Source organism: Prunus avium, chromosome 3 (genome assembly GCF_965620075.1).
Source record: "Prunus avium chromosome 3, drPruAviu1.hap1.1, whole genome shotgun sequence".
Lineage (NCBI taxonomy): Eukaryota > Viridiplantae > Streptophyta > Magnoliopsida > Rosales > Rosaceae > Prunus > Prunus avium.
In genome coordinates, this window is record NC_142286.1 from 25,917,303 (window position 1) to 25,989,391 (window position 72,089).

General features: G+C 37.0%; 2 protein-coding genes, 1 long non-coding RNA gene and 1 pseudogene across 5 annotated transcripts; 1 reads left to right on the plus strand and 3 right to left on the minus strand.

Annotated features, from left to right (window-relative positions):
- Window positions 1-6,246: 6,246 nt before the first annotated feature.
- On the minus strand, window positions 6,247-6,972 carry LOC148295815 (uncharacterized). Its single transcript, XM_088250597.1, has one exon. It carries the CDS (start codon window positions 6,970-6,972, stop codon window positions 6,247-6,249), a length of 726 nt encoding a protein of 241 aa, XP_088106723.1.
- A 2,808-nt stretch (window positions 6,973-9,780) lies between these two features.
- On the minus strand, window positions 9,781-14,765 carry LOC148295816 (uncharacterized). The gene is made up of 8 exons (XM_088250783.1): window positions 14,235-14,765; window positions 12,566-13,354; window positions 12,330-12,482; window positions 11,116-12,236; window positions 10,947-11,031; window positions 10,780-10,875; window positions 10,275-10,681; window positions 9,781-10,179 (listed from the first exon to the last, which is right to left on the minus strand). Exons 2-8 carry the CDS (start codon window positions 13,349-13,351, stop codon window positions 10,035-10,037), a joined length of 2,793 nt encoding a protein of 930 aa, XP_088106909.1. The 5' UTR covers window positions 13,352-13,354; window positions 14,235-14,765; the 3' UTR covers window positions 9,781-10,034.
- A 9-nt stretch (window positions 14,766-14,774) lies between these two features.
- Window positions 14,775-17,698, plus strand: LOC110746542 (uncharacterized). Of its 2 annotated transcripts, XR_015834591.1 has the most exons (5): window positions 14,775-14,915; window positions 15,249-15,339; window positions 15,580-15,657; window positions 17,339-17,381; window positions 17,499-17,698. It is a non-coding gene; the product is annotated as an uncharacterized LOC110746542 (long non-coding RNA). The 2 variants fall into 2 exon arrangements; XR_002524999.2 differs by having other exon boundaries at window positions 14,775-15,339.
- Window positions 17,699-20,895: 3,197 nt separating this feature from the next.
- On the minus strand, window positions 20,896-25,218 carry LOC148295817 (wax ester synthase/diacylglycerol acyltransferase 8-like; annotated as a pseudogene). Its single transcript, XR_015834590.1, has 5 exons — window positions 24,032-25,218; window positions 22,988-23,548; window positions 22,139-22,485; window positions 21,694-21,831; window positions 20,896-21,262 (listed from the first exon to the last, which is right to left on the minus strand). The product of XR_015834590.1 is annotated as a wax ester synthase/diacylglycerol acyltransferase 8-like (transcript).
- Window positions 25,219-72,089: the final 46,871 nt, after the last annotated feature.

A 72,089-nucleotide genomic window follows, 5' to 3' on the forward strand; every position in this document is an offset into this window, starting at 1 on the left:
TAATTTCGCACACACAAGAAAATTACATTGCAAAGCATTTTATGTGCTCCCTCTTAGCAATATCACGATCACCCCAACCAACTGAACAATGGTAGCCATATTCACTCGGTCGTATGGGTCAGCTTTTTCCGAGCAGCTTGCACGTGCTTATGGTCACTCGTGTCCCCACTCATATAGACGAAATAAATATTCAGCAATATTTGTAATATTTTGTTATATAAATAACCCATAAATCATTCACCAAAGAATGTATAGCACATTGGCATGTAAAGTGAATAAGGAGAGTGTTACTTATGACTGACGTGTCAATTTTTTCAAAAAAGTACGCCATCTGTTTAATGTGAAGGGACATGATAATGCGACTTTACTGATTCCCAACGCGTGGTGATATTGACAACTTATTGAATAATATTTCAGTTTTTGCAAAATACAATTTTAGACACAAGGAATTGCAATACATAGTCCCAATAATTATATATGAAGCAAATAAAAGTAATACTTGTGTTATTATAAATTAGATAATGAACATTAAGGAAATATACTTCTAATTTGTCCCAGTTATATGTTGTTGTTTGTACTGTTTCATGTGACACTTTTTCTATCTTTCTTTATATTATATGTTTAGGGAATCCCTCAAAGCAACATATACTGTGAAAAATAAAATATTGTGTGAAGTTCTAATCACTCATATAGACTAGGACAAATATTCAGTACTATTTCAAAATTGCTTGACTGGTGTCAGGCCATCGAACGATGTGATTTGACATGATAGAGATATTTACTACGAACCCAAGACGGAGCCATATTGACAACTTATTGAATAGCGTTGACGTGTTCAAAGATCTAGATGCACGCACCCATGATGGCTTCAGAGCATTGTCCAATTATTATATATGTGGATTATTATAACAAAACAGATACGTTTACAGCCTTTTATATGAAAGGAAACTAATTATTGTATTATTAAAACTTAGATAATTAATATTAGGGAAATATACTTGTGATGTTGGTTGTTGCAAAATATATAGCTAGGGTTAAGAGGAAAGTGAGTTATCTAAAGGCATTCAAATTTTTTCTTTATGAAATTGATGATTTCTAGCTTCCCCTAGTTGTATAACGTCACAAGGAGGCCGGAGTAATTTTCGGGGCATTTTTCCAATTTTCCTACAATTTATTTAACTTTTTTAAAGATTTTTGCACTAAAAAAAAGCCAAAATAATCGCAAGATGACACCTGGTGCGATCTGAGCGCATCACCTTTCACCACTTCCATAAGTGTACGTCAATACACATGGCCACATCCTTGGTTTTTACCCTAAATTCTTATTTTATTGTTTTTTCTTATGAAATTCATAACTAAATACACAAAAATGATAAAAATGTTCCAAAAATTGATACGAACTCATTGACACTTCATCTTCCTTACTGAATTCCCCGTTTCATGGTTATTCATTTTAAAAGACAATTTCGAGCATTCACGGGAGATGCTTGTTGATGTAGGTTATCTAGGTTAAAGTTAACAACATATATAGCTAGGGTTAAGAGGAAAGTGAGTTATCTAAAGGCATTCAAATTTTTTCTTTATGAAATTGATGATTTCTAGCTTCCCCCAGTTGTATAACGTCACAAGGAGGCCGGAGTAATTTTCGGGGCATTTTTCCAATTTTCCTACAATTTATTTAACTTTTTTCAAGATTTTTGCACTAAAAAAAGCCAAAATAATCGGAAGTTGACACCTGGCGCGATCTGAGCGCATCACCTTTCACCACTTGCACAAGTGTACGTCAATACACATGGCCACATCCTTGGTTTTTACCCTAAATTCTTATTTTATTGTTTTTTCTTATGAAATTCATAACTAAATACACAAAAATGATAAAAATATTCCGAAAATTGATACGAACTCATTGACACTTCATCTTCCTTACTGAATTCCCCGTTTCATGGTTATTCATTTTAAAAGACAATTTCGAGCATTCACGGGAGATGCTTGTTGATGTAGGTTATCTAGGTTAAAGTTAACAACATATATAGCTAGGGTTAAGAGGAAAGTGAGTTATCTAAAGGCATTCAAATTTTTTCTTTATGAAATTGATGATTTCTAGCTTCCCCCAGTTGTATAACGTCACAAGGAGGCCGGAGTAATTTTCGGGGCATTTTTCCAATTTTCCTACAATTTATTTAACTTTTTTCAAGATTTTTGCACTAAAAAAAGCCAAAATAATCGGAAGTTGACACCTGGCGCGATCTGAGCGCATCACCTTTCACCACTTGCACAAGTGTACGTCAATACACATGGCCACATCCTTGGTTTTTACCCTAAATTCTTATTTTATTGTTTTTTCTTATGAAATTCATAACTAAATACACAAAAATGATAAAAATGTTCCGAAAATTGATACGAACTCATTGACACTTCATCTTCCTTACTGAATTCCCTGTTTCATGGTTACGCTATATTAGTATTTTATTATTATTTACCCTACATTATTATTATATTACTTTTTAGCCTCTACATTTGTTAATTATATTTACTCGAAATTATTATTTTTATTGTTATTTTGAGTGAGAATAGACCATTTCTGGTGTTAATCAGTTTCTCTCTTCTTCAATTTGTTAATTTTTTTTTCCTTTATTAGGGTGAAGGGATGTTTTGAAAAATAAAAAGAACAAATTACATTCCAAGTATTGTATAACATCAGAAAAAAGTCCATGAATAACCCATTATTTGTATAGCTTAATTTACTGCATCCAAACATTTCATTCATTCATACAAAATTGACGAATTACTGACGACTGACATAATGGTCCCATAAGATAGTTTTACATTGCAAAGCATATTATTTGGTCCCTGTTAGCAATACCACGATGACCCCAACCAACTGAACAGCCGTAGCCGCAATTAGTCAGTCGTATTGGTCGGCTTCTTCCGAGCAGCTTTGACGTGCTTATGCTCACTCATGTCACCACCATCGTCTAGTATCTCTCTCACAGCATCAGGGGATACATAGTCCCAATTATAACTTGTATGAGTAGTTGCCGCAAATGCTCGGAAATTTTTGAATCCTTCGTTGAATGCCATCTCCAGTTCACTATGGTGCTCTTCGCATCGCATATGGTTCATCAAACAACCTTTAATTTCATCATTCATTACTGTATCCAACTCCTCTGCTTTCAACTTCCTTGTATGACTCAACTTCAAGTACTTGTTCTTTTGGGAGAACGCTTTGTTAACTCTAATGTTAAGATCAGCCAGAATGGCCTCGTCTTCAACACATTTCTCGTGCCACGAATTGATCAGTCTGGAATTATAATCTAGCTTGCTACTGACTGCATGTATTGCCTCTAATGGATCATCGGAGTCCCCCTCACTCCCAAATGATGTTGAAAATGGAAGGGGTCGGCGAGTACAACGTGGAAATGGAGCCTGCAACTCCAATTTTTCATATTCGACTGTGTTGTTGGCGCCTGAAGAGGATGACATGCTTGAATAATCCTATTTGTTTTTAGAGGATGAGGATTGCATATGCAATTTCGTTTGAGGAAGGGGACATAGCTTTATAGACCAACATACTAAAGCTTGCGTGTAGTCAACATATGTACTTTACTTCAATTTTTAAAAAGAGGTGTCAGGTTTTGCTTTTCAAGCATGTCAACCTCATTACACCACTGTCAGTGGTTGAAAGAAACTCAATGGAAGTGACATCTAGTTAGTGAACCCAACCACAGTGGTTAGGATTAAACTTAGATTGTATCAGACAAAAAATTAATTTATACATTGTCAACCAAATATTTTTTGGCGGGAACCTTTTTATTGGTATTACTATCACATCCTTCATAGAAACTCTCCCTCCACGAAAAACTGACTCCTCCACCGAATCTCTCTCCATCGACTGAAACTCTCTCCCTCCATAGAATGGATTTACTAACCAAGTTTGATGTCAGCATAATAAACACCCCTCCAAACAAAGACCGCCTTCGACACGCAAGTGAGTCACCAGACAAGCAGTGTCACATTCCTAGACAGAATGACCATTTTGTTGGAAGTTTTGAGTCTGAAAGGGTTCTTGGATTCTGGAAGGAGAGGCATCTTCAATTTGGTGATGAAATCCAAAGGGCAAGGGCACGTTTGGAATTTGTTGAAGGCCAAATTGAAGATGACAAAAGGCAGGCCAATCTGGATAGGGCGAAGTTGCAGCGCATGAAGCGTAGACACAAACGACTTCGGAGTGTAGCTGTTCAAAAATACAAGAACTCATCTAATGCAGTGGAGTCAAAAAAGCGTGTGATGCAAGCTGGATTCGACTACTTCCGGTCCTATGCAAAACTCGTCGTACCCGGGTTTGATTGGTCATCTATTACCTTTTCCGACGTTAACAAATATACTCACCAAGGGAAGTAACCATTTTGGTTATCGTGTTTGAGCAGAGGCAAATCAGTGGAATTGGAATTTTCGTTCAACTCTACTTCAAACCTATTTTGATGCTTACTATTATGGAAGATTTCAACCTTTATATTTTGATGTCTTTAATGATGAGAACACGTGATGCAACGTGGCCATCTACTTCAGTCATATGTTGCTGCCATGTCCATTTTTGTGTGATCACGTATCAGATTTGGACATGGTTGCATCATATGCAATGTTGCCTTTATTTATTATATGTTAGGGCAAGGTTTATGGAAAAGCATTTGTGAGTGCGTTTGTGACAAGGTTATGTTATTGTTTTTTTGTACTGGTTCATCTCCTACTATTGTTTTCTTCCTTTATATTATATGTTTGTGGAATCCCTCAAAGTTAACATATACTGTGAAAAAAATGCAGAGTGAATATATAATCACTTATATAGACTAGGACAAATATTCACTAATATTTTAAAATTGCTTGAGTGGTGTGAGGTTTTTCAAAAAAGTATGGCATTATTTTATGTGATTGGACATGATGGATATTTTGTACTGATTCCCGATGGACTACTTATTGAATACCTGTGACGGTTCATAACTCTAGACGCAGTTGCATATGGACTACTTATTGAATACCTCTGACGTGTTCAAAGCTCTAGGCGCAGTTGCAATGATGGCTTCAAAGCAGTGTGCAATTATTATATATGTACATTATTATAACAAAACAAAAATAGATTATGTTACATCCTTATATTTGAAAGGAAACTATTTCTTGTCTTATTACAAATTATATAACGAATATTAAGGAAATATACTTGTTAAAGTGAACAAACATATATACTTAGGGTTAAGAGGAAAGTCAGTTCTCTGAAACAATTTGGATTTTTTCATTGCGAAATGGATGCTTTATAGGTTCCTCTAGTTTTATAACGTCACAAGGAGGCCGGAGTAATTTTCGGGGCATTTTTACGATTTTCCGACTATTTATTACAATTTGTTCAAGTTGTTTGCACTAAAAAACCCCAAATAATCGCAAGTTGACACATGGCGCGATCTCAGTGCATACCTTTCACCACTTGCACAAGTGTACGTCAGTTGCAACCAAACATTCTTGCTTTTTACCCTAAATTCTTATTTTATTGTTTTGCCTTACAAAATTCATAACTAAAAACACAAAAATGATAATAAAAAACTTCCGAAAATTGCTACGAATTCATTGAGGCTTAATCTTTTTTACTGAATTCCCCGTTTCGTGGTGACGCTAAATTATTATGATATTGTTCTTGACCCTAAATTATTATTATATGACTTTTTACCTTCTATATTTATTAATTTTATTGACCCTAATTTTTTTTTTTTTGTAATTTTGTTATGCGAAAAGACCATTTCAGGTGCCAATTAGTTTCTCTCTTCTTCAATTTCTTAACTTCTAATTTTTATTAGGGTTAAGGGATGTTTTGAAAAAGTAAATGAAAAAAATACATGTCAACCATTGTATGGCATCAGAAAAAAATTAGTTTAGGATATGATAAGTGGGAAAATGTCTTTTCCAAGCACTGGTGAACAGACAGCTCACTCCATGCACGCCTTTTCGTTTACCAAATATTAAGATTGTAGTTGGGCAAAATATCTATGTCAGTAAGATGTCATATTACCCATCTCTGATGTCAGTAAGCATTCAAGTATACAAATATATATACGTAGATTTATATATGAAACGGTTTATGACTGCACAAACACCAGACAAAATACATTAAAACCCAACATTTGGCCAACGTAGCCAGCCAACGTAGAACTGAAGAGAAGCAAGTCAAGAAAGCATAAAAACCTTAAAAACATACTACAACTAATTATAAGGGTATGGATTCCCTGGCACAACATACACACGCATTACCTTGAACCAAAAAACACTCTCACGGTGCCATTTGCATCGATTGCAACAAGTCCAGAACGAAGGATTTATCTTTGCTTCAGTAGGCCAGCCTTCAATAACAAAACACCATTCGTTGTTGTTACAAGCGCTGCAATGATTGAACTTAATCTTCCCATAGTAAAACATATCTACGATATGTCTTGCAACATTCCAAACTCGGCTTAATCTTCGTCTCAAAGCATCCCTGGTTCCTTTCATATCAATGTTGTTACGTTGATTCAAAGAACACAAAAATTCTAATGCATCCTCTTTTGACTGACCAATTCCAGACATACCAAGAAGTCCAACTATATATGCCGCTTCCATATTGCCTGCCGTGGCTGCGATGCGCATCCCATACAACGCTTCCACGTTACCATGCATGAAAAAAACTTCGAACGCCTCTCTAAATATCGACTCAGGGTTCTCGCAAGCTCTGCATTGTTGCAAGAAAAGCTGGACCGCAGGATTAGCATGGTACCAGCTATGATGGTCTGGGTACTTAGCCATTGAAATGGTGTTCCACACTTGTGGAGTGTTTGCCAACGTCCGGAATAATGGGCACACAGATGCCATACGGAAGAGATCTTCCGAAGATTGGGTTGCCACGTATAACATCACTTTAAACCAAGCCAACTCCGGGATGAAGGCTTGGGGCATCTCCAAATGGATATGCTTCCTTCTCTTTCCTCCGACTGTAGTGAAATATTTGGAATTCATGTGTTTCTATTTTTTTGGAATGGAACGATTTGAGGAGTGGAAGAGGGGAGAAATGAGAATAGATGGGGTTTTGGTTCTGTTATAGGGTGTGTTTGTTGTACCGTTTGGAAAATGTGTTTCCACTTGAGGTTTTTCTCACTTGACCCTTTTTAAAGAAACTGAACCAACACCCTAAAACTAGAGAAAAACAGAAGAGAAGGAAAATGTCATCGAAATGCAAAGTCAGACAGTCAAAAAGTAAATTAAGAACCTATATGCATAGGCAATTTTAGGATTTTCCCGCCCTTTTTATGTCAATGAAACAAATGTGACGGATTACTGACTAGTCACAGAATGTCCCATCACATAACTTTTCATTTTCCCACACCGAAATATAGTAGTAATGTTATTAAAATGTGATGGATGTTTATCCAACTAGTTGGTTTAATGAAATATAATGAAAATAATATAGGGTTTAGGGCAGTTTTCCCTCAATTTTCATATTGGGTTTTGGTAGTTAAATATTATATTGGTTTATGGGGTAAACAGTGCCCCATATCTGACGGTACATGTGTCGAAAGCATGCCCAACCCACCCACAGACAGAAAAGAGGATATAATCGCATTTGGGCAGAGATGAGAGAGCTCTGAGTCCGAAGAGGTTTGAGTGAGAAGATCTGAGTGAGAAGGTATGATTCCGAAGAGGTTTCAGTGAGAAGATCTGAGTGAGAAAAGGTACAAGTGAGAAGATTCAACATGTCTTCGTCTTCATCTCCCGCTCAAACAAAGAGGTGTCCGTACTGTGGAGCTGCAATGGTGCTTCGGGTTTCAAAATCAGACAAAAATCGAGGGAAGCCATTTTGGAAGTGCCTAACCTCCTATGTAAGTTTTCATTTCCAGAATATGTATGTGGGTGAAAAAAACCTTGGTCTAACTCTGACACAATTATTTTGCATATATGATGCCTGCAATTAGGGAGCCACCAGTTGCAATGGATTTGAATGGGTTGATGTAACTTCCGCTCAAGCAGAACAGCCAGATGACACGTATGATGCTACGGTGCTGAATATGCTGAAGTCCATTAAGGACTTGGTATTAGTTTTATTACTTTTATCAATTTTAATATTATTTGTTCTTTTAATGACCAATTAAGTGCACAGTTTCAAGGATTGTAAAAGTTCTCCCCAAAAAGACATGTTGCACGCACCACCAATGAGTTTTCAAACCCATTTTGTAATATTTGTTCTTGAAATAGGTGGATTGGCATTGAGTTTAAATTATTGTTCTTGAAATAGGTAGATTGTTTATTGGCGTATACTAAAGGTTTATTGATTGTTTACTGCATGTATATCGCATGTTATAGCGCGGATATTGGATGTTTATTAAAGGTTTATTGATTGTTTATTGCATGTGTATCGCATGTTATTTATCGGATATTGGATGTTTATTGAAGGTTTATTGATTGTGTACTGCATGTGTATCGCATGTTATTTATCGGATATTGGATGTTTATTGAAGGTTTATTGATTGTTTACTGCATCTGTATCGCATGTTATTTATCGGATATTGGATGTTTATTGAAGGTTTATTGATTGTGTACTGCATCTGTATCGCATGTTATTTATCGGATATTGGATGTTTATTGAAGGTTTATTGATTGTTTACTGCATGTATTTCGCATGTTATTGTCCGATATTGAATGTTTATTGAAGGTTTATTGATTGTTTATTAGTAGGAAGAACAACTATTCAGTAGAATTTCCTAATCGATACGACTCCCTTATGGATGGTGAAATTAGGGACTGATGTATATTGCATGTCTATTGCGTATAGATTGCATGTGTATTGCATGTATATTGCTTGTCTGTTGCCTTGTATTGTTGTTTATTTCCTTCGTAAGCAATAAACAATCAATACACACGCAATAAATGTACGTTATGCACGCAATAGACAAGCAATATAGATGCACCAATATACATTACTTTTATGCTACTGAGTTGCCCAAGACCAATAAAATAAAGAAAATCAACGAATTTATTAACCGATTATAAAGGAAAGAGGGATTCAAACCCGATGGGCGGTACGGAACCAATAGGAAGTTTTTATAGCATTGCAGATGGGAAATGTTTATTGAAGTTTTATTGAGGTTTATTGACGGTTTACTGAATGTTTACTGAAGGGTTACTGCATGTATATCGCATGTGTTTCTATAAAGAGGGCATGGTTGAATAAAACATTGGAGGCGAGGGCATAGCCGCCTATTTCCCTTACAGAATTACAATCAATACACACGCAACCCATTGCGATTAAGTTAAGGCATGGTGAACGGCTTAAAGATTGGGATGTGATATTTGGAATGGTGGCTTGGATAAATCATGACATATTACTTTGCAATAATGTAATACACTTTAAAAAGCCATCAGTCATTGTTCACATATGCAGTCTTCCAATCCCAATTCAATGCAGTTTGGTTAAGGTTATGTAAATGTCGTGAAGGAGTTAGGGCAATATTACAGAGATGTTTGTTTCATTAAATCCAAAAAAACTTTACACTCCAGATGTACTTCTATGTATGGGAATGGCATGTGCCTAACTTCAAAAACGCATATGCCTATCCATTTACATTTGCCCACGTGCACTAGATTTACAGATCCATTTACTTTTCTCCTCACTAAGCCTCTGCATCTCCATTTCAGATTCTTCATTTTTCTGTCCATGCTCTGCATCCAGCTACTATATACATTTAGCCTAATATGAGAATAAACGTAGCGTAGTATCACACTAATCAAAATGAAAGCATGCATCCGCTATAATAATATTTTGGTTCTAATTGTTGTCCAATAACTTAAACTTAAAATTATGTACAAAAATACACTAAGATTGAGAAAGACGAAGAAGAATTGAGGAGCAGAGGTAGAATTCGAAAAGGAGCCGTGGATCTGTATTGTGTATTTACATGACTTTCAAATTGGAGATTTCCAAAACCAATTTAATCATCACGTACCTGAACCCATTTCAACCACTATCATGGCATGTAAGCATCTCCCCGTAATATCTCTGCAGCCAACTTCAACCGGAAAAAGGGCATGTTCTGTGCGGTGCAAGTAGCTAACGGAATCTCAGCGCTCAAAAGCTCAATGTACTTCAACACAAACATGCCACAATCGCCTCTGAAGCAAATCAAGAACTCGATCAATTCAAGTAATGACATTGTAACGTAATTGACAATTTCAAGTAATAAAATTAAAGAAAAAGTTGTGCTCACTGATTAGATTGTTGTGGAACATCCACACGTTCTATTGGCCATGGACACCACCAATCTCTGCTGCAGTCGTTTGCGTAAACACCTTCTTCATAAAAGTCGATGGAGTTGAGAAGATTTGGAATCGTAATTGAAAGCGGGGCGAGTTCTTCCTTTAACATCTCATCTGGAATAACTGAAACCATTGAATCGTACACTTTGATTTCACACTTAACCAGATCAATCATTAGAGCCACCCAATGCTTATGCTTCGTCAACATACAAGGGGCATACACCTTATACACGTTCTGCCAATCCACCCCACACGCCGGAACCTTGCCATTTACAACGTTCACTAAACTGTTTCTAATTTTCCACCCAGCCTGCTCTTTTTTTCTTTTATTATCCACAAAGCAAGTATGGATGTGATTCTGTGAAATAGAAAACAATCAATGGTTAAACACCTCCACAAAGCAAGTATGGATAATTTGTAATTATTAACTGCACTTGGTCAAGCCCTATGACATACCATGAAAAATACATCGGTCGTTGTCCAGTTCGATATTTCTACAACCTCCAAATCTTGTTGTCGCTTCCGGATGAGATACAACCCCAAATCAATGTGCTGCACATGTTTTTCTGGTCAATCTCATAATCTATGTACATTAAAACAAATGCATAATCAATTAAACTTACATCTCCTGTCAGCCAACCGTCAGCTTTTACGAGGGAAGCGAAGAATTCAATCTCAGCTTCCACGTGGCCAAATTGCATCACTAAACTGTGAATATAACAAAGTTTTAGATCACAACAATTTAAAAATATATACACTAATGCCTTCTATCTCAAAAAACAAGGGACTTACTTTGGGTTAAGGCGCCATTCCCAACAAAGTTTCAGCAATTTCACCATATCATCATGCGGAATCGCCTTCATTGGGTCTAACATCCGAAGTCGGGTTGTCTCTGGCATAGTTTTTTTCACCAATTCACTAGCTTCAATGATCTTCCACATAGGAATAATCCTCTTTCTCTTTCGTAATTGGACCCCTTGTTCCACAGCTTTACCTTTATCATTCAACCAAACGTTCAACTCAGATAGCACAGCTGTAGGTTGATCCAAATCAATATCCCCGAGATTAAACTCAACAGTTGTCCCCGCCGTGCTCTCACCAATGTCATCACAAACCAAAACAACTTCATCATCCGCTTCCTCACATTCCTTTATTTGCACTTCCTTTTCCTCACTTTTTTTACTTTTCACTTCCTTGCCCTCCCTTCTTTTTCTTTGCGGATCCTCTCCATCACTGCTTTTTCTTTGCAGTTCCCCTCCGTCACTGCTTTTTCTTTGCAGTTCCTCTCCCTCACTGTTTTTTCTTTTCACTTCCTCTCCCTCACTGCTCTTTCTTTGCAGTTCCTCTCCCTCATTGCTTTTTCTTTTCACTTCCTCTCCCTCACTGCTCTTTCTTTGCGCTTCCTCTCCCTTGCTGCTTTTTATTTTCACTTGCTCTCCCTCTTTTCTTTTCCTTTGCGCTTCCTCTACCTCACTTGGTTTTCTTTGCACTTCACCCCCTTCAATCCCCTCCTCGCCCTTTTCCTCTCCCTCATATCTGTTACTTGGCCCTTCATCCCATTCACTATCATCCATTTCGTCAGATCCCGTAAATAGATGTGAGATGGCACAACGATTCGTCCTCTCTTTCAGTAAAGCTAGGTCCCTCCTTACTTCCTGCTCAAACTGAGGACCTAAACAGTGGTCCAAAAGTTTTTCCATCCGTATGACCTTTAACTCAAGGACGTCATTTTCCCGCTTTACTTGAAACAACTCGGACCTCAACAAGCTTACCAGCTTGTTCAACTCATCAAGATCAGCACATGAAGAAGGAATTGACTCTGCCGAGACAACAGCAGGGCGATCCTGTGGCCAACTCCAATATGATTGTCTCATTTCCTCTTCACTCGGACGTAGCGCCCGCAACTGAACTGACTGTTTCAGAATACAGACAATATTCATATTCAATCATTCTACTTAATAATTTCATTGAATCTTATAAATAGTTTCAAGGGCTGCAAACCAAACCTCTTTGCTCTGGAAAAAATAATTGTTCAACTTCCTCATCTCGGGCATAGACGTAGTCGTTCTCCATCGCAAAATACGCGGGACAGCTGTTGGATCAACAACCTTGCAGTAATTCAGGTCCACCATTCTAGGAATTAATTCATATACCCAAATCTACACAATTCACAGGACAAAAGTCATTCTTTAAGTTTTAAAGTTCACAAAGCATAACTGACATGAACATTATTACCATGTACCTGGAAAGCATACGTGAAACCTTTAAAACTCCACCCACCCCTTTGCACTTCACCATGCTTATGCTTCTTGCCCTTCTCATTTTTCCGGCTTGTTCCCGTTACCTTACTTTTCCCCTTCTCTCTTCCCTCTTCATTTTCAAAGCTTTTCATATACTTTGTTGGTGCAGAAAATAGACTGTCTTGGGTTTTGTCAAACGACACCGAACCCCACGGATACCTGTTGAACGCATCCAAGTCCTCTACAAGGGTCAGGTAATTTACATTGATGTTCAAATGCTTGTCCCTTCCCAAAACCACTAACTCAGCAAAGTAAACAAGAGCTAGCTTGTAGACGTCATCTCTCTCTTTGCACCTCATAAATGCTTCTTCTAAAGCATTACATGTAATTCCTTCGTCTATAAAATATCTTTTCTGAAGTCTAATTTCAGCACTTTCTCCACTGGAAACTTCAGGCACTTCCCCAAAACGAAGCCCCGAGATCAAACAGAAATCCTGACGAGTAAACTGAGCAACGTCGCACCCTATTAAGAAACTCAGTCCATCCAAGTCTTTCACACCCTGCCCCGCGACTCGATGCAACACAACTCCATGCACAATCTGCCCGCTAAACTGAATCTTGTCTATATTCAGAAGATGGCCAAAGCATGATGTCTTGAATTGTTCTAATTGTTCCGCACTCAACTTCGCTCGAATTGCAGCTAGGGTTGAATTTGCATGTGAGCAGTTGTTCACCCGTGACGCATATGCCTCTGACTCTGGCCATACCAGCTGCACGTTGGATCCCATTTCCTAACATACAAGATGAAATAACGTTAACACATATACTACCACCACGTATTTGCACAATCATATTGGTATTTAGTATTTACATAACTAGTCAACCAGGCACATTACAAATTTTATGAAGTACATGCGCATAGGGATTACTGATCACAGCCTTTAACATCATCAAAGCAATATGACAAATTTTGTGCAAACACCTGTTAATGCAATGATTCTGTGAATTACAACCAATAGCATGTGTTTTATTTTTGGATACAAACTCCAATCAATGGTTGATGCATGAGTGAGTGTGAGTGCAATCTAGGCAAGTTCTGCACTTCACACACATGACAATTATTGTCATCTCATACACAACACAAAATAAATAAATAAATAAGAAAGATAGTGGAAGGAAGCAAAGCAAAGCATTTGCTCTGCTATCTGCTTGCTAAGCCATTGCCACATCCTTCTTTCTTTCTAGCTTTTTCTTCAGTCAGCCACTATGATCATGGATCAACCTTCATTTCAAATGCTTTGCACTTTTATTAATGACTTTATTATTATATCTTCTCATTTTTCACAGGCAAATTTAGCAACAAGGGAAATAATATTTATTTCAAAAAATATATATATTCTAGCGCCAGAGATATGTTATTGACATGTTATTGACTTCAGGGTCTCCTCCAATTCAACACCATTATCTTATTCATATCATTATTGATATGTTATTGACATGTTATTAACATGTTGTTGACTTGATTTTCATTCATTTTTTAACATATACACAAGCAAAAATTAACATGCAAGTGAAGCACAAGGAAGAGATGCCAAATCCAACAACATTGATGGTACAAATTGGGGAAAACCTTTACTCTAACCCTAAACTCAAATTCCATAAATTACTCACCAAATGTTGGTTATTGAACAATCGCAAGGTGTCTGTGCGGGGTCTTTGTGCGGCTTTGCTCCACAAATGGAACCTTTCACTTCCAACAAATACGGCTTCTCTCCTTCCCCTTCCACTGCTTCGCCACTTCACTGTTTCGGAATCCACGCCTTTGTCCCTTCCACTGAAAATAAATACTTTTTCAGGGTTTAGAGAATGGAGTTGCGCTGCGTTCAACCGTTGCCTTCAACCGTCGTTAATCGTTGCCTTCAACCTTTTCTCAGAGCTTAGCAGTTTCTCAGAGCTATGGGTTTTAGAGTGATGGGTTTTTTCTGTTCAAACTTCGAATTGATTTTTTCTGTTCAAACTTCGAACTTGCCTCTTTTTTTTTTTTTTGGGACCAACTTCAATGCTGGATATTAAATTCGGGTTTGGGTTCCTCACCTACCCGATTGCAAAACTTTATCTCAATTCTCCCTAGCCTTTGGATTGATCTGATGGCTATAAAGTGAACCCCTTATAACTTACCACTCATAACTTTCCACTCATTATAGTCTGGCCTTAAGTCAAATGCTTCATCTTCATCGTCATCTACACTAGCCCAAGAACAAAACCCAACGCTTCATCTACACTACCTGCGCTCTCATCCACAAACCACCGGCGACGACGACCACTCCTCCTCTCCGGACACGACGACCACTGGTCTTCCTCTCTCTCTCTCTCTCTATTTCTCCCTCTCTCCCTTACTCCCTCTCTGTCTCCCCCTTCGCGTGACCCATTGTCTCCCACATTCAATCACAAACAAATTCTGATTTCAATCTATTCCCCCGACAATAACCACTTTTAATTAAGTCCACCTTCCACTTGTAATCTCTCATCCCCTTGAGATGTGTTCTTGGTCGAAGGAGGGTGTGGCAGCGGCAAGTGTGGGTCTGGAAATGTGTTCTTGGTGGGGACAGGGCTTGGGGACCCTGAGTTCCTGACATTGAAGGCTTATAGAGTTATTCAGAATGCTGATCTATTGTTGTATGATAGGTTGGTGTCCAATGATGCGTTGGAATTGGTTGACTCTGGTGCTAGACTTCTCTATGTGGGCAAGACTGCTGGGTACCACAGCAGAACCCAGGTAAAGCACTAATCTTTATCAACATTTCTTGTATTAGCTGAAACAACCTTTCAAATTTTATTTTGATTTTCAATTGAGTTTCTGATATGGGTTCTCTCTAACTATAAATTTGAAACCTTTAGGCAATTTGGTGAATTGGGTATTTGGGTTTGTGTTAATTTGTATCTGGGTTAGAGAAGTGAATTGGGGCTTTACTTTGGGGTCTTGGGAAAGAGCTGAATCGTTTTTTCCCCCTTTCAGGAGGTGCTACATGAATTGCTACTGAGTTTTGCTGAAGCTGGAGCTAATGTTGTGAGACTAAAAGGAAGGGATCCACTGGTGAGTTCCTACATTGAAGTATGACAGTTTGTATTTTGACAATTTGACTCTTCTATGAATCCAAGCAATTTTTTTTTCAGTACTTAATACTCTTATGTCAATGACAGTGGTGTAGATTTTTGTTTATATATCCCAAGTATTCAATTTGATATATGATAATGTTGTCATATGTTCAATTGGTTGTTGCCCTGGACTCTGCATTCACCATTTTTTGAATTAATTCTCTGTTTTTCTTGTTAGAGAAATTAATAGTCAAAGAATCATGACAAGGAGTTTATTAATAGTCAAAGAATCATGAAGTGAAAAATTATAAACAGTGAAGAACAAAATAGTAGGGAATTGAAAGATAAAACTAGAACTTTATTTCATAATGGTGTTTCCTCCTCAACCTTAATCTAGGAGTTTAGGTAGACATAATTAAAAATAAAAACAAAACAAAGAAATTAAAATACATAAGAAATAAATGAGAACTATGAGAGGTGAGGAACAACTACAAGAGAGCCCAAATAGCTCTCGGTTCACTCCTTCTCTCTATCCTTGCTCTCTTTGCCGTAAGGCTCTGTATCTGCACACCCACTTCACTTGCCGTTGTTCTCTATTTATAGAGGTTGGAGACCTTCAAATTCAGCTGCAAAATTCAAGTGCTGGCTGCCATGTTTTGTGCTCTCTTCACGTGGGCTCTGCATTGGTCATTCATCTAGTTGCTTTTGTTGCAATATTCTCTTGAGTTAGCTGCTACACTCCCTACAACCTGACAAAGCTAAAGTGTGGCGTCCACCAGCTGCATCTCATTTGTTAATTGCCTTTCTTTTCTTTTGTTTGGATGGAATTCACAATAAAGTGTTCAAACCTTGCCCTGCAATATTCTCTTAAGTGGACTGCTACATTCCTCTCTTTCGCTGGCGGCACTTGCAATTGCACATGGGCTGCAGACTTACACTTCAAATATAAATATTATTTCTTCTTTCATTCTTCACATCTTGGCTGCACTGTGAAAATGATTATTGAATTATCGCAACAACTTTGGATGGCTGCATAGATTTTAACTTTTGTTGGAATTGGGCTCCACTTGTGTTTACCAATTTCAAGTCCTTGTGTGTTTAGAACTATCTAAAACTTTGGAATTCTTATTAGTTGGTTAATAATAGGTTGATAGTTTTACTGATTTTCTATTAATTCTTCTTTTGTTTATTTCTGTGTCTAGCCACAGTCAATATCCTTGGAAGAACAAGTAGACCACTAATTGACAGTACATAAAGACCTTGTTAAAAGGCTTTTTTCTTGTAGTGAGTTAACTTCTTAGATGGTTTAAGATGTATTTGAATTATTTGTCTAGATGTTTGTACATGATTTTTTCTGTGTAAATGAAAGAAAAATGGATTTGTTTTGTCAATTTGTTGTGTAAGCACATCTTTTTGTTAAATGGAGGCCATATTTTCTGCCTATATTACCACGGGAAAGATTCTTTTTTAGCTTTTTATGCTTTGTATGTACACCTTCATTTTTAGGAGTGTGATTTTTATTTTTTCATGCTTCTTGACATTTAATCCTTTGATGGATTCTGTTTTTCATCCTTTTATTTTCCTCACCATGGTCACTTCTTAGATATCAAACATTAATTCTGTTTGTCTTCTCACTTTAATGTTAACAATTTTGTATTATGTTTTATATTTTCTGGCAGTGTATAGCTTCCCAGCCATAAATAAGGATGTTCTTCCCCAATGGTAATTTGGCCTTTTATCTCTCTGTTAAACAGCTTGATGTTCTTCCCCAATGGTAATTTGCCCTAATTTTATATCTTCTATATCCATTTTTATGACCATTTTTCTTTTTTATGACAGTTGAACCAAAAAGATCCATTCTTTTTGGTTGTCGTTGAGGATCGTTTGCAATTTGGTTCAACTCTTTTTCATCTTGGGACAACATTACTTTCAGTTGTAGAAAAATTACATTGTAGTTATGAGAAGAAAAAAAACATGTAATTATGACTATTGAAAACAATGTAATTATTTTGACGTAATGGAATGAAATTTGAGTTCAATTTACTTGTGAAACTTTGGGATCATGAATGTATTATTTTGCTATATTATACAAGAAAAGAATATAATGGGGAATAGTAGTAATCAAGTTGAATTTAATTGAATTGAATCCTGGTCAGATTATATGTGGGACGTACACTCTCACAATTTTCATAAATATATGAGGAACAACTCCCCACAATTTTGATAAATATGTGAGAAACAACTCCCCACTGACGCTTGTGAAATGTGACCAATGCGGCTTGTCACCGATAGATATAATAAGTGACGAAAGATGCCTTGTGCAAAGGTACTATATGTGACGAAACATTCGTCACATATAGAACCATTATGTGACGAATCATAAATTCGTCACGTCAAACAATTTGTGACGGGGTATAGGTGACGAACCTTGTGACGCCGAAAATGCGTCACATATTGTCAACTGTGACGAATTTACATGTTTACGTGACGACTACTCGTCTTCACAGAAGACCTGTTTTCTTGTAGTGGTCCTATTCTATTTTCTCTCTCAGCTGCCATGTGTCAGTCTGACCTAAGGGATTCTTTTGTCTGTAAAAGCAAGAAAATCCCTCATTTGGAAGCCGTCTCTTTTGTGTGGAAGTTTTGGAAAGATTGGCTTGCCATCTTTCTCTTCTTCCTCAAGAGAAAACCATATATTTCATCTATGAGTTTTTCTAATTGATTTCTTTTTGAAAAACTGCTTTTGAAATATGAATCTACATCTAGCTATTTAAATCATTCTCACATATAGATCTAGATCGGATTCATGACTGATTTCTTCAAGAGTATGGTTTCTTGAAGAAATTGGTCTTTCTCCCTTGAATCCAAAGTTTGGTTTCGTTCTAAGTTGGAGCTTGCAAGCTAGTGCCATGGGATGAACGAGCTGGAGAAGGAGCTGCCATTGCCATGAAGAACATAGCTTCAAGCTTTGCTAAGTTGGAGAAGAAGATTGCACAAAGGAGGTATAGCTCATCTTCCTAAATAGATCTAAGTTTTTCTTGAGCTTGCTTGTATTCCTTTGTAAGAATCTTTTTCTACTTAGTGGATTGCCTAGTCGGTTGATGACTCCCAGTTTTTCCCAATGGTGGGTTTCTGGGTAAACAAAATCTGTTTTGCATTTCTGGGTTTCTGTTCTTGGTGTTTGACTAGTCATCTATATCTGCTGTTTGCTGTTTAATTGATATTGATGACTTCACACACTTTCACCATAGTTGTTGCTAGCACAGGGGATGCCCAGATTGATGGGTCCTTCTGAGTGCCTAAGTTGTCACTAGTAATCTTCTAGGGGTGCAGGTACCTTGTGGCATGATGTGTGTGTTCTCTTGATTGTTGTGTTGTTGTGTCTTGTTTGTTTAGATAAATTTACCCCTCGTCACCTAAGTATCAATTTCATCCACCCTTTTTACAAAGACACACCATTACAATTTTTTTCCATCTCGTTCAAGGAGTTAAATTATGTTTTCTTTGTGATGAGTTCCTAAAACTCTAGCTAAGGCTAAAGGAAATGTTCTTTGACTAAGTTTGTGAATTGTTCTTTGATCCCACAAAGGATTTCATAAATGACGGAAATTAATGTTCTAGAATTTGTAAAGTTTCTTCTTTGGATGACGGATTTAAAACACAAAATTTAACCTTTATTTGTAAATTTCCTAAAACACTGAATTTTTAAAAACTCAATCTCTGGGATTTTAGAAATGACGACCTTTAAATAGAAATTTATGATCTCCAAATTCCATTTTTTTCCCACGCGGAATTTCTATATTTCTATGTTTTTTTTTATCCAAACACGAGAATTGGTTCATGTCAATTTAGAAATTCTAACTTTTGTCAAAATCCCAAGTTTATTTCCCTCATCCAAATGCACTGTTAAAGAATTAAACTTTGATGCCTTACTATTTTTATCATTGATATTTCAATTTTAACTCAATATCTATAATATTCAAATCAAATCACCTTTTCATTTTTGTTGTCGTTTTCATTTTGGTACATTTCATTGCGTCTTTGTGTTCAGACTTTTTCCTACATGCTCATCGACGATAGGGTACTTGGACTTCCAAGATTATTACTACCCAAAAACTTGTTGCAAAGTCGTAGTATTGTATATTCAAGGAGCATATAGTGAAAGTTTTGAACACAAAGAAGCAAGTAAACGTACCAAAATAAAAGTGACAACAAAAATGAAAATGTAATTTGATTTGAATATTGTTGAGATTGAGTTTAAGATCGAATCAGTGATGGAAATACAAACGCACCAAAGTTCAGTTTTTTAAGAAAGACATGTTTCTTACTCTTTAATCCAAATTATAACTTGATTAAAATTATCATAGAGAAACTTTAATCAGAAGATTAAGAAAGTAAAATCAATTTAATTTTACAATATTTGTCTTTTATTAATGATTTTTTTAGAAAAATTGAACTGCTCAATGTCGGTTCTTATAAATTAAAAGAGTGCTGAGCTAGTTCTTAACAATGAGAAAAATACAATTGAACGATCATGAAAAGATAATAGCACTTAACATAAATTATACTAAAAGAACATGAAATTTTTAAACAACCAAAAATAAAAGAATTAGCAATTTTTCATACCATATGCTGGATCAAAGAACAATGCGCACAAACTTACTCAAATAGTACATTTCCTTTAACCTTAGCTAGAGTTCTAGCAATTGCTTACAATGAAAACATATCCTTTGAAAGATATGGAGAAAGAAATCTGTCGTAATGGTGTGTCTTTACAAAAAGAGTGGACGACAAATTTATAGTGGGCAAAGTAGAAGGTTAATGTATTCATGGTGGGCAGTGAAGGGATCATGATGGATTAAATAGATTAAAGAGGTGTTGATGGTGGAGAGTTAGTGAAAAAGAAATGGTGAGGAAGTGGGTCTTAAATAGTTATGAATTTAATGCCATGGAATAGGCACTTTGGCATCAACGGTTTTGTCTTCTATTTTTCCTCTTTCTGAAGGGAGGTGTTGTCTATTGTTCCAATTCTTGTCCACGTGTTATTTTGTGATTCGCATGTGAAATTTTGCTCTCACAATTATATTTTTAACCCAGAAATTATGAGTTCTCCATCATTTATAAGGATGTAAACAGTAGATACCAAAGTTGAATAAGAACACAAATTGCGATAGAAAATTCCATTATCTTTTTATGCTTCACATTACTTCTCTATACTATTCCCCCATAATACATAACCAAAACAAACATATATAACATAACAAAGATTTAATATGATTGTTATTTCACGGAACACAATTCAGATATGATCGTAAACTCCAAATCGAGGTCTTTTATACATAACCACACCAAACATATTAAAATAGCATAGATTAACATGATTTTTATTTCACTGAGCACAATTCATATATGATTAAACGAAGCCAAACGGTGGAGAGGCGCTTCTAATATGTCCGCGTAGGAATATTGTATGTGGCCTCCAATATCATCTTAAAGGCATTTTCCATGCAGGCCTTGAATTTCTCGGGATCAATTAGGCCATTTTGAGTTCCGAAGGCAATCCTCAGCTTTCCCATGTAACTGACTACTGTTACGATAAGGTCCTGCAAAACCATTAATCGAAACATTTGAATCAGACTATGAAAATTATTGTATGGTACTATAATACGATTACGTGGTACAACCTGTGCACGTGTTATAACATGAATGGACGATATGATTAAGATTTCCAATTTTAGAGAATAAGATTAATAAATATCTACTTATATTATAACACGTGAACAAATTATACAATGTGCCCTTGTAGGACCGAATATGAGAAGGACACCCCATCCCTAAGCTCCCTCCACCCCACCACAATGTCACAGCCCATCGCAAGTCGCAATAAAAAAAGACTAATATTGAACTGGTTACATATAATATTTATCTAGCGGATCACTGTAATTATGTGATGTGTATTCTAAGAGAAATGTGAAATATAATTGGCACACGATAAAATTCCGCAAATAGACACTAATAAGTAATAACCACATACCTGCGGTATACCTAACACCATAAAGTAAACTCCTCTAACTGGATGATCCGCCAAAGCCATTTGCTCCGCTGGCCCTATCATATTTGATATCATGAGGCTCGAGTTCTTCAATCTGCTGTGCATGTATCTTGATGCTCCCTGCAACACCGGTACCAATTCCAAAGGAGGAATACGTTATGTTATATATTCTTCTAAGTATGTAAGAAAACAAATACATTACGCTACAAGAAAAAACATTAATAGCGACTGATATGATGTGGCAAATGAGTTGGCTAAAAGCACTATTAAGATCTAAGGGCACAATGGGTACAAATAATCATGTGTTAGCTATGTTAGGACCTGAGCCAATAGTGTTTTTAGCAACCTCATTTTATGTCACGGATGTCAATGGATATTAATTATGTTTTCTTATAGTGAAATTAATTTATTTAGGAATGATGGCCACCTCATAGCCTCTAATTTTCTTCACGATTTCTAACATCTTCTTGTTGACGTAAACAGCAAAAGAACTTCTCTTCCTCTTTATAAGCTTTTGTGCTTTGAACACGAAGTCCAGTGGGTTTGAAAATTCAGTTAACTTGGGCATGGTCACCGGCATGAAGGCCATTTGGTTCCCCCACGGCATCTCGGAATCCGGTTTGACCATCTCTTTGATCGGCTTGTAATCACCATGAGTGATCCTGGTATTGACCAAAACCAAGGCTGTGCAACTTGCAGTGCTTGATTTTTGGCTCTTCTCTTGCATGTACAGTCGAGTGGCAAAGAACAGTGCTCCAGCTATCACATCATTTACACCGTCTGCCACAAAAAATAAATTCGTTAAACACGTGATACATGAAAGAAGTCAGTATGTACAACGTTGTGCAAAAATATTTAAGTTCACCATTTAATAGATTTCCATATTTATGGTCAACATTTAATAGGTTTCCGTGTAGTCAACTTCTCATTTAGTACTAACAGGCGGCTTGGTCTTTGGTGGTTAATGGTAGGATGATAGGTCGTTATATGACAATCTAACAAGTGTATCTTATTTTCTTGGATGAGAAATTTCAAACTCTCCACTTTGACTTTGGGAGTCATTTCTTGGTATGATAATCACAACGCCATGTGATGTTACTACTTGTGATTTCTCAAAATATGATTGAGATGAAAATATCGGGTGGGTGAGAAAGAGGACATGAGGCTGGGAATTAAAGTTTGTTACTAAGTGTGAAAATTAGTAAAGTAAAATAAGTGTGAAACATAATGAAAACGAACTAGGTAAGTTGAGAGAATGTGATGCTTGATAAGTTTGTTACCGTGTTGAGCTTGGTCTTGATAAGTTTGATTTCATCAAGGGAGAATGTGATGCTTGATATATTGTCATTGGCAGAAACTCAACTCCATAATTCCCAGATCTTATTGGTGTGCGATCATCTTGAATCAAAGAGTTCCAGCTGAAATCTTTCACAGTGTCAAAAACAGAGGCAAAAGTCTCAGACACCCACCTGAAAATATTTTCGCTGTCACCACCCCGCTTCAATCCCCGGCGCGAAGGAAAAGTTAACGGAAGAGGATTGTCAGCTCTTTGAAGACAAGAAAGCAGAGAACTCATAAAGGAGTAGCCATCACCAAGGGCATGGTGAAGCTTGAATATTAGGTTGCCAGCTGCACTGCTTGTTGGGTACTTGATTATATGAACTTCCCATAGTGGTTTGTCTTTTGGATATTGTTCAAGTATTATGTTTGAAATATAGTCATGAAAATGATCATCATAAGATTTAGGTGACATTCCAGATGGAAAAATAGGAACATGGACGTGATCTCTAAGCTTCACTTCAACCCTCTTCCATTGCTTCTCTCCGTTAATGTCAACCTGCACGTTTTTAATCATATGATAAAATGCTCATCTATAATTTTTAAATTGACCGCAGAAAGTATTAAAACAAAGTACAAAGTATTAGAACAAAGCTACATCCAAAGTTTTAACTGAAAACAAATATGATATCTACTTGTAATGATCCAAAATAAGTACAAATGCACAAATGCATGTGTTTTTCTTTTTCTTCTAACATAGATTAAAGTATATATTCATATGCACCATAATATAATAATTAAGAAATTTAACCATAATGTATGCATATATATGGGAATCCTTTCTTAAAGGATCGATTTTGTATCAATAAGATGCCTTTGTTATTGACAGTTTGTCTTTTAACGGCGAATATTTTGAGAAATCCCACAATTAAAGCTATATATATATATATATATATATATATATATATATATATATATATATATATATGTATGTTTGTATATTAGGGTTTACGGTAGAAAAGAATAGAGAGGAAAAAAACACCATGATGGAGGAGAATCGAGGGCTGATATGGAGAAAGACATCCTGAAGGAATGACAAGATCTTTGATTCATTGATTGGAATATCAAATTCCAAAACACCAAGAATTGACAAGGATAGCACAGAGCTGTTGAGGCATTGGCCAGTAGGACTCACGGGCTCATTTCCATGCACCCCAGACTCCATTGTACGTTTCTTCTTCTTCTTCTTCTTCTTCTTCTTCTTCTTCTTCTTCTTCTTCTTCTTATCTAATTTATATACGTGTTTTCTGTTGGAAAATTGGCTCGCATAAAGGATACAAGGTTTCGGACTAGCGACCGGTCGCCTGCTATTTGCGACCGGTCGTTTCGAAGCAGAGTCGAAGTCTGGAGCAATATCGATTCGCGACCGGTCGCCTGCTATTTGCGACCGGTCGTTTCGAAGCAGAGTCGAAGTCTGGAGCAAAACCTTCTTGTGACCGGTCGCCCAGCACGTGCTGTTTCTGATTCCTCGAGTTTTTGGACTCCATTTTCAAGGGCTATCGCCTCCTACCTACTTGCAAGGACTCTAGGGGTCACTTCTAAGTCAGAAGAACATTGGCAATCAGTTGGGAGGTTGGAGGTAGCATTGAAGGACATTGGAAGACTTGTTTTCAAGGTGTAGCCACCCTATGGTTCTATATAGGGTGGCTACACAAGTAACCATCAATACATAGCTTGTGGCTGGCCTAACCTGTGGTCTATGTCAGGTATTCAAGGGCAGAACATAGGAGACAAAGCAAGGGTCTTCTCTCAAGTCTAGAGGCTCATGTATTAAAGGAAAGAGTGAGCAAGTCTGAAATGTAAGAGAGTTAGAGAGAGTTGGAAGAAAAGTAGCTGGGAACTAGTGAGTCAAGAAGAGGAGAGAATTCTCAAGTGTATCAAGGTGTTGAGCAAGGGTGTGAGAGAAACAGATTGTGAGGGTAGTGTTCTAAGGGGGTTTCCATTTGTAAACCAAAGTTGTAACCTATCTTCACTAGTGAAATTTCTCAAGGGGATCACCAAAGAGGATGTAGGCAAATTGCTGAACCTCTATAAACACTTGTGTCTTTTGTGCTTGATTATTTTCTGTGTGTGTGTGTAAGATTCATCCATCATTGAGTCTTGTCCAAAGTCCATCAACAACAAGGTCTAAAGGGGAGTGAGTTGGTTCTAATTCACAACATTTTCTTGAGCTCTAGGTAACTCAATTAGAAGTTGTAGTTTCTTTATTTTTTGCTAGCATATTTATAGGAGGTCCAGGCTGACCACTGTACGCATGTTTTTTTTAAATGAAATGCAAAACTCACAAATGAGTGTTCCTTGACATTTCCCTGTACAAAGGGGCCCATTTTGATAAAAAAAAAAAAATTGGGTAAATACCATGAGGTATCCCCACACTCAATGAGTGGGATTAATTCCCGATAGGGGTTCGACTTGTCCCTAATCACAAAGTACTTCCAACGTGTTTTGAATCTTTTTCCATTAAAGAACCAGGTAGCTCGCCAGCTGAAGATGGCAGTTTGCCAACCACACCACATCTTGTGGTTCCATTTTGATATTCAACTATGATGAATTTGTCATGCAATTACTATATATATATATGAAGCATAAGACTAATTAATGGCAAAACCTTTTCTAAGAGGATTAGAAAATTTTAAAAATATGGGGAAAATCTGAAGCAAATTAATTCCACAGATCATTGAAAATTCTACAGATATTTCATTTATTAAGAGGCAGCAAACTTTGGTTCTTCTTCTTTTATAAGTGTGTGGATTTAAAAATAATCTCGGTCAGGTGGAGCCTAGGCCTGGAATCTAGACAATTTGCGTCATTCTTGGTGTGATGTGTGGGCGTTGCATAAAAGCCACGACAGGTCAAAAGTGCAATAATGAGGATGATGATTATATCGATCTAACTTCTGCGCGCTTAATGCCCAGGGCCTAACCTTTTCAGAGTGAGATACTATTGGAGACAAATTGAACACGAAAGTCGAACCAGGATCACTCATAACCAAGAGGCAAATTGGCATAGTAGGCTTTAATATGATTGTTGACGTGAGATATCCTAATTAATTAAGAAGATTTATTTCTTTAATTAATTAGGTGATTTACTTCTTTATTTTATACAGTTGACATATCTTTGTATAATTATGAGATATTCTCCTAATTTATTACTGTATCTATTTCTTGAAAAACTTTCTTGTAAACTCTTATATATACCTTTTTTATAGAGAATAATACAATTAACTTAAAGTATTCAAACCATATTCATATTTTAGCATGTACTAGAGCAATCGATTCTAAATTGTCTTTAATCCCTTAAAGTTATACCCTCAAATTCAAACCCAAACCCTAAATTTTAATTCCTTACCTCTCAAATCAAATCCTCTTATCAAACTCCTTAAACATATACCTTTCAAATCAAATCCCTAAATCAAATTCATACATCAAATTCCTCAAATTCTCAAATCAACTCCTTAACCACAAACACACACTCATATCAATTCTTACTTCCGCTGCGATGTCAGGACCCCCTACAATTCACTCCCTCCTTGCATACTCATAGAAGTAGGGGTGGCAATTTCGGACACGACCCGATACACGACTCGAAACCCGCACGAGAAATTAGCGGGTTCAACCCGCACGATAAAAAAACAGGTCAATTTCGGGTCAACCCGTTCTGACCCGTTTAATAAACGGGTGGGTTTCGGGTCAACTCGCTAACCCGCTATAATACCTATCTAACCCGTTTATTAAATGGGTCATGTCACGGGTCATGTCAACCCGTGTACAACCCGCTAACCCGCTAAAAAATGAAGAGAAATGGAGACTTCAACACACACACATGGGATTTCGAACCCCTACCACCCTCATTTCTCTCAAACGTCTTATCCACCATGCTACATACAACTTTGTGATTTTTTGGTATGCCTTTTGATATTTATAATGTTTCTTTTTCTTTTGTGTTTTCCTTTCTTTTCCCGTCTCTCTTCTCCTATTTTTTTTTTCTTTCTTCTTTCTCCTCTCTTTTATTTTTCTCTCTTTTCCTTTCCTCTTCTCTCCTTTTTTTTTTTTTGTCTTTTCCTTCTCTTTAGTTTTCTCTCATCTCTCTTTTTTCTTTCTTTCTTTCCTTCAATCTTCTCTCCTCTCTCTCTCTCTCTATTTTTTTTCTTTCTTTTCCTTATCTCTTCTCTCCTCTCTCTATCTTTTTTTTCTTTCTTTTCCTTATATTTTCTCTACTCTCTCTGTTTTTTTAATTTAAATTTTTTCAGTTGTGAGTTTCGTAACATGCATGTTATTATTTATGAACCCGTTACTTATATTTGTTAGTAATTGTTCCTTATAATTTGAGTTAATTATGTATCTAGGGTTTAGGTTTTAATGTTTTAAAGAGAGAGAGGCAAAATGAAATAACTATTTTATATATAAAAAAATATAATTACTTGATTAAATTATCAACATTTAGAATTTTTTATTTTTTTAAATTTGCTATTACTTAGCGCCGTTAGCGGGTTAATAGGTTAACCCGAAACCCGCATGGGAAATATATGGGTCGACCCGAAACCCGCACGATTATTAAATGGGTCATAGCGGGTTGACCCGAAATTGACACGGGAAATAAGTGGGTCGACACGAACCCGACACGAACACGACCCATTGCCAGCCCTACATAGAAGTATGCGGTCACTCCTACTGAACCAGCTACCTGGGTTCGTGCTTTTATCGCCACCACCAAAGGTTCTGCTTTTCATATGTCCTCTCCAAAACCCACATGGATTATTGACTCGGGTGCTACGAATCACATGACATTTGATCATGGCCAACTTATTAGTCGCAAACCAACCACTCAATGGGTGGTGTCTGATGCTAATGGTACCTCATCCCATATGATTGGGGAGGTCTCTCTATATCTCTCTCTATCTCTCTCTATCTCTCTCTAACTCCATACATTTGGCAAAGTCAGGTCACCAACTAATAATTAATTTAGTGCTCCATATCTACCATCTACCGAGTATCAACCAAAATAAATTCGTAGTCTTGAAAACATGAAACACGAAACGTGATCATGAAAACATGGAACATCTAAGACGTAATTATGAAAACACCAGTTTGTTTTGATTTCAAGTCTAATCATGTACAAATTAAAACAAGATTTTAGTGGGTCGTCTTTTATCACAAATATTATATTAACATTTTTTTGGGTACATTTTTCTTTTTTCAAACAAATGATACTAAAAGAGGGAGGCAAAAAAATAAAAGACTTAAAATGCCACAAGTGAATTTTTTGTAAGGTAAGGGCGATGTAGTTTAAGTGGTTAATAGCATTTACTTATGGACCCCGGGGTACTCGGTTCAATTTCCTCTTTCTCCAATATCACTTGTATAAAATAAAATAAAAATCGTAACGGTAAATGTGATATTGCCAGCAGGCTTAGGCTCCTCCACTTGTATGGTGTGTACCAAAGATTTAGTAAGATCCACTCCGTATGGCTACTGCTGTTTGATTCAATATACTTTTTTGTTTTTGGCGTTAAAATGTTGGATTTAATTTGGAGTAATAGATTTGGTAAATGTGGTGGCAGCGGCTTGAAGTTGAGTGAGAGATTCCAAAGGCTCAAGTGATGTACACTTTCTCTTTCAACTATGATGAATTTGGCTTGAAATTATATATGCACGAATCATTAGATTAATTAATCGCAAAATTTTTTCTAAGAGGATTAGAATGGAAACTAAGGCATTGTTTGGTATCCTACTCAAAAAAGTAAACTTAACATTTTTTATTCTTTTTAGAAACATGAGTTTTCAAATAGTGATTTTAAAATCTAAAAACTTATTTGGTATTGAACTCCAAACTTTTTTTAAGATTTAAAATAAATTAAATTAAATTCAAAAAATCAGAAACCCTAGATTCCCAAATTGAAATTAACAAAATAAAAGGAAAATTTTGTGAGGTTGAAACCTTAGAAACCGAAAACATGAAAAAAGATTGACCAATTTTGGGTCGGGTCATGTCGAACCAGGGAGGTAGTGGACGAATCAGACCTTGATGAAGCCGACGAGGTTGACCCAAAACCACCAATCGGCTCTAAACCTGGCGCTGACAATTCTTGGCCTGAAGATCGCCCAAAGCTCCGACACATCCATATGAAACGATGCCGCTTGAACTTGCTTCGATGGTTTTGGTGGTTATTGATTCGCAAAGACAAACTGGATTAGGTGCCATATAGGAGAGAGAGAGAGAGAGAGTGATCCATCCAGATTAGGAAAGAGAAAGAAGGGAAAATAAAGGAGGAGAGTGGAGATGGATGCGAACGTGAAGGTCATTTGGGTTGGGTGTGATGGGGCAGAAAAACTTGTATGAAACGGGGATAGAACTGTTTTTCTATCCCCAATATGTAACATCCCGACCCAAATTAATTATTATTTAATTAATTTATGAAATTACAATTTTGCCCTTGGGTGGTAGGGTCACTTTTTGTTCCAAAAGGATTTTGGGGAATTGCGTGGCTCCATTGCGTAGAGCTCGCTCTCAAGAGTTCGCAGACACGTAGTGGGCTCAATTCGGAGTTAAAACGAAAAAGTTATGGTCGACGAAAGTGCTGGCACAATCGTAATTTTTTTACGAATTCCTAATTTAAAACCAGATCAGATTCGTCAACATTATTATTCACTCTTCTGTCAATTAGCTTGCTACAGTGAACCGGGAGCTACAGTAGTCGCGACTGCTACAGTAACTTTCATCATCTTCGGCAGAATTCGTCGTCGTCAAGCCACCGATTTGGACGAAATCACCTCCAAACTTCTCCTCTCTTCCTCCTCTACCTAGCCCACTAATTTTCACCGATCAATTTCGCACCATTTAACAACTGGAACGAGGAGAAATATCACAGTTTTTTCTTCATCGTTTCTGACGATTCTGGCAACAATTTCCGCCTACCAATGTATGGTTCTCCATCTCCTTGACGTCCTCTAACTCTTTTGGTAGGTGGTTTGGGTCAATTTGGGAGTTTTGAATCGAATCTAAGACCTAGGTTTTGAGCCGACTGTTGAGGTGTTTTTCGGCTAGCTTCGGCCACTTTTTGGCTGAAGTCCAAGACCAAAAGTGACTCCCCTAGTTGTGGTGGTTCTGTAGGTATAGGTATTGACCGGCAATTTGGAGTTTTCCAATCACCGGAAATTACTCAAGACACCCATTATGGCGATTTGGAGTTTTTCAATCTCGTGTGGCGGCGCGTGGGACCCATTATGGCGGCTCTTAAGGTTCCAAAATAATCCCCATGTTGTCCCAAGCACGACGGTATGCTCGGATTAGCGACAGGTTATTGTTTGACTATCGAACGAAAGTTCACATATTAGGCGATATTTGAGTTCGATAGGTTCGAACCGTCCGATCGGCCCCATTTTCAAATATGTTGTTCCCCGTGCCTATAAGATCATGTAGAAACTGGTTGATTGAGAATCGGAGACATGGATACTCCGAATCATTGATTCTAGGGTTGGGTAACCCGTTACCATTCAAAATTGCGATTGAGAGCAATCCGACCGCGCAATTGAGACACCACACTCAGAATTTGTTAAGTACACATTGTTGGACCTATAAGAACTTTTGGATCGGAAATCAGAGGGCGTGGGCTACGCGGGCCTGTTTGACCAAAATGGGAAGTTCGACCACACTGTTGGCCACGGGTCTTTTGAAACCGTCTCATCCCTTGGGGAAAGTACTAGAATGACCTTAGGATCTTTCTAAAGTTGCGTACACACCTTAAATTTTCGAGAACTAGGGTTTTGAATTTAATTTGCGATTGAGGTCGATTAATGAGTTATGATAGTGATTGGACAATTGTTTTAAATGTGCATTGCTTTCAGAATTTTGGAATGTATGTATTTATGTGTGTGTTTATTTGTGATACAAATTGGGTTACAGGGATGGTGTGAATTGATGTATGATTTGGTGTTGAATGACTATATTTTCTATGTGAGCCTGGAATTTGAATTTGACGGTGGAAAACTGAATGGTTTGGAAATTAGTATTTGGTTAATGGAGTTTTGAAAAATGTGATATGGGATTGGTTTCGGCTTAACACTATGACTTGAGAATACATAGTTATTATTATTTGGTTTTTACTATTGTTATTATTACTATTATTGTCGTTATCATTATTATGTATAAGGGTTTGCATGTTGAGTGGGAAGTGGGGACATATATATATATATATATATATATACATATATATGTCCCCACTTCGATATGGATGATAACCACACGTGCGTTGAGGGATTTTCCAACATGTGAGATGTTGATGACCCGGGCACCATTGGCGGGGTGTGCCGTAGGCCTTGACAAGCATTCCACATGCATAAGACTTGTTTCAGCCGCACGTGTATTGAGGATTCTACCGTGCATGTCTGGGGAGCAATAGTCTCCCGGTTGGACTACTCATTCCCTAGCCACATGAGTATTGAGGATTCTGCCATGTGGTCTAGTAAAATAATCCCCATGTTGGATTGTTTTCCCTCGATACATGATGTGCACTATGATATGTACCTCCCCTGTTATTGATACTTGATATATTAGACACGCGGCACCCTTGACCTGGTGTACCGAAGCCCTTGACCGGCAGTCTGCTCGCGTAGGAGGGATATTCAGCCGCAGGAGTATTGAGGATTCTATTGTGCATGTCTGAGGAGCAACAGTCCCCTGGTTGGACTGCTCATTCCCTAGTCACATGAGTATTGAGGATTCTGCCATGTGGTCTAGTTAAAACAATTCCTCAATTGGATTGTTTTCCCCTGGTACATGATGATGGTGTGGGGTGTGTATATTTATATGTTTATATTTGTGGGAAAATATGTGGATCCATTTCCAGGTTGTGGTTTCTTGAGCATGTGCATGGTGAGTGCTCTGCACAAGTGTGATCATTGTTTTGATATTTGGATAGTGTTGTTTTGCAATATATGATTTGAATATAATTTGATTGTGGAAAAATTGATGTTTGGATATTGGTATTGGATTATTTAGATATCGGATTATTATTATAAATGTCTTACGTGTTCATCTGAGATTATTATATTGATTAAGTAAATGAGTAATGTTTATTGGTTGAATAATGTTTATTGGTTATTTGGAAATTTGGTTGTGGGTTGAGTTTTTATTATATAATTATATGACCTTGTGTTTTGGGATTTGGGATAGTGGTTTTTAGTTCCAGCCGCACAGGCGTTGAGGATTCTGTCGTGCATGTCTGGGGATTTAGTTTCAGCCGCACAGGCGTTGATGATTCCGTTGTGCGTGTCTCGAGATTTAGTTTCAGCCGCACGAGCATTAAGGATTCCGTCGTGTGTGTCTGGGAAATGTGTATATGTATAACGAAGCCTGAGCCACTTTAGAATTTGTTTTTTATGGTGGTTGGACGAATTGTCAATATATAGAGGTCTGACATCTCTTCATCCAACAGTTACATTAACTGTTTAACAGATTCGAATTTCAATTAATGATTTTATTTGAAAATGAATTTCTAATTAATAAAAAGAAATTATTAATTAAATCAGCAAATCCAATGAAGACACAATCTATAGTTTTGGGTCCAAGTTTGGTTCTTTTTGGCAAAGGAACTTGAACTTTTGCTAGGCAACCTTACACTTTGAGTGTCTTATAAGTTGGTAACCTTCCTTTCCATACTTCATATGGTGACTTGTTACTCGTTTTATGTGGGATTTGATTCAAGATTGTATTGCATTAAGTAAGGCTTCACCCCACATATTGTGTGGAAGCCCAAAGCTATTTAGCAAAGAATTTATCATGTCTTTAAATGTACTATTTTTCCTTTCAGCAACACCTTTTTGTTGCGGTGTATAAGGAGCTGTCATTTGATGAATTATACCATTTGTGACACAAAATTCAGTAAATGTAGTGGATTCATATTCCCCTCCTCTATCTGATCTTAGGACTTTAATTTTTCTATTGAGTTGATTCTCAACTTCAGCCTTATATGTCTTAAACATATCCAAAGTCTCATCTTTGCTATGTGATAAATATACATAGTAGTACTTGCTACAATCATCAATGAAAGTTAAATAATATTGCTTTCCTCCACAACTTGGTGTTGATCTAAAATCACGCAAGTCACTATGAATTAAGTGTTAGATCAACAAGTCACTATGAATTGAGCCTAGCAATTCACTGGACCTACTATGTACAGATTTAAAACTTTGTCTAGCAAATTTAGATTATGTACAAGTTTCACATTTAAAATTTTCAATACAATCTAACTTGGGCAGCAATCCTAAATTATACATTCTATGTAAAGAACGAAAATTAACATGTCCTAATCCAACATGCCATAATGTAGAAGAAGAGTCAACAATATAAGTGGAAGCCTTATGATATTATTATTGATAGAATTGGTAGATACATTAAGTTTGAACAACCCATCAACAAGGAAACCTTTTCCCACAAACATTCCCCCTTAGTTAGTACAACTTTGTTGGATTTGAACACTAGTTTGAATCCTTTGTTGCTTAGAACAGGTTCAAATACCAAGTTCCTTCGTATATCTAGCACATGTAGCACATATAGGGTTAGTTCCTTTCCAGAGGTGAATTTCAGGAGCACTTTTCCCTTTCCAACAACAACAAATGTAGAGGCGTTTCCTATAAACAGTTGCTCACCACCATGTATCTCTTGGTAAGTAAGAAATCCATTCTTATTACCACAGATATGGCGGGTGGCTCCAGTATCAATCAGCCACTCATTGTCATTCCAAACCATGTTGGTTTCTAACACCACTGTAGCCAGGTTTTCTTCAGTCACATTGGCCTAATTGTACCTTGGTCTGTCATTGTTTGGATTTGCAGGATTGGCAAGATTCTGATCCCTTCTGTGCCTGCAGTCTAGCCTTATGGCCTCCTTTCCCACAAACCTACCATGCTCCTTTAATCTCTTTGAAGTCTTTTCCTTTTGCTCGAGGAACAAAGTTCTTCTTGTTCTTTTTGGGATTGAACTTTGGTTTTGATGAGGTTCGTTCAACTATGTTTGCCTTGGCTTCCATGTTTGAAACCACATTCTTGTTCTCACTTTTTCTGTTATCCTCCTCAATCCAAAGCCTTACTATGAGATCCTCCATAATCATCTCTTTTCTCTTGTGTTTCAGATAACTTTTGAATTCTTTCCAATTTGGTTGAAGTTTTTCAATCAAAGACACCACTTGGAAAGATTCATTGATCTTCATGCCTTCAGCAAGAATCTCATGGATAATTTTCTGGAGGTCAACTTGTTTGACAACAGGTTTGGAATCTACCATCTTGAAATCCAGAAATCTGCCTAAAACAAATTTGTTGGATCCTGCATCTTTAGTTTTATATTTTTTCTCAAGCGATTCCCAAACTTCTCTAACCATCTTGAATGCTGCATATACATCATATAGTGTGTCATCGGGTCCATTCAAGATATAGTTCCTGCATAGGAAATCAGATTGTGTCCACACATCAATTACAATGACAGTCTCTCTGGTTGCAGGATTCTCATTCGACACAGGGGCATCTTGCATGAGAATGTGGACTAGATTTAATGTTGTCAGATAGAACAACATCTTATGTTGCCAACGTTTGAAATCAGTGCCTTTGAATTTTTCAGGCTTTTCAGCATGAGAGGTCTTACTTCCTTATTGTTCCATTCTACTGTCTAAAGAGTGTTGGAAAACAATCAATATATAACAAAATAATAAAATAATAACAAAAAATGAAATATGCTTTATTTATATAATCAAATCAAACAACACTAAAATAAATTACACAATACTAACTTGGATAGACGATAAAGTCCTGCAGAGTTGCAGTGTCCATTAAACAATATTTCTCCTCTACCCTTGTGCTTGTAGTTCGATAGGAGTCTGTCCACCAGGATTAAACTGTCACCAATCAAAGCCTAAGCACTATGGCTTTGGTTTATGGTGAACAGTGATATGATTTCTCTCAGGAAGTGCTTATGTGTGAGAATGATAATGCTGTTCAAAATTGTGTATATTCCAAGCCCAAACCATGATGAAGCCCAACTTTGCCTCCACTAGGCCCATAGCTTATTTAGTATTTCTAAAGTGTTGGTGCTTATAAACCATGGAAGGAACCTTCCAATGTGGGACTAAATGAAAGTGTATTTTTTCCAATACAAACTCTAACATAATCCTTATCCAATTGCATCTATGGATATAATTGTAGGGGGTTTTAGGTCTAATGGTCCCTGAATTTTGATTCCATTTGCATTTTGGCCCCTCAATTTCCAAAATTGATCCTATAGTCCTTCAACTTTAGTTTCATTAGGAAAAATGGTCCTGCCGTTAGTTTTGTTAACGGTTTTTATTAAATTTGAGCATGTGCATGGCACATGGTGTACTGTTCAGGGTCAAAATTGAAAATACTTCACTCTTGGGGTACATGGGCAATTCCTAGTGCACCCAAATCCCACACCCACTCCCCAACCGTTGTGGCTTTACTCTTCCCATCCATATATATCCCTTCCTCCCCAAGCCAAGCCCATTAAAACCCACCACCAAACGAAGAATGATATATCTCCCTTCCTCCAATCCAACAAAGCCATGGACAACCTCCACCCGACACCAAGCCAATTAACCCACCACCATGGCAACAAAGCCATGTGGGTTGTGTATGTTTAGGTTGGGTTAGGTTGGAGAGGTTGTGGCTACTGTGGCGAGGATAGGAAGAAGGTTTTTAGTTTTTAATTTTAATTTTTTTGGTGAAAGGAATATTCAGATGGTGGAAATTAAAAATAATTCAAAATACCATTTTGCCCCTGCATTTAACATAAAAGATAACAAAATTAACAACAGGACCATTTGTCCCAATGAAAGTGAAATTGAAGCACTACGGGAACAATTTTGGAAATTAAGGGATCAAAATGTAAAGCAGGTTAAAATTCAAGGACCATTAGACCTAAAAACCCTAATTATAAAGGGTTGTTGTTACTTTGACTTAGTAAGGTTACGAATATTGTAAAAAGTTATCTTAATTATTGGGAAATTCTATAGTGGAGTCAAGTCTTAATTAAATGAGTGTTGCTAAACGAACCCTAAAATTAACTGAATACACCCTACTGCCAAACTATTTACTGAATTACTAATTTACCCTAATATAAAATGACCAAAAAGGATATATTTAATTGTGAAACAAATGTAATTTGAATAAGTACACCCTACTTACCATCTTCAACCCTAATCAAAGAAATGTTATCTCATACTGATTCCAGTATAAAACTAATAAAAGAAAAATAACAAAAACAAGAAACAAAAAAACAAAAGAAACCCCGGTACCTTGGCTTCATTTATACTTAATTTCAAGAGAGGGCAACATTCATCTTCCATGGGAACACACCCAAGCAAGCCAAATAGCATGGTGACATGTATTTGGCTCATATAAGTACGAAAGCTCTTTGAGATTGATTGAGATGGAAATGGCACTGTCTTGGATTTAGTTGACATGATGAATAAAAGAATACAAGTGCTAGCCCACTTTATGTACGATGGTCAAGATGATAATCTGGGAGTACGGCAGGGTGTTGGGTACCTTGATAAATTTTCGGGGCCTTGGGTGGGGATGGGTACAAAGGGATGTGTGGGAGGGAGGGTGTAGAACTTGGAGATGGGTGGTGGTGGACGAAGGAATGGGCGGGCCGCGGGTAGGGGTTGGGTGCGGAGGCAGTTGTGGGAGGAGAGGGAGAGTGAAGGGCTGGGTAGGTTTTTATATATTTTAGTTTTATGAATAAATATTTTCAATTATTTCATTTGTATAAGGTGTACTATGGGTATTTTTGGTATTTAAATAGGGTGTACTTAGTTAATTTTATATTTTGATTTAAATATTATAGTGTACTTAGATCTTATGGTGTACTCAGTTAATTTTAGGGTTCGTTTAGCAACACTCTAATTAAATACATACGACGGGTATTTTAGTTTAATCGGTTTGTATTGAAGAAAGAAATTTCAACTTAGAAATTCATCCCATAGCCCAATTCTTCCTATTCTTTGAATATATATATTTTGCATATTGACAAAATCATAGGTCCATCGCTGACTTCACTTATTATTGGGTCAAAAACTTATTCATCTTTCGATAAATAAAATAAATAAAACTTATATCATCCCAGGTATATGCATCAAAAGAATGAGGACAATTTTTTGACCAAAAAAAAAAGGACAATTGTATGAAGGTGGTGGGGTAGGGACTAGGGAGGCTAGGTATAGGGCCCGTTCTGGCAAAGTCAGGTGACCAACTAATAATTAATATAGTCCTCCATGTCTACCAAGGGCACCTTCTACGGTGCACCAGGTGCATGGATGCGCCTTTTGTTTGTAATGGAGCATGTGCAATGCACATGCTATTTGATTTATAAATAAATTAAAACATAACCTGCTATATCAGGTAAAAGGTTAAGACTTATTTCTCTAGTCTTTAGGAATTCTCACGACAGCAATTCTGAAAGCACCCTGAAAAATACCTAAAAGAAAAACTCTCCCTCCGAAAGCTCAGCCGCCGTCCCCTTTGGGGGTTGGCCATTTTCATTTTTCCAACCCGTTCCGTTTCCCCTCCCTTTCCTTCCTCACAACCTTCCTCTCTATCGTCTCTCTCTCTCTCCCGTTGCAGTTTTCTTTTATTTTTTTCATGCACTTTTCTCTTGCTTTGTTCTAGTTTGGTTTTGGCCCAGATCTCTCCTTACCCTCTTTTCTACTGCAACTATGGCTGATCTTGGTGGGTTCGTGGTTTTCTGGTTGTTCCATCAGCGGTCTGCGAGGTGGTGGGCTCTGTTTTTGGTGCTTCTGTTTAGATCTACTCAGGTCCATTCGTTCTCGGGGACTGCCCATCGGCCTATTCGTTTTGGGTGATCTCTGCTCTTCCTGGAGTTGACGAGCTTGCTGTGCGGATCTGTGTCTTCGTAGTTTTCTTGTTGTATTTTGCTGCTTCAACTCGTTTGAGTGTGTTGGCAAAAGTGAGGTTAGTTAGGAGGATTCTGCAAAAAAGCACCAAAAAAGCTGTGATGAGAATTCTGAAGCTGTGATGAGAATCCCCTTTAATCTTGACATGAAGCTGTGGTGAGAATCCTCCTAACTAACCTCACCTTTTTTTAAAGTTAATTATGTTTATGGATAAAACTTAACCTCATCTAAGTTTTGTACAAAATTTGAATTTAATTTGTTTGGGTGGGTAACTTTATTCTAAATTGTAAAATTTGCATGAAAGTTAGTAGCATTGCAATTTGACATGAGAATTTCGTTGGATGTGTAGAAAATGATTTATTGGAGCATGAGCATACAATTGCATAGGGGTCATGCAATTACTAGTTTATGTTTGTCAATTGGCATATGTGTTGGCATATTACTTTCCAATTGAGTTTGTTTGATATAACTGGCGAGAATGTAATGTCATATATGGTTCAATAAAAATCAGTTTGATAAATGGAATATGAGTTGACATGTTATTTTTTGAGTTTATTTGATATGACTGAGTAAAGTTCAATTATATAGGGTTCATGCAATTTGTTTCTATGATTTGGCAATTGTATATGAGTTGACATATGTTATGTGGTGAAGATTCCTCCATTCATTGGCAGCCTTTTACTTAAGGTTTAAAGCACTTGGTTTGAAGTTTTGCATTTTATCTCTTGATAACCCCAATTTTTTTTGTAAAATTAGTATTGCGTAATATGACATGTGGTTTGCTAACCCCTAAGCTCACCACTTTAAGTTAAATTTTGAAAACGTAATATGAATTTAATTGCTGTGGGTGGGTAACCTTATCAAAAATTGTAAAATTGTCATTACAATCAGTAGGCTGAGAACAACCATTATAAGTGCTTCGTGATGCCTCAAAATTATATTGGACATGTAGAAGGTGATATATTATAGCACGAAAATGCAATTGCCTAGGGGTAATGCAATTTCATATCACCTGGTTGGTAATTGACATACATGTTAAATTTCGATTGAGTTTATTTGATAAAACAACTTTTTGTTTTGTGTAATATTTTGTATTTTTGGATCTTCGAACTATGGAATGAGTTGAAATTTTTTTAAAATAATGGTTGGTAACCTAATATGCATTTAATTTCGTTCACATATTATTAAAAATTGTAAAATTTCCATAAAAGTGGATGAGAACAAGCATTGAAATAGTGGTGGATGCCTGAGAATTACGTTCAATGCGTAAAGTGAGATATATTGAAGCACAAACATGCAATGCCTAAGGGTCCTGCAATTTCACATCTCCTTTGGCAATTGCATATAAGTTGAAATGTCATTTTCACATTGAGTTTGTCTGATAGTCTGACAATTTTTGCATATGAGTTGACGTGTTATTATTTTTTATTGAGTATATTTGATATGATAAAACGGTTTTTTGTTTAATGCAGGCTCATCATTAATTGGAATTATAAAATGTTGAGAAAGAACAGTGAAGTGCATAATAAAGGCAAAAATCCAAAAACAACAAAAGATGAGTCAAAGACGGTGATTAGCCGCAAGACTGGTTATTTTAACTATCTGTAGGTGTTAAACGTCTCTTCCAGCATATGAAGTACTTTTTATAGGACTAACTAAATGTGAATGTTTTAAATAGGAAAATAAAGGGCGATGAAATGAAGTAATAAAAAATAGTGGAGAAGGTGGATACTAAGGTGATCAATTGGCGACAATACATTTAAATAGAGACATTAGAGCTCACAACTTATAATGAATTGACTGAATTTTATTATTTTCTTCCTCATACCAAGAAGGAAATCGCTGATATGTGGCAACAGTTTACCTGATTCACGTCATAATAAGAAACGCAAGAACAATTGTCGACTTACTGTAAGTGGAGAAGCTTTTGTTCAATGCAAGTATACGTATTTATTTTGCTCGATGTTACTTATGTCGACTATGTTATTGTTCATGCAACAGTTGTTGTACCTAGACTCCGTTTTTCATGATGACATCTTGTCGGTATTTGGGACGTGGTGGATGTTCTCCTCATTTTCTGTTGTGTCCCCATTGGATGCTAATGCTGTGATGCTATTGGTTTTGGTGCATACCTATATTTTTGGAAGGAGGGTCGCCATGGTATAACATGACAATTTTGTTGTTGTTGTAAAGTGGTTTTGAAAGGATTGTGACCATGATTTCCCATTAAATGAGACTTGTTGAGACTGATCTTTATATTCTATATCTTACGTTAACAACCTATAATGTTTTGAAGACAATTTGTTTTAGATAGCCCATTTTTGTTGGATTTTTGGTTATGTATTTAAAGTTATTTAATTTATGCTATTGTAAGTAAATGCAACTGCCGTGCCAGAATATACTGGTTACAGATGAAAAATTACAAACTACCTGGTCTTGTTATTTTGTAGTTATACATCATTTTGAACTTAGAGTTCTCTAATAGAAAGCAAATTTTGCGCATATTTCATTTGTACTCATATTGGAGACAACCCAAGTATTGTTTCTTTTTAAATAAAAATCTATTTTGAAATTATTAATAATACAAAATAATGGTCTATCGTCAATTATGGCGCTATGAGGTTTGGCATTAAGTTGCAAAAGTTGTAATCGCTTAAACTTAGAAACCAACTTGGATTGGCAATAACGATCCAAAAAATACCATGACTTAAGAAATTTGTATTTGTTCTAGGTAACATGTAATTTCCAAACAGGGAGAAACTAATTGCATAAATAAATGCAATTGTAAACTAATAAATGCAATTATTCTATCTTCGTTTGGTAATTGCAAATTACTTATAAAATATCACTTGGAATAGGTAAACAAAAGGAGATAACATGGGAGGAGTTAAAGGGTGGATTGGCAACATAATGAGCAATTCCCAAACCGGGAAACATAAATTGCATTACGGTACGCAATTACCGTTGCCTGTTTGGCAATTGTATTACGGTATGCAATTACTGTTGCCTGTTTGGCAATTGTATTACAGTATGCAATTATCATCGTCTGTTTGGCAATTCCATAGTATGTGAAACATGTTCAAATTTCTCCCAAGGCCTTGGTACTTGGCTGTATAAATGTGGTCCTTATTTTTGTAAACACAAGGGTTTACAATATTAAGGACCCTTTTTATAATGTTTTGGACTTCAATGTTCCATAAACTTGTAGAGTATATTCATAATCTTGTAAACACAAGGTCTACAAGTTCTACAACATTTTGGACGTTGAAGTACAAAAACTTGTAAAAGAGGTCCTTAATATTGTAAACATCCATGTTTACAAGTATAAGGACCCAATTTACCTTCTGAATGTTCCCCTTTACCCTAATGTTGTACTACATGTCTTTGTCTTTGTAAAGTACAATATTGCAAGATTAAGGATGCATTTTACAATCATATAGAACATAACTATCCAAAACCGAGTAAAACAATACCTTAATATAGTAAACGTTTGTGTTTACACGTATAAGGACCCAATTTACTTTCCTAATGTCCCTAGTTACCTTAATATTGTACTAGACGTCATTCTTTTTATAAATTACGATATTACCATAATAAGGATGGGTTTTACAATCTCCTGAAACATAAGTATCCAAAATAGAGTAATACGAGACCTTAATATTGTAAACATCCATGTTTACAAGTATAAGGACCCAATTTACCTTCCGAATGTTCCCCTTTACCCTAATGTTGTACTACATGTCTTTATCTTTGTAAATTACGATATTACAAGATTAATGATGCATTTTACAATCATATGGAATATAACTGTCCAAAACCGAGTAAAACAAGACCTTAATATAGTAAACGTTTGTGTTTACACGTATAAGGACTCAATTTACTTTCCTAATGTCCCTAGTTACCTTAATATTGTACTAGACGTCATTCTCTTTGTAAATTACAATATTACTATAATAAGGATGGGTTTTACAATCTCCTGGGACATAAGTATCCAAAATAGAGTAATACGATACCTTAATATTGTAAACATCCATGTTTACAAGTATAAGGACCCAATTTACCTTCCGAATGTTCCCCTTTACCCTAATGTTGTACTACATGTCTTTATCTTTGTAAATTACGATATTACAAGATTAATGATGCATTTTACAATCATATGGAACATAACTGTCCAAAATCGAGTAAAACAAGACCTTAATATAGTAAACGTTTGTGTTTACACGTATAAGGACTCAATTTACTTTCCTAATGTCCCTAATTACCTTAATATTGTACTAGACGTCCTTCTCTTTGTAAATTACGATATTACTATAATAAGGATGAGTTTTACAATCTCCTGGAACATAAGTATCCAAAATAGAGTAATACGAGACCTTAATATTGTAAACATTCATGTTTACAAGTATAAGGACCCAATTTACCTTCCGAATGTTCCCCTTTACCCTAATGTTGTACTACATGTCTTTATCTTTGTAAATTACGATATTACAAGATTAATGATGCATTTTACAATCATATGGAACATAACTGTCCAAAACCGAGTAAAACAAGACCTTAATATAGTAAACATTTGTGTTTACACGTATAAGGACTCAATTTACTTTCCTAATGTCCCTAGTTACCTTAATATTGTACTAGACGTCCTTCTCTTTGTAAATTACGATATTACCATAATAAAGATGAGTTTTACAATCTCCTGGAACATAAGTATCCAAAATAGAGTAATACGAGACCTTAATATTGTAAACATCCATGTTTACAAGTATAAGGACCTGATTTACCTTCCGAATGTTCCCCTTTACCCTAATGTTGTACTACATGTCTTTATCTTTGTAAATTACGATATTACAAGATTAATGATGCATTTTACAATCATATGGAACATAACTGTCCAAAACCGAGTAAAACAAGACCTTAATATAGTAAACGTTTGTGTTTATACATATAAGGACTCAATTTACTTTCCTAATGTCCCTAGTTACCTTAATATTGTACTAGACGTCCTTCTCTTTGTAAATTACGATATTACTATAATAAGGATGGGTTTTACAATCTCCTAGAACATAAGTATCCAAAATAGAGTAATACGAGACCTGTTTGTGCCTGATAAATCACGGCCATGAGCTGGCCGAAGGAGCCCTTTCTCTCGACCCTGGCACTTGTTCGCAGAAGCTGAAACGCAGCGTTTCGCCAGGGTATTTCGCCTTCCTAAAAATAAAAGAAGAAATGCTAAGGCATGATCATCTCGGCCTCAAGCGTAGGCCGAGGCCGAGGCCGAACAAAATTGCGGCCAAGGCATTAAAGGCAAATCATCACGTGACAGCAGGGTCCCAGGCTTCATTTAATGAAGTAGTGCCTGTTTAATGCAGCAAACCCATTGGCCACAAAGAAGCATTTAATGCATGAGGGAAGGTGGGAAGTGACTAAAGTCAGGATTTGGTGATGAGGATCAGAGTGATTAGACGTGGACATTCTCACAAGAATTCTGACAGCATGAGATGTTGGTTCACCAGCTATCCAGGCCATAAATGCGTCTCCACGGCCCGAGGCTCAGAACCCACGATCAAGAGCGTCGGCCGAGATTCACCGGGATTTCTGGGGTCTCACCACCATACTTCACGATCCCAAATGTCGATTGGACTGCCCACTTGCGCTAATCAGACTCCACTACGCGTAAATTCAGCCTCGATTACTCATCCAGGGACTCTTCCTATAAATACAAGACTCGAGCTACATTCAAAGGGTTCAACACCAAAACAAAGCCTCCCACGGAGCAACTTATTTTTTCCTGTAATGCACTTTCAATATCTTTACTTGCTTTCCTAGGAGTAGTGGTAGATTGTAAGGAAAATCCATTCATCAATATATCATACGACCCTTGATTTTCAAGGCGCCGGAGCACCATCCTTGTTATTCGTTCACTCACCCCATATATCACACGACCGTCGCTCCCTGAGCAGCGCGCCGGAGCACCGCCCAAAACCCACCACCAACACCATCACTCAACGGCCTTGTAGTTCAGGCTGTGAACCTAACAGCCGAGACTAGTTCCTCTCTCTGTTACAATCGTTTGACTAGGAAGACAGATCAAACAGGCGCACCACTTATCCATCCAACACTCATCAACACATCAACGCACGGTAGACCGTGCTGGCACGCCCGCGCACAACCGCACCGCACCCAAAAGCAGGAAACCCCGTGTCAACGCACATCCCCTCGGCCCGGAACTCCAGGCCGTGAGATTTGCGCGGCAGACAAGACCTTAATATTGTAAACATCCATGTTTACAATACTAAGGACCCAATTTACCTTTCGAATGTTCCCATTTACCCTAATATTGTACTACATGTCTTTATCTTTGTAAATTACGATATTACAAGATTAAGGATGCATTTTACAATCTTATGTCACATACCTGTCCTAAACAGAGTAATACGATACATTAATAATGTAATTATTTGTGTTTACACGTATAAGGACCCAATTTACTTTCCTAATGTCCCTAGTTAACTTAATATTGTACTAGATGTCTTTATCCTTGTAAATTACGATATTATAAGTTTACGGATGGGTTTTACAATTTTATGGAACACAGCATGCACGTTTGCAATTTCAAACTTATGGATTGTCAATTGCATTATTCTTGTTCAATTGTGAACTCACTGTTTGTCTATTGTATTATTCGTTTTCAATTGCCCACTTACCGTTTGTCGATTGCATTATTTCCTTTTCCTCTTAGGTGAGCCAATCTATCAGTCCCCTTTCCATCTTATGGTCACTTCCTTTCAAATTAACTCATTCAATCCATTCACAAAGACCAATAGACGATCATATTTGACATCATTATATAATAAGTTTGTAGCATGAAACAAGTTACATAACCTACCAGTTAACATCTACCACAAAATATCACACAATCTCACTTATGTAATATATATATATTTTCCTTTTACTCTTTTAAAAATTGCCCCTTCGTTGAAGAATTATTGGATCCGCCACTGTAGGTATATATATATATATACCTATATGTGTATATACGTGTATATATGTACATTATAGAACATGTGTATGTAAGTATAATATAATGTAATAAATAAATATAGGTATATAATAATAATAATAATAATAATAATAATAATAATAATAATATAATATATGCATTTTATACGTTGGTGAGCATGGGATAAGTTAATCGTCCCTTTTCACATGGGTTTAGTAGTCCCTTCCTAAAGAGGTGCTTTGGTGGGCCCGGTATTAGCAATCTCAGCTAAGACTAGAATTACATGAAACAAACATGGTACTAAATTTAGTCTAGGCCAAGCCAAGCCAACCGTGTGTAACAAACGACACGTACTCCTCTCACGTTCCAAATTAATCTGGTGAGTCGGACATAATGCAAGGTAGTCATGAGCTTTATTTATATTTATATTTTTTTATCAAATTTAAAGCCACATTGTAATAACTTTATGACCTACCATAAATCAACTACCGTAGTAAATCTATATAAACAATACAAATTGATATTTAAAGAATTTTGTGCGAAAATATTTGTTTCAACCTAATTAATAGATTCAAATTATTCAAAGTTAAACGTGCAAGTGCACATTGTGAACAATAGGGCACATATTGAAAAATAGTAAAGGGTGCAAGTAAAGGATCTTGCCCACAAAGATTTGTTGTTAACTATGTCAAATATGTAGTTTAACAAACACTAAGAATGACTATATCTGACTAACTCAATTAAGAATTTGTACTTTCATGTATCCACCTGCTTGGTCAACCATATAGTCGTATGTCCAATTGGTTTTAATAGAGGCTTTTCTCATAGACATAGATTGTGCTATGTTAGATTCCGTAACACACCGGTGCGAACGAAGAAAAGGCACCTCACATGAGTTAGCAAGTCGGTGGCTGTGCTCCATTACAAATTTAGTCACAATATAAGCATCCCGTTTAGGACAATACTTCACAGAAAATGTAGCGTGACAATTCTCTCTAGTCTCTTTCCTTGGTGTATGAACCATATTATCTCTATTCGTCCATTTCTTTGATCTACTCCCTTCTTTTGAGCACACCCATTGTCTTCCCATCACAACCCCACCCTCGCTACGTCTCAAACAACTTCTTCTTATGCTAAAACCAATTGCAAGAGCATAGTTGCAATAAAATCTTTCTGCTTCCTCAAATTTTGCAAACTCTCTCTCCGCTAAATCAGCAATGCTCATATTTTGGAAGTTTAACCCATCATACTCAAATTGTCCGCTTTTCTCAGTAATTTCTTCTGTTCTACTGTCCAAAATCTGTAAAGATGGGGCATTTTCAGTTTCTTCAAGTGACTCGGCCTCTGCAAAATAACCTTCACTGTTAGGTACAGAGTTTTGGCCCTGAATTCCATTCGTTTTACTTGCTTCTGCATCCATTTCCTGAAAATAGGCAACATGTCTTCCATGGCATAATTAATATGAACATAAATGGATACACATCAATTGCATTTAGTAGAAATATAAACATACAATTAAATTATGAAAGATTAGTCCTTACTGAGAGATTCTACATTTCATACTTGTGCACATATAATGGCAATTGCGCGACAAGAATGCAAAGAGACTATTCTGTTTGTTAGTTGCAAGACTATAATGCAATTAGACGTAACTGTTTGTCAATTGCAAGACTATAATGCAATTAGACGTAACTGTTCACATATGTTCTCAAAATGTAAGAGGCTACCAATAACATGGCAATATGGATACAATCATTGCAAAATAGGACTAACCAATTGGTAATTGGATTCAAAATGACATATTGAAGTACCTCTTACATTTCCTTTACCAAAATGCAAGGCTACAAATATCATGCCATTTGCATTACAATAAATAAATTCTATCTAATGTTTTTCGAATGAGTCACAAACTTTTCAACATCAACAATATGCCCAACATTAAAGAAGAGAAAGATATTGACATTGATCATATTGTGTTTCTTGTCTGTGAAATAACTCAAATTACAATGGTTTTCTTTTCAGCAAATCAAAAACCCATTTACTTCTGCTTAGTTGCTTCCTGGGCTGCATTAATTTTTGCTTAGTTTTTCTGGTTTTCTTTTCATAACATAATTACATGATTTCATTGAGGGAAAATTACCCATAGAAATAGCTGGTTTTCTTTGAGCAGATCAATATAGAAAAATGTTATATTGCTGGTCTTTGGGAACTCAAGTGTGGACAAGGATAATAAAGCTATTAATTTTACCTTTGCAATGGCCACTTTAATACGTTTCAGCAACAGCAACTCGTTTCCACTGGTTTTTTGTGAACCACGCAAAATGCCCAGCCACCGAGATTTAAGATCTTCTCAATTCATCTCCAGAATCAAGCGATTCACATGTAGGGGAAGAGAGGGAGAGATGAAAGAGAGAGTGCCGTTCTTGGAGAAGCCTCAGCAGCAGTTCACGATCTTCCCTTCTCCCTTTCTGTTTCTCTTTTTCTTTTTCTGTTTAATTTTTATTTTATTCACTTTTACCTACACCAACCCTTTTAACAGGTTACCAGCATTCAATGGTGTGGATTTAACCCTCATCTCCACTTACTCATCCAATGGCTGATATTTTGGGCGCATGGATACAGCACGCCCACTGTAGAATTTTCCGTCTACCAAGTATCAACCTGTTTGTACCATATTTGAGAAGTGGATCAACGTTGGTTTATTTTTTAAATATTAAAATTACATTAGACTCAAGCCCACTTTCATTCTTTCAAAACCAACTAAAAGGACTTTTGTTTTTGTGATTGGGCCATTACTTGGTTTATGACAGGACCCGACCCAAATTCCACTTTGGAATCCGAGCCGAACCCTGTGCGTGTCCGACACATGGCGGGTGCTGGGCACAAACGCCCAAAAATACCCTTCTAAAATAAATCCAAAGAATTTCAAGCTCGACTTCTATCGAAAATTCGGCGGAGTCTCCCTTATAAAATGAACATTTCCCCAAAAACTTCCACCTATCAAACAAGCATATACAAATATAACCCAACTGCCAGCATGTATCAAATTATATCAAAAATCAAGCATCATATTATTCTGGCCTCAGGCCTCAATAAATCAAATAAATCATTTAACTAATAAAATTCATCTCAGCTCTCAGAATACCAATAAAACATTAACAATCTCAAAGACTCCAACTCGTGGCTGCACCTTGTAACAAAAGGCTGCCTACGTACCCTTACTGAGGGATCAAGCCACACGTAGCTCTTCTATTTCATTTCAGCTTTCTGTTCCATGCTTACTGGCATTACTCACATGGCAATAACTATATTCAAATGAAGGAATAAAAGCATTTAGATTCAAGTAATCATTCTTGGAAAGTCATAACAATTAATTCCACGTGGCACCATTGGTGACACACCCTGCCCTGTAATCTTCGCTGGACTCAGGAGACATCTGGTCAACCTGGTCCGCAATCATCGCTCCCACGGTTTGGATATCTCTAAAACTTGTGGGGCAAAGTATGCTAGAAATACTTGAGCTATTTAATACCCTATCCAATACTAAAAAGATCGAGGCAAACAACTTAAATAAAATAAAATAAGATAAATTAAAGCAAAATGGATTAAAATAAAATAAAATAAACAAGCTCCAAATACCTTTGTATCGAACTCATGTAAGTTTCATAATTAATTAATTAGGTATATATATCCATCTTTCTCTTGTGACATAAATATATTGATTAATTCCATCCTCGCAAGTCTCGGAAACGCAAAGTTAACCTAGCTGCATTTCTCGCAGGTCTCAGAGATAACACTTCAATCTAAGCCGCAATACTAGCAGGTCTTGAAGATACCACTTCAGGCCGAGCCGCATTTTTCGCAGGTCTCAGAGATAACACTTCAATCTGGGCCGCAATAGTCGCAGGTCTCGGAGATACCACTTCAATTTGAGCCGCATTACTTGCAAGTCTCAGAGATAACACTTCAATCTGAGCCGCAATGCTCACAGGTCTCGGAGATACCACTTCAATCCGAGCCGCATTACTAAAGGCTCTAACACACCTAGGACACATGTTCCAAGAGTTTGGTCTCAATCGGACAGTCGGATTACTCACGATCGTACAATCGTACGGTTACTGTAAACTTAGACCTAGGGTTGGCATTCTCGGAGTATCCGGGGCTCCGATTTACGACCCGTTGAATCCTATCCGATCCTAGAATTGTCTAAATCAACTTATATAAAATTGACTACAATCCAACGGTTCAAACGTATTGAACCCGGAAATTGCAAAATATGCGAGATCCATTCGGGGTTCAAACGTTGTCCGAATTAATATCCCCAAATTCCTACGCGCTCATGAGGACCAAGAGATCCTTTTAGGTTCTGAAAGTGACTTAACTATGCTGCCCACGCGCCGCCAGCGCGTGGGTGGCTTGATCAAATTCCGGCAACCGGAAATCTTCAAAACTGGAAACCCAGCTTCCTACCCTAGGTAAACCACCCTATTTGGAACCACTTTTCTTCTTGGACCTACCCTAAAAAGTAGCGAATCGCGATCCCAAAACCGGCTGAAACCCACTTCGATAATCGAACTACCTAGGCTCAAAATTGATAGATTCCTACCCAACCATCAGCTAGATCATGAAAAATAGGTGAGAAAGCATACCTCAATAGCAGGAAACGGTGGCCGGAGGAGGGAGAACGAGCCGCCGAAAGTTTACGAAAAAGCTGTCCACAACAGCCTGTTTCTTGGCTTTTCCCGGCGATTACGGAGGCGGATCGAGGCGACGAAGGGCTGGGGCTAGAAGAGGGAAGTGTGGTGGTTCCAACGGGACCAGTCTTGCATGAATTGGTGGTCGGAGTTGAGAGATATCACTTCTTGAAGTCGGTTGGTCGAGCACCCCCAAACTGCAGAAATTCCGGGTTTATAAAAAACTGAACTTTGAAATATTTACGGTTATGCCGTTGAACTTCTTTTGATCGCCATTTCTTTGTTACAACTCTGATTCGAGTCCACTACGTGTCTACGGACTCGTTCCGACGTGCTCTATGCAACGGTCTAAATCAAAATTTCCAAACTCCTTCCCGAACTTAAAATGACCTTTTTACCCCTTCTTAATATTAAATAATATTTTACTTTTCAAACACCTTAATTAATTCAAACCATTTTATTGTATTATTTATTTCAAATTTATTTCTCACTTAAACTTATTTCCTCTTATTTTAATTATTTAATCATTCCTAGAGTAAAATTGTCCTTTTCCTGAATAATTTAATATTTAACTATTAATTTAGGACTAGGTTGTTACAGTTTAAATCTATCTTGAAGTATCTCAGCCTTCACCCACACTAAAGTCAGAAAATGAGTAGCCATTATCAAGTTGACCCACGTGACCTGTTGAAAATGGGTTTTCACCATTAAGAGCAACTTGACCTCTGTCGCTCTCAGCATGAAAGCAGGTTAGCTAATTGACACCAAAACCAAGAGAAGCTGTTTTCTAATTGGTTTTGCAGCTGCAAAAGGATACAAATCAAAGGAACATCCCTTGAAACCAGTATTTTCATCTAAGATACTTTTTCTCCTACTTGTGGATCAACTCACGAGGGTAGGTCTGCAGCTGACATTGGACAACACACAAGTTTTATCGCCCACCCATCACCATCATCGTTGAAATTTTTTGCCTATAAATATAAAGGCTCAACAGCAGCACTCGTGGACTCTCTCTCCAAAATCAGACGCAACGTCTCTTAAACACATGAACAAACTTCAAACTTTTCAAATAGCCAAACCCGACCCGTTTGATAAACGTGTCATGCACGGGTTAACTCGTTAAGTTCTCGTGTGGGTTTCGGGTCGTGTCAGGTTGACCCATTAAGTGATAGCAACCAAAACACATTTAAAAAAATAGAAAAATGAAGAATAAACAAATAAACGGGTTAGTGGGTTGGCGGGTTACATGGGTATTTTAGCGGGTTGGCGGGTTACATAGGTATTTTAGCGAGTGAGCGGGTTGACCCGCCATGACCCGTTTTATTAAATGGGTTATATAGGTACTTTAGCAGGTTGGCGGGTTGACTCGAAACCCACCCGTTTATTGGACGGGTCATGGCCGGTTAACCTGAAAATGACCTGAATTTTAATCGTGCGGATTTCGAGTTGGGTAACGGGTAATGCCCAAAATTGCCACCTGTAACATCTTGACCCAATTTTAATTAGACATATAAATTTATTTATTTATTTATTTGTGAATTTACAATTTTGCCCTCAGAGATAAGGTTATTTTGGTCACTTTTTAATCCAGTAGGAGTTTGGGCAAATGAATGGTATCATGATGTAGATTGCGTCGATACGAGTTCGTAGACACGTAGTAGGCTCAAATCGGAGTTGTAACAAAGAAGTTACGATCTACGGAAGTCCAATGGCACAACCGTAAATATTTCGAAGTTCAGCTTTAAAAATCATATTTTTCTCTTCTCTCTCTCTCTCTCTCTCTCCCCCCCCCCCCCCGACACCTCCCTCTTCTCTCTCGCGTAACAGACCCCCCCCCCCCCCCCCAAAACTGTACAGCCGGCCACATTTTGGGCCAACACCGCCACCTCCAGCCACCACTTGCGCCGGGACCGGTCCCAAAACGATTGGCCAGCTTCCCTCTTCCCACCCCACCCCACCTCCGATGGAACCGCCACCTACAGCTGCCAGAAAATACGAAAAACCCATTGATTTTTACCCAAAAATTCTGACGTTCGTTCCGGCGATTCCAGCCACCAATTTCGTTGATCTAGGTATGCTTTCTTATCCTCTCAACGTGTTCTAACTAATGGTTGGGTTGATTAGGATTGATTTTTGAGTTTTGTAGTTCGATTTACAAACTAAAGTTCGGTCGGTTTTCGCCTCATGATTTTGGCAAGTTCCGTTCACTTTTTGGCCATGTTCCAAGAACAAAAATTGCTCCACTCATGGTCCTAATCTTGTAGGCATAGGTATTGATGCGTGTTTTGAGAACTTTCTAGTCGCCGGAATTTCTCAAGACACCCGCGTTGCCAGAGCTTGTGGCGGCGCGTGGGCCCTGTTTGGGTGACCCATTTGGTCCTAAAATGATCCCCATGTCGTCCCGAGCATGACGATATGCTCAAATTTGAATTTGGTTATCGTTTGACCATCGATTGGATTTACGCATATTAGGCGTTATCCAAGTTGGATATGTTCGAACCGTTGGATCAACTCCATTTCAAAATATGTTAATCTAGATACCTCTAGGATCGTTTAGGAATTCGCGGATTATGAATCGGAGTTCCAGGTGCTTTGATTCAATGATTCAAAGATTAGGTTAAACGGTAACCGTCCAATCGTGCGATCATGAGCGATCCGCCCGTTTGATTCGGACCACACTTGCAGGACATGTATAATAAACCTTGTTGAACCCATAGGAACTTTCGGATCGGAAATCGGAGGTCATGGGCCATGCGAGCCAGTTTGACAAAATTTGGGAAGTTTGACCACTTGGTTGACCGAGCGTCTTCCGAGGCCATTCCACCATTCAAGACATGTAGTTGGACCTTAGGAACTTCCCGTCCGTCGTACACACACTTGAATCCCAGGAAATTAGGAATTTATTTTAAAGTTCTCGTTCGAAGAGCTTATTTTAATCTAGTCCTTGTGTCTTTAAATAGGTACTTCGACCCAGCGTACGCAGCGTGAGACTATCTGTGAGTGGACTTTGTTTTCAAATAATAAACATTATTTTTATGACGGAAAGCTATGCATACTAATTTATTTGTTCATTGAATTTATTATATAATTAATTGTGGAAACATGATATTTCTATAAAGTATTTGAAATACATTTGGGTATTGGCATATTATAATTATCTTGAGTTGATATATACTATTTTCGAGAATTTCCATCTATGCTTGGTTATGTGTGGGGTACATGGGTTTGTTGGTAACGAGATTAGGGAATGAGAGTGGATTGTAGTTATGTTAGTTTGAAGTGCTATAAGCACTACCCTATGTACCTCCCCTGATTTGGAACACTGGAATTAGATATTTAGAATTATGGGATACTTGGATATGTCGGAAATACCACAGGATTCGTCCTGAATTCCAAGGAATTCGGGGCGAGTCTTGTCACCACCCTTACCTGCTACCCAAATAACTAGTTGACAACTCATGCACTTAACTTTTACTGCTCTGCCATCTTCTTGGAATGATCTTTATTAAATAATTAGGCCAACTTCCTTCTAAACAACAAAAGGGTAGGTCGCCAGGGCATAGAAAAGAACTCATCTGAGCCAGTACCTCCCTTGGAGCACAATGGCTTAATCAAAGGTCCAGAACAAGCACAAATCCATCGCACGAAGCATTCTACATCACATATACCAGGTCTATTGGGTTGGTCTCATCCCTAATAGTGGCACCCCTACACAAACTACGAATCGGGCCGGAAGAAGTAGGTCGCCAGGGCACAGCCCGTGCTCTCCTGCCATTTCTAGCCTGATCCAACTCTCAAGAGCCAGAGATCCAATCGGGCCATTGGTGTTGACTCAGCCTCCTATATTTTCCTTCTCCATTCTCAAGAAGGAGTGGGGAGCGAAAAAAGGCATCAACATAGTTTTGGCACACCCAGTGGGACTTTCACTTGTGCATGGTGCGAAAAACTAGACGAAAATCTACATGGTAGATTCCACGTCAGTTCCTGAAGATAGGAACAAAGGAGTGGCTAGCGTAGACTTGCCAGAATTTTCTTTAGTTATTTTGATCACTTCGAAAGAGGCATGAGGGAAGGTTTCCAAGCAGTAATTGAAAGCATGAAGCAAATGTCTCAGAACGTTACCCAAAGTGTCGAAAGAGGACATGTGAAACCAACACAGTCGAAGAAGTTGGGAACCACCAACCCATGCCTTTTAGGTCAACGACTACTGGAAATCTTCCAAAATATCAAGCACAAGAACTGGTGAGGCTGCCCTACCTCCAGAACTAACAAGAAGAAATATGTATATTGCGAGATGGAAGCAACCTCAGGTTTCAATGTCCACATTGCCCACAATAATGGCAATAATAGGGTTAATTAGAAAGGTAGAAGGAACAACGTACAATAGCCTGAGCACGTTTAAGACTCAGAAGATGAAGAAGAAGCAAGGCTTGATCCTCTACCAGCTATTATTGGTCTTGTCCTAGCAGCAAATCCTAATTTGGCCATACATAACGAAATCAAGGGTTTAAGGCAACTCATGCTCAATGGTCAAGCTCATATGAGAAGGTTCGTGAGACCTACTTATCAGAAGCCCTATCCTGCTCACATTGATGATTTACCTTTTCCAAGAGGTTTCAAAGTTCCAAGCTTTAACTTCTTCAACGAAGAAGATTTATATGCGTTAGCCTTGGAACACATCAGACGTTTCTCAGCCCACTGCGTTGCCATCGAAACGCTTCCTCTTTTAAAATTGAGATTGTTTGGAAGCTCACTTTCGGGCCAAGCTTTCACTTGGTACTCAAATTTGAGTCCAAACTCTATCCAAGGATGGAACTACATGGAATGAGTTTTTATGGATCAGTACTATAGGCTCGAGCCTAAGATTACATCAATGACCTTACTGACATGAAGCAGGGAGACCATGAGACAGTGCTAGACTTCATTGCGTGTTTCAGGAAACTCAAGATGAAATACAAGATCCCTATGGAAGAAAAACATTTCATCAAAATGGCACAGAATACTCTCTGGAAAAAAATTCGATGATCTCGAATTTGTGAACTTGCAGGATATAGCACAGAGGGCTGGGAAGTATGAACTATTGTTGAAAGAAGAAATACAGAGGAAAAATACTTCCAAGCCTACTTATTTGAAGAATCCAATCCACCAAGTCGAGATCGTAGAAGAATCCGACGAAGAAAACAGGGAATGCATGCACACTGAAGTGTCTGTGGCTAAGATCATTAAGCTCCAAACTCCCATTACTTGCAAAGCAGTCATAAGGCCAAGCAAAGAATACAGAAACAATCCTCCGCCTACTGGAGCATTTGTTCCTTACAAGCAGAAGCACAAATCATATTCTTTCAACCTATCTAAGGCCAAAAGCATATTCGATGAGCTGTTAAGGAACAAAGTGATCAAATTCGATGGCAAGCATGTATTTCCCAAACCAGAAGAGGTGAAAGGTAAGGTATATGTGTAAGTGGCATAGTTCTTTCTCTCATGCCATGAACAACTGTGTACAATTTAGAGACATTATCCAAGACTTAATAGTTGAGAGCAAGATCCTCCTAGATAAGCCTGCTACTATGAGGATTGACAACGAGCCTTTTCCTACCCATATGATCGGGGTCAATTCGCCCGAGAGACAAAATAAAAGGAAAATCACCATCGACATTGGGAAAGAAGGCAAAAGAAAGGTAACTCTGAAGACTCCAGTCAGACTAAAGGCAACTATTATAGCTGGCATTATGATGTGCAGTAGATGCAAATGTGAATGCGAATTAGAGATACCAGCTGATGATATGAAGAGGCAGACAAGATCCAAAGCTTGAACAAACTAGCACTTGAAGCATATGGAACTTTTAGCCCAAAAAAGGGCCAAAAAGGGGTCATATGGCATTTTTGATAGACTAAACAATATCAGAAATGCTAGAAATCAGGTTCTCCTTAAGGAAAGTCTTGAATCTATAAAATTAGAGAATATAGAGAAATGGAGGATGAGATTGACTCAACCCGAATGTAGAGTGTCATCTTCACAAACAGAGGTTATGCCTAATACGGTGGCTGCAAGGGGACGTGAAGGGAGTCAACCAAGTTCCAGCACACCCTAAGCCTACCAGTATGGGATTAGCAAATAAAGTAAAAGCAGCAATGATCTAGAACGGCAAATGATACCTAGTTGGAAAAGACGGCAAGCCCGAAAAAGAGTTAACCAACACTCAAGCCCAAAGGATCAAGAGACAATACGCAAAATCTTTTCTAAGAGGATTACAATGGAAACTAAGGCACTGTTTGGTATCCTACTCAAAACAGTAAACTCAACATTTTTTATGCTTTTTAGAAACATGAGTTTTCAAAATCTAAAAACTTATTTGGTATTGAACTCCAAACTTTTTTTAAGATTTAAAATAAAATAAAATAAATTCAGAAAATCAGAAACCCTAGATTCCCAAATTGAAATTAAAAAAAGAAAAGGAAAATTTTGTGAGGTTGAAACCCTAGAAACCAAAAACATGAAAATAGATTGATTAATTTTGGATCGGGTCGGGTCAAACCAGGGAGGTAATGGACGAATCAGACCTTGATGAAGCTGCAAATGACGAGGTCGACCTAGAACCATTAACCAACTCCAAACATGGTGCCGACAATGCTTGGCTTGAAGATCGCCCGAAGCTCCGACACATCCATATGAAACGACGCTGCTTGAACTTGCTTCAATGGTTTTGGTGGTTATTGATTCACAAAGACAAACTGGATCGGGCACCATACGGGAGAGAGAGAGAGAGAGAGAGAGAGAGAGAGAGAGAGAGAGAGAGAGAGAGCCAAACCCAACCAGTTTAATAAACGTGTCGTGTCAGGTTGATCCGCTAATTTTCCATGCGAATTTCGACTTGTGTATCCAATTGACCCGCTAAGTGGTAGCAACTAGTAACTAGCGAGGTAAAAATGTAGACCAAAAAGAAAAAAGTAGAGAAAGAGATAACTATTCAACGAATTTTTTCATGATCACAATAATGTGAGAATTGGTTATGATGCATGTGTAAATTACTAAAGAAAAATCAAAAAAACCAACAAAGACCCACATCTCTGAAGAGAAAATATGGTATATGGTCTAACATCCCAAGAAACTATGAGAAAACAAATCATCTAGCACATGCATATCTAATAGGAAATCAAAATGAAGCAAAAACAAGAATAAAAGCTAGAGATTCATACAAGTCTCATTTTAGGTTCCAATCTTTCTAGGCTTATGAAAACTGGCACCATTAAAGCTAAAATCAAATATTAAAGAAATGGTAGAAAGAAGACATACCCTAGGAGTGAATCTTGAAACCAAGGATGGTGTTCAAGTAAAGGATTTGGTCCCTTTGATGTTGATTCTCCACTTTGCTCTCCAAATAGACACAATAGTGTTGTACCTCCTGAAAGAATCTTCACCAAGGATGGAGGAGAATAGGAGAATAAGGAAGCTTGGAGAGAAGATGGGTGCTAGCCTCTTCCTCTCCAAGGTGGCCGGCCAAGAGAGACTAGGGAGGGAGGTTTTGATGTTTCCTCTCTTCCTGAATGCCTAATTGAAAACCCTAAGGTCGTGTGAAGCTATGGTTTTCTATTTATAGGGCGACCTGTGTCACAACATAAGTCCACATGTACCGCCCTCCTTACTATGGCCTCTTTTTGGACTATTTTGGTCTACCACATTCATCTCATAATGTGTCACGTATATGCCCAAGTCTATGTAGTCCATTTCTATAAATATTTAAGTCATGTAGGACCAAAACTAAAGTTCCATAAGTTTAATTGACTTATTAAACTAATCTAATTAATTTAATTGGTTTAATGGCTCAACAAATTGAATCACTAACTTGTCTAACAAGCATTGGTCCTAGTCAACCTTATGTTGACTGTGTCAAGTCTCGAGTCAACAGTTTGACCTTTGAATTTGACGTTGACAATGACTTTTACAAACACTACTACAAAAAGGGCAAAAGACGACCAGTAAACAACGACGGTAGATCAAAAAACCGTCGTTGTTTTTTAAAAGACGACGGTAATAGAAACCCGTCGTAGAAACATACTTTAAACACCTAAAAAACGGCACACGTATAGATATTTTGAAACCACGACGCACCAAATTAAAAAAGCGTCATCTTATTACAAAGGTATTTTCAGAGTTAAAATCTGAACCTAAAAACAACGACTGCATCTATGAAATCACCGCCGTAGAAAGTAAAGACGACGATATAAAAATAAGACGCCGTGTTAATTAATTAATAAACACGACCCAATTTTCTTAGTCAGCGACGCATAAATTCAAAGGAATCTACGACGGTTAATTACAAAAAAAATCGCCGATTTAAATTAAGTTACCACGACTGTAAATATAAATTTATCGACTTTTTAATTATAATATACTACGACGGTATCCATAACTCTACTGTCGCATAATTGTACTAACCACGACGGTTTGTTAAATTAACGACGTACAAATTTTATGCCATTATTCGTCTATCATTACCAGAATGAACTCTGTTCCTCATCATAATCGAACCAGAATGAACAAATGCAATGTTTTAGAAGTGGATGATGTGCCAATTACTCTCACAAGGAGTTTGAGGGCAAGAAGCTTGTCTCAGCCGCCAAGGAAGGTCTCAAGCTTGATGAGAGTGAAGACGAGGCAAAGAAGAAGGAAGAGTTGAAGGAGAAGTTTGAGGGACTCTGCAAGGTTGTGAAGGATGTTTTGGGTGACAGAGTGGAGAAGGTTGTGGTGTCTGACCGTCTGACCGTGCTGGACTGCCAACATGGAAAGAATCATGAAGGCTCAGGCCTTGAGGGATAACAGAGCAGCTGGGTACATGTCGAGCAAGAAGACCATGGAGATCAACCCAGAGAACCCCATCATGGAGGAGCTGAGAAAGAGGGCTAATGCAGACCTTGTTCTCCTTCTGTGCAGAAAGACAATTTTTTAGATGATGTGTGCGTGTTTGTGTCTTTCAGATACACAAACGCGCACACACATCAACATCCAAACTGAAAAATGAAAGCGAGATGAGACAGAGAGGTGATGTGCCGCCAGAGAATTGAGAAAAAGTTGAAACCCTAATTGAAAAATGAAGACGACAGAAAGACAGAAAACCCATTATTTATAAAAAAATCTTATATACCACGTCGGTTTTTTAAAATATCGACGTTTATATATAACATACACGTCGTTTAAATTTAAAATAAGGTCGTATAAATTATTTAACAACGACGCTATATAAAAACGACGTTGTAATTTTTTGGAAAATTAATTTATTGTGTAATTTAAAAACTTACACGTCGGTATGAGTAATTAAAACAACGTGGTATTAATTTTTCACGTCGTTATTATTGAATATAAGGTCGTTGGGTAAATTGGAAAATGACGATTCATCTTTTTTGAAGAAACATGCGTCGTGTAATTCGATTTCAAAACGTCGTTTCATTAAAACATACCGTCGTTTAAAGTAATATTATAGGGCAGTGTTAACAATAGCGCCGTATAATGTATCATACTAGGGCGCATACTATTAATAGCGTCGTTGTTATGAAACGGTTTTTTATTATTTTAAACTTTTCGCCTTCCTGACCCATACTTGCACTGGTTCCAAACCCGAGAAAAACTTTCAAGCTTTTCTCATTTTTCATTCTCCAAGAACTGTTTCAAACTTTCAAGCTTATCTCCTCTTCGTCTTCATCTCTGAACTGAAACACCAAACTCCAGAAGAAAGCTTTCATCGCAAGCAAAGGGTAAGCATTTCTGGAAGGATTTTTGTTCCTGTTTTGCATGCGCATATCATTTTCGTTTTTTTAAATCTTTTTACATTTTTTCTTTCCAAGTTTGATAAAATTTGCAGACAAAGACGAAAAGTTTCCAAGTTTGAACACTACTCTGGTTCTTTTACTTCAACTAAATAAGACGACGGTGGCTTGTTATTTACGTGGTTAGATTTATAGACCACGACGGTTCGTCAGTCACCCTAGCGTCGTGTGAAAGTGTTCGTCATTGTTTTTTAAAATGATATCCTTTTTTTGTTTTTGATTTTTAAGGATATATTCATCGCATGTTTGATTTCTCTGAACAATGGTTTTTGTTTCGAAAATCTTTTTAATTATTTTTCTGCTGAAAATATTTTACGTTGTTCCTAATTTGTTTTTGTGGTATAGACGACGGTATATTAATATTTACGTCGTTTTATTTTCAATACCACGGCGAATTTTTATTATTAACGTCGTTGTAATATTTAATACTTTGTTTTTATTATATCATAAGACGTCGGTTGTTTATTATTGACGTCGTTGTAATATTTTATCACGTCGGTGATTAATTACCGTCGTGTAAATTTATTATTATGTCGTTTGTTTTGTTCTTACGTCGTTTGAAATATTATAATACGTCATAGTTTATAAATAATCGTCGTGGTTTTTCTTAATTTCACTGATATATTTTCACTTGCAGGTTTAATTTGTCTGTAACCATGGTTTCTCAATCCCAAAGTAAGGAGTCTGGCTTGAAAAAAAAAAATGAATCCTCGAAGAAGGAGCTTAGAGTTGTAAATCCTCAAACCAAGGCCTCGAAGAAGATGAAGTTTGTTTCATCTTCTGAGACAGAACCAGCCAGCACGGCAACTATTTCTGAGGAGGCAAAGTCAGGTCGGGGTATGAGCACAATGCCCCGTGTTGTGCAGAGAAAAATTCAGAAAATCAAGCCTATTGTTGAGTACAATGAAGAAGGGAAACCTTATGGCCGTGCACATAATGAGATGCAGTCCTACATTGGTGTGTTGGCATGCTCCAGAGTCCCACTTGTGGACAAGAAATGGGTTCAAATATCCAAGGATATAAAATAGCAGATTTGGGAAGCCGTTGACATGGCTTTTGTGGTTGGTAAAGGGGGCAAGTAAATGGTGCTATCTTTTGCCGCCAAGAAATGGAAAGATTTCAAGTCTACACTAACGAGGTTTCATATCCTTCCATTCATCAAGGAGCATGATAGATTAAGGCAGCCCCTGAAACATACAAATTCATAGAGAAAGCTCAATGGGATGCCTTTGTAGCTTCAAGGTTATCTAAAGAATTTGAGGCTGTGCATGAAGAACAATCACAGAGGAGGGAGAAACTCGAGTACAATCATCGATTGTCTCGAAAAGGATATGTTGGTTTTAAGGAGGACTTGAAGGAAATCATGCCTGGGGTAGATATTGATCGATCTACCTTATGGAAAAAAGCAAGAGAAGACAAACATGGTAACATCCCGGATCCAAAGACTGCAGAGAAAGCAAAATTAATTGTAAGCCTACTCACTTTGTTTTAAAAAATTTATTACGTCTGCTGTTATATTTTTCCGTCGTGTGAAAAGTTTTACTACGTCGAAATATTTTAAAAGGCGTCGTTAAAGGTCTAAATCTAGAATCCATGCTCTGTTTTTTGTAATTATATCATAAGACGTCGGTGGATTATTATTGACGTCGTGTTAGTATATTAATAACGTCGGTATTTAGTTAGCGTCGTCTTAAATATTATATTACGTCGATTGTTATGTTATTGAGTCGTGTGAAATATTATATTACGTATATTTTTTATAAATAACCGTCGTTTGTTTCCTTATTCTGACTTTTTATTATGTCTTTTTGTTAGGATGATTTGCAAAAGCAAGTCTCTGAAGGCACTCTTTCTCTGTCAGGATCCAATGATGTTTTGACATTGGCTTTGGGTCCCGAGCATCCAGGAAGAGTTAGAGGGGTAGGGGCTGGGGTTTCCCCTAAGCAATACTTCAATTTACCTAGACAACAGAAGGTTAGGTTTGCTGATCAATTGAAGGAAAGTGTAAGACTTGTCCTTCAAGAAGAGACTTTGAAAATGGAGGCTAGATCAAGGGAAGAGAGTTTAAAGATGGAGGCTAGGACCAAGCAATTGGTAGAAGCTGAGAGGGAAAATTTGCTGAGTCAGCTTTCAAAAATCATCCCCAATTTTGATCCAAGCCTGCTGAAACTGAATACATTGTCCCAAATCCAAGGGCAAAGTCCCAAAAATCCAATGTCGGACAAAGCAAGCTGCTCTGGGGCACTTGATGTTAGAGCCCTACAATTTGAGGAGGATACTGCCAAGAATGGGGAAAAGCAGGAGGAAATGGTAACGTCTTTGAACTTTGAATTCTCTGTTTCTCTGTTTATATTTACCGCCGTGTTAAAGTTATACCACGACGCTTTTTATTAAACCGTCGTTTGATGTTATTCAGACGTCTGTAATTATTTCATACTGTCTTCTGTTAATGTTTACCACGATGGTTTATTTATTTGTTTTAATTTTTCTACAATGTCATTTATATATTTCTTTATTTCTTAAAACAAAAATCAGGGGAAGTTGAAAAGAGAGTAGAAGGAAAGATACTTGAGATAGTTGAACAGGTAAATTCTCATAACTTTGCTTTTTTCAATTTTTTTTTTCAATAAAGGAATTACCACGACGTTTAATGAATGTTACACGTCTGCAATTATTTAATTGAAAGTTTAAATTGTTGTACAAGCTTAGATACCGTCGTAGTATATGAAATACCACGACGTTTATTATTTACCGTCGTTTGATTAAATATACACGTCTGTAATTCTTAAATACCGTCGTTTGTTATTATTACCACGACGGTTTAATTTAATTTTTGTACTTTTTTTTTTTTTGCCCTTTTTGTACTATGTCTTATATATATTTCTTTATTTCTTATAACAGAAATCTGGGGATCGTGAAAAGATTGAAGAAAAGAAAGATGAAAAGGTAAATTCTCTTAACTTTGCCTTTTTCATTTCTTTTTCAATTTTCAGACGTCTATATTTTCTTTCAACCGTCGTTTGTTTTAAATTTCCACGCCATTTTTTATTTAGTTGAATGTTTAAATTGTTGTACAATCTTTCTTATATATATATATCTCTTTATTTATTAAAACAGCAATCCAGTGTTGGAGAAAAGAAAATTGAAAAGGTCAATTCATTAATTATGAATTTTGCATTTGAATTAGACGTCGGTTTTATTTAAACGACGTAATAAAGTATTCATTACGACGGTATGTTTTTACCGTCGTGTAACTAATTTTAAGACGACGTTTTGTTATTTAAACCGTCGTTGTTATTTATTTACCACGTCACTTTATGTTGCTTTATTTGTTCAAACAGAATACTGAAGTACCAAATTATTCAAAGCTGGAGTTGCCATCTTCTTTACAATCCCTTTGTAGTTATGTTGAATCGACACTAAAGCCTCAGGAGAAGGCTATGAGCTTTATGATTGAGAAGGAGGTGTTTGGCATAGATCGTAACACCTTCGTCTTGCATGAAGATATTACCCAATTTGCTGGCATGGAAGAAATTGGGGCTACTGTCGTTGCAGTACATATGAGGTTTGTCCTTATCAAATATTCATTTGACACTCTCCTTTATGTTTTTAAAAAAAAAAAACACTCATGGTTTCAATTCATATATTTAGGTGCCTGTTTGATCATCTGAAAGCTGCAAATATGGTGAATATGGTTGGCTTTATAGACCCTGCTGGAGTTAGTGCCGACGCTGGTTCATTAACTGAAAGATCACGTCTCGTAGCCAATCGTCTTCAAAAAACAGATGGTGAACAGATTTTCCTGATGCCTTACAATCCAGGGTTAGTCTCCAAACAAAAAACAGGATTTTGTTTGTATGATGCTCTGCATATTAAACTATTTAACCTTTATATTTATTTTCTGCAGCCGTCATTGGGTCTTGATCATTGTGAGAGCAAAGAAGGAGACCGTCTATTTTCTGGATCCACTGCCTGGAAATCGGGTTGTGGATGAGGACGGGAAAAACATTGTGAACTCTGCTCTTAAAATGTATAATACACACATAGGCAGAGTAGGCCGTAAAACACCTCTCTGGAAAACTCTGCCCGGCACTCCAAAGCAACCAAGCAGTGTAGAATGCGGGTATTATGTCATGCGCTTTATGAGAGACATCATAAAGGATACTTCCCTGGAATTTGAGAAGACGGTAAGAAGAAAATTTTCAGATTTATTTTTATGTGGGTTTTTATATTATCAACGACGGTAAATTAAAAATACTGTCGTTGAATATATATACTACGTCGGTAAATGAATAATAGCGTCGTCTGTGAGATTAATCTTTGTTTATGGACTGCAGTTTGCCAAAGGAAAGGATCAAGTGCCATACCCCCAAGCTGCCATTGAAGAAGTTAGGAAAGAACGGGCAGAGTTTGTGTGTGTTCATATGGAGTAGAGGAATTTTAGCTTACTTAAACATTTTTATAAAATGTACAAATTTTGTTAGAATTAGACAAGTTTTTGTACAAAATTGGTTAGAATTCGCAAGTTTTTGTTGAAATCAACGTCCCTGTAAATTTGTTGAGGTTTTCATGTTGTGAAAAACCCAAGATCATGCTAAACCAAATTTGTTGAGGTTTTCATGTTGTGAAAAACCGTAGTTTGTTCAAAAAGACGTTGTAGACACATAACAACGTCACAGTTTTTAAAAAAGCGACGTAAAAGGTTGTTCAAACGACGCTCTTGGTTCTATAGACGACGTTGTTTTCTTGATATTAGACGGCGAGAAGTTAAGAGTTGTGGTCGTGGAAAATGGTTTGTACGTCGTTTTATGTGCAAAAATGGTCATGGTTTAGAATTTAAACGACGTTTTGTTTTAAAATTAAGTCGTTTATAATAATTCAAAACTTCGTTAATTTATTAACGCCGACGTGGTTTGTGGGTTTTATTAATAATATTTTATTCCATTTAATTCAAATATTCATAATAAATTTAAAATAAATCCAAAAAATGCAATGTCAACTCCTATGAAGTCATTGAGATATTTTCTTCCCCCTTAAGCTTTAAAAAATTAAGTTTGAGTTATACAAATTTAAAATTACCACCAAAAAGAAATTTTTTTTCATGAGTCACAACATCACTTATACTTTAATGGTTTAGGGTTTAGGGTTTAGGGGGATAAAGGTTTATTTTTGGGGTTTAGGGTTTATGGTTAATATATATTAGGCCCTAAAACCATAAATCCTTTTCTATAATTATTTAAAAATATATATATAATTTATGGTTTATATTTTAGGGTTTAGGGTTTAGGGTATAGATGTCATATTTAACGACGGTTTTATTGTTTTCCGTCGATGATTTACGAAGAGCGCATTTCTAAATCTTGGTTTCTTTAAAATCACGTTGTACACATATAATAACGTCATATTTGTTTAAAAAGCGACGTAAATTATTATTAAAACGACGCTATTGGTTATATAGACGACGTTGTGTTCTTGACATTAGACGGCGAGAGGTTAAGAGTTTAGGTCGTGGAAAATGGTTTGTACGTCGTTGTCTTTGTAAAAATGGCCATGGTTTGAACTTTAAACGACGTTTGTTGTTAAAATGTAGTCGTTTATTATTAGTTACAACGTCGTTAATTTATTAACGCCGACGTGGTTTGTGAGTTTTATTAATAATATTTTATTCCATTTAATTTGAAATATTCATAATAAATTTAAAATAAATCCAAAAAATGCAACGTCAACTCCTATGAAGTCATTGCGATATTTTCTTCCCCCTTAAGCTTTAAAAAATTAAGTTTGAGTTATACAAATTTAAAATTACCACCAAAAAGAAAAATGTTTCTTGAGTCACAACATCACTTATACTTTAATAGTTTAGGGTTTAGGGTTTAGGGGGATAAAGGTTTATTTTTGGGGTTTAGGGTTTATGGTTAATATATATTAGGCAGTAAAACCATAAACCCTTTTCTAAAATTATTTAAACATATATATATAATTTAGGGTTTATGGTTTAGGGTTTAGGGTTTAGGGTTTAGGGTATAGATGTAATAAGCGTCATGTTTATTTATATTGTTAACGACGGTTTTTTTGTTTTCCGTCGATGATTATCGAAGGTCGCATTTCTAAACCGTGGTTTCTTTAAAATGACGTTGTACACACATAACAACGTCATAGTTTTTACCAAGCGACGTAAAAGGGTTTACAAACCGTCGTATTATAAATGTATAATGACGGTAAATAATTCATAACTGACGTAGTTATCACAACTGCCGAACGACTGTGTATTTTAATAAACCGACGTGGTTACTTTGGGGTTCTGAAAACGACGTCGTTCTCTTTTTAATACTCGCCAAATGACTTTTGGATTTCCGATGTAGTTATGACGGCGCTTGTTTATCTAAACGGACGTTGATTATTAAAATATGACGTCGCTATGTATATTAGAACCGACGTTGTACTTCGATAATTTGTTTAAATATGATTTTTTCACGCGTTTTTTAACTCTCAGTTTTCAATTAGGGTTGCAGAATGATTCCTCACAAGAAATTGTCTTTCTGAAAGCAAATGGGTTTGCAGAATGATTCCTCACAAGACCAAGCATGGGTTTGCTACATCCTCCTGTGTAGCAAGGGTGAAACCAGCTTTAGAACCTGCATGGGTGTTCCTGATGCTCGCAGAGACGGACTCAGGTGGTGGCTATAGCTGGGAGTGGGCTTGAGGTTCAAAATGAGTAGGTGGTGTCTATTCATTCTGAACCTCAAGCCCTCTCCCAGCTTCACCCCAAAGGCACAACCCACAACAGGTTCTAAGGCTGGTTCCACCTTGCTACACAGGAGTTTTGAAGTTGATCACTGTGGAAAAGGGGACTACAATGTAACCAGGAATCGAGGAGTGAGGGTTCACACTTTGTTGATTTTGATTTTGATTTTGATTTTGATTTTGATTTTCAAGAATCGAGGCTGTGCAGGAGCTTGAGAACAAGAGGAAGGAGAGGGCCCAGCTTGCATATGAGAGGAAGAAACAGTTGAACATATATTTTTCAGATGTATTTGCCAAATTTGTGTACATATATTGTGTAAATATTTAACACGAAGAGATTTGCCTTTTAAGATGAAAATGTTGTTGAGGATTGAGAATTAAATTTTGTTTTGTGTTAAGAAAGATATTACCAAAATAAAAGAAAAATTAATTAATTTTAAAAATCTATAAAAATAAGACGGCGGTTTACAGAGAAGGCAGACGTATAAATTGACAAAATACGACGGTAATTTGAACTTAGGACGTGGTAAATAAACACGACAGTAGTGTTGTAGGTACCGTCGTAGTATGCTCCAAAATAATAAGTCGATAAATTAATCTCTCGCGTCATGGTATATTATTTAACACGTCGTTTTTTGTAATATACCGACGTGTATTAATTACATTATACACGTTTAGGTTGTGGAAAATGGTTTGTACGTCGTTTTCTGTGTAAAAATGGCCATGGTTTTAACTTTAAACGACGTTTGTTTAAAAATTACGTCGTTTATTATAATTTAAAACGTCGTTAATTTATTAACGCCAACGTGGTTTGTGGGTTTTATTAATAATATTTTATTCTATTTAATTCGAAATATTCATAATAAATTGAAAATAAATCCAAAAAATGCAACATAAACTCCTATGAAGTCATTGAGATATTTTCTTCCCCCTTAAGCTTTAAAAAATTAAGTTTGAGTTATACAAATTGAAAATTAAAACCAAAAAGAGAAATGTTTTCATGAGTCACAACATCACTTATACTTTCATGGTTTAGGGTTTATATAAATTTAGAAAAGGGATTAGGGTTTAGGGTTTTATGGACGAGATATTTTAGGACATAAAACCCTAATCCCTTTGGAGAAATTATTTTTTTTTAAAATATATATATAATTGTGGTTTTATTTATTAGGGTTTAGGGTTTAGGTTATATTTGTCTATTAGGGTTTAACGACGGTAGTTTGGTTTTGCGTCGTAAGGATATTTACAACGACGTCATTTTTAAAATAAGCGTCATGTTTAGGTTTAACTTTTAACGATGATTGTGTTTTTGTTTCCGTCGATGTTTTTTAAAAAGCGCGCTTTCTAAAAATTTCACCTCAACCTAAAATTTTCAGATTTCGCTCTAGCTCTTATACAAGTTGCCAAAATTTCTGTGTCCTAAAACATTTCGCTCCGCTCTCTCACTTCAACTCTAATTCAAAGTTGGTCTCTCCGTCGAATCCAAGTTGGCCAAGTTTACAGCTCCGTCGAATCCAAGTTGGCCATAAGCTGTGAGCTCTACCTACCTGTAAGTGCAAACCCTAATCTCATGCTTGTAAATTCATTGAATGATATTCAGTTCTGTGGTAAAGGGTTTTGTGATTTTTTAATGTTGTCGACGGTATGGGTTAATGGATTTAATGTTTAATGTTTTCATGAATCGGGTTTAGGGTTTAATGTTGTTGGATCTTTTAATACTCTCTGTTATTATGAATCGGGAATGGATTTAATGTTTTCATGCTTAGTATATGTTGGTTTCGTGCTTAGTATTAATGTATATGTTGTGTTCTGAATATATTCTGGGTTCTTGAAAATAAACTGGGATTTCGAAATCTTTTTTATGCATACGACGACGCTTGTTTTAACAAACCGTCGTCTATAAAAATATACCACGACGCTTGTTTTAACTACCGTCGTGGTTCAAGTTCGCTGGCGTCTGTTTCTTGCTAGCATTAGACGACGTTTTTTTAAAACCCGTCGTCTATATATGTGTAATACGTCTGTTGTTGTTTAAAAACCGTCGTCTGTTTACTATATTATTTGCTATTAAAACCTTATATAATCTGCTATAGTGATAGTCATTGCTTGTCTTTTCACCTTATATATGTTGTGTTCTGAATATATTTTGGGTTCTTGAAAATAAGCTCGGATTTCGATATCTTTTTATGCATACGACGACGGTTTTTTTAACAAACCGTCGTTTGTAAATATATACCACGACGCAGTTTTTAACTACCGTCGTGGTTCAAGTTCGCTGGCGTCTGTTTCTTGCTAGCATTAGACGACGTTTCTTTTAAAACCCGTCGTCTATATATGTGTAATACGTCTGTTGTTGTTTAAAAACCGTCGTCTGTTTACTATATTATTTGCTATTAAAACCTTATATAATCTGCTATAGTGATAGTCATTGCTTGTCTTTTCACCTTATTATAGATAATAGGATATAGTGTCGGAGATGGATAAGTCATGGATGCACTCGGATAGAAGATCGAAGGCATATGAGTTAGGGGTGGAAGCATTTTTGCAATTTTCTGTAGAAAATCTTCTAACTACAACGCATATCCGTTGTCCATGTGTTAAATGTGCGAATTTGAAATTGTTTGGGGTTGGAATTATAAGGGATCACTTATACTTTAATGGAGTTGACCAAAGCTATAAGAATTGGACATTTCATGGAGAACCTTGGCAACCAAGTGCAACTAATAATGCTAGTAGAAATGTTGAAGAAGATGATGACCATAGTAGGTACAGTTTTGTGTCTGAAGAAATAGAGATGGATGATAATGATTTTGGTGATTTTGGATCCGATCCTTATGAGTTTGCTAATGTGATTGGGGATGGAAATCAACCATTGTACCCTGGTTGTAGAAAGTACACCAAGTTATCGGCATTAGTGAAGTTGTATAATTTGAAGGCAAAACATGGGATGAGTGATGTATGTTTTACAGAATTATTGATACTTCAGGGCGAGTTGCTTCCAGAAGGAAATACAATACCGGCCTCTTTGTATGAGGCAAAAAAGACTTTGTGTGCATTGGGGCTGAGTTATGAGAAAATCCACGCATGCCCCAATGATTGCATCTTGTATAGGAAGGAGTATGAAGATTCAACTAATTGTCCTACTTGTGGTATCTCAAGGTGGAAGGAAACCAAAGATGGATTCTTGAAAGAGGGTGTGGCAGCGAAGGTGTTGTGGTATTTTCCTCCAATTCCAAGGTTTAAAAGGATGTTTCAATCACATGAGACAGCTAAGAATTTGACTTGGCATGCTGCTAGAAAATCAATTGACGGTCAGATGTCTCATCCGGCGGATTCCCCGTCTTGGAAACTTGTTGATGATAAATGGCCCGAGTTTGGTAATGAGACGAGAAACTTGAGATTGGCTCTTTCATCTGATGGATTCAATCCCCACAGTTCTTTAAGTAGCAGATATAGTTGCTGGCCAGTTATCTTAATTACATATAATCTCCCACCATGGCTGTGCATGAAACGAAAGTTCATGATGTTGACTTTATTGATTTCCGGTCCTAAACAACCCGGAAATGATATAGACGTCTACTTGGAGCCTTTGATTGATGATTTAAAATCTTTGGGGGATGAGATTAGAGGAGTGTATGATGCACACATAGGAGAATATTTTACACTCAGAGCTGCATTACTGTGGACCATTAATGATTTTCCCGCCTATGGAAACTTATCTGGTTGTGTTGTTAAAGGATATAAAGCTTGTCCAATATGCGGCGATGATACACCTAGTCACAGGTTGAAAAATGGCCACAAAATTTGTTACATTGGGCATATAAAATGGTTACCAATTAATCATCCATATAGAAGGCAACGTGCAGCTTTTAATGGGAAACCTGAATATGGCACGCCTTTGGAGCCATTAAGGGGAGAAGAAGTGCTGCATATGGTTGAAGATATTAATTACATATGGGGATCGAAAAAAGGGGGAGGTGGAGGTGAAAATGATGGTGACAGAGTTTGTTGGAAGAAGAAGTCAAAATTCTTTGATCTTGAGTATTGGAAATACCTTCCAGTGAGGCATGTCCTCGATGTTATGCACATTGAGAAGAATGTTTGTGATAGTATCATTGGTACATTGCTGGAGATCCCTGGAAAAAATAAAGATGGGATTGCTGCTCGGTTAGATTTATTGAACATGGGGGTCAAAACTGATTTGCAACCCGAGTATGGAGAAAGAAGTACTCGTTTGCCTCCAGGGCCTTGGAATTTGTCAAGAGCAGAGAAGAGAGCGGTTTGCAATTCTTTCTATGGTATGAAGGTCCCTGAAGGTTATTCTTCAAATATAAAAAATCTTGTATCTTTACAAGATTCAAGACTTCTTGGCCTTAAATCACATGATTGTCATACCTTAATGCAACAATTGCTCCCTATGGCAATTCGTTCTGTTTTGGAGAAGCCTGCAAGGTATGCAATAACTCGTTTGTGCTTCTTCTTCAATGCTATATGTGCAAAGATGGTTGATGTTTCCAAGCTAGATAAGTTGGAAGAAGATGTAGTAGTTACTTTGTGTTTGCTTGAAAAATACTTTCCACCTTCATTCTTCGATATCATGGTTCATCTAGTAGTACATCTTGTCAGAGAAGTTTGTCTATGTAGGCCAGTTTATTTTAGATGGATGTATCCGTTCGAAAGATATATGAAAGTTCTAAAGGGGTATGTTCAGAACCGTACTCATCCCGAAGGTTGCATTGCAGAGCGTTATATAGCTGATGAAGCTGTAGAATATTGCACTGAACATTTATCTGATATTAGTACAATTGGAGTGCCATCAAGTCAGAAGATAGGAGTTTCAAAGCCATTATCAGGTTGCACAGTGAGCTTAGTTGATCGGGACCTGTTGAACCAAGCACATCTATATGTCTTGGAGAATACGGAGGAAGTTCTACCTTATATCGAGTATGAGTTTTATTCCTTAAGTTTCCATTTTAAATTATTCCTTATGTTTATCTTATATGTTTGGGACCGTAATGCTTGAATTTTTCGTGTCATGTAGGGAACATATGATCCACATCAAGGCCGCTTATCCAAAATTTAGAAAGAGAACAAAGTGGCTGCAAGATAAGCACAATAGCACTTTCATTCAATGGCTACACTTCAAGGTATATGTTATTCAATAACATATTGGACTTTTAATTTTCTTCTTTCTATGTTAGATTGAATTAAGATATGATTAATTTGCAAGTTCAAAGTGAACTTGATGAGGGAGGCAATCATGGGGTATCAGAAAATTTAAGGTGGCTAGCAGCTGGTCCAAACATGGCAGTGCCATTATATAGGAGCTATCTTATTAAAGGTGTTAAATTTAACATCAAGGCACAAGATGATGTGCGGACAGTTCAAAATAGTGGAGTTTATTTACTTGCACATACCATGCAAGTTGCTAGTGCCAAGGATAAAAACCCAATTCTCTCAAATATGGGTTTTTATGGTGTCATTCAAGAAATTTGGGACCTTGACTACCAAAAGTTTACAATCCCAGTCTTTAGGTGTGATTGGATAGATAGTACTTCCGGCCTTGTAGTCGACGAACTTGGATTTACCCTTGTAGATTTGAGTAAAATTGGACATAGGAATGACCAATTTGTTTTGGCTTCTCAAGTCAAACAAGTATTTTTTGTTGACGACCTGATGCATCATGGTTGGTCGGTAGTGTTATCAGCGCCTAATAGAGAATATAATGATGATGTTATTGGTGATGATGTCTTAGGTGATGTGAGAATTGAGTGTGAGCCATTTACTAGAGGGATGCCAAATGTTGACACATTTGATGAACTAGTGGGTGAGTTTGGGAGTCAAAATATTCGAGATGGGT

Excerpts from the sequence above, each read along its gene's own strand:
- LOC148295815 (XM_088250597.1), bottom strand. The coding sequence starts at position 6,972 with ATGCCCCAAGCCTTCATCCCGGAGTTGGCTTGGTTTAAAGTGATGTTA.
- LOC148295816 (XM_088250783.1), bottom strand. The coding sequence starts at position 13,351 with ATGGGATCCAACGTGCAGCTGGTATGGCCAGAGTCAGAGGCATATGCG. Across the intron at positions 12,483-12,565 it reads GTTTCACGTATGCTTTCCAG|ATTTGGGTATATGAATTAAT; the intron begins GTACATGGTAAT and ends TGAATTGTGTAG. Across the intron at positions 10,876-10,946 it reads ACGGTTGGCTGACAGGAGAT|CACATTGATTTGGGGTTGTA; the intron begins GTAAGTTTAATT and ends AAACATGTGCAG.